Source organism: Silene latifolia, chromosome 9 (assembly GCF_048544455.1).
Source record: "Silene latifolia isolate original U9 population chromosome 9, ASM4854445v1, whole genome shotgun sequence".
Lineage (NCBI taxonomy): Eukaryota > Viridiplantae > Streptophyta > Magnoliopsida > Caryophyllales > Caryophyllaceae > Silene > Silene latifolia.
Window position 1 is genome coordinate 8,099,767 of NC_133534.1, and position 70,663 is coordinate 8,170,429.

Genomic DNA, 70,663 nt, shown 5'->3' on the forward strand with positions numbered 1-70,663 from the left:
TATCGAATAAGAGGTTGGAGAACGGCGTAAGCAAAAAGTGCAGGAACAAGACAAGCCGAGAATCTGCCAGCTTCATGTGCAATTGCAGGATCTTGTCCAATGAGTAAAAGGACTTTACCGATGTTTATCCAGAGAATGGAGATTGGGATACAAACCAAGGCAAGTGAGAACATCGCGGTGTATGTTTGTGTTCCGAGTTTCTTGTATTGTTGTGCTCCATATGCTTGCCCGCTTAGAGTCTCCAATGCACTTGCCATTCCTATCTGCGAAAGACACATTTTGCAAAATGTTACCCTCAACACGCTTAACTTAACAAATTTGAGAAAAAGTACTGAAGTTAATCTGTCAATATTAGTTCTACTGATTATGTGAGGCGAACAGTTATACACTGTGTTACGCGGTATTTGAACCAGCATGATACTTGAAATTTTAGTCTTATTGCAGGTGAACCAGCATGATACAACCAGTTAATACATATATTTATGCTCTAGTTTACGATTTTTGCTTAAAAGCTCAAAGTTTGTCAACAAAACTCGACAATTATGTCTGAAGCAAAATCTAAAGAAATTTATCATACCATCAAGCTCAAGAATTTGCCCCGAAACTAAGATATTACGTCAAAAAAATACTAGAAAATGTCAAAAATTCAGATTTCATACAGAGTATAAACCTGTACAAGTTAAGAAACTGTAACTAAAACATTGATTCAATTGTCCTAATTCTCAAAGGCTTATAATTGAAGCAGTAAGTCGATCTAGGACTAATACGCCCTCCATCTCGGTCTGTCCTTTGGTTTTGGCACAAATATCAAGGAAAGGGGAGAGGGACAATTATTAGATGACAAGTAGGAGGATTAAATTGCTTATCGAATGCATTTTAAAATAGAAAGGGCAACAATTGACTGAGACACTAAAAAATGGAATAGGACAACAAATGACTGAGACGTAGGGAATTTGTCAACAAAAATTAATTGATTTATTTCACTTTCGTACCTTTCATCATCAATCGTTATAGAGCCGCCTTACACTAAGTCCATTGGCCGACCCAGGGATGCCATAAAACGAACGTTTCAGTACATTTTGTTCAATTTTAGTGTTTAAATAATTTCAAATTCCGATTTTTATATATTAATGTCTCGAAAAAATTAAAGGAAGCCGTAAACAATAATTTTCAGATTCGTCACTGATCTATCAGGTCTACCATTTACACAAGGCAATTTGATAATGTCATTTTCTGATGAATCATGACTCATGACCTCAAACAAATCTAGACGGCTAGACCATGTGCTATTTCCCCTATTTTTAAGGTGTAACAAAAAATGAAACGTACCATGTCTTCTCTAGTTGTCTTAACATCATCACATAATAAAACTAACTTGAATACTTCGCTTCTAAATAGAGAAAATATGTTGTGTGAGTCGATTAATTATGTCGACATTTCAATGGCTCTCACTGGTCATGGTAAAATCGTCTTACACAATTTTGTAGGAGTATACCAATATCAGTACTCCCTCCGTCTCGGCCATTTGTTTAATATGGTAGTATAACTATGACTCTGACTGCAATTTGTGAAAAAGTGTTACTAGTAATTTAATTTCAATATGTTCCCAATAAAGATTCTGCTGATAAAGAAAAGTATCAAACTTTTGTGGAAATAAATCAGTCTAGTTTTCTGAACCAGGATGGCAGGATGAGGTACAAATTTTATGCAACAAGACAAATAGATTAAAATTTGTATATAGAGTTAAATACAATGTGTCCAATCTCTACAAATTTGGACGTTAACCCAATAATAAAATGCAATCAATAATAAAAAATTAAATCGAGACAAAACAAATTTATTATTTTAATTCGTTTCGAAATTATTGTCTCTTGTCAATATAATTTTAATTAATCTTAATCTACTAATAAGTCGGTTTAATACGAGAATTTCCAGTCTCGTGATAATATTTCCGTCTTAAACTTAAAACGGGCCAGATGTAGTCGATGAGACAAACAAGGGTGTCTCGTGCCTAGGACTAACAAAAGGTTTATCCTATATATGCAAGTGAGAGCATATTTGACAAGTTTCATCTTAAAACGGATATTGTCGTCCTAAGACAGATTATGGAAAAAGAGGAAGAGAAGAAGATTACCAAGAAGCTGTAGCCAGTGACAATGGAAATGGACATAGACAAGGCAGTACTAGATAGATAGAGTTCACCAAGATGACCAACCATCATTTGAGAAACAACTTGTAGCATAAACTGTGATAACATTACTGCTATCATTGGACCTGCTATATAACTCACTCTCTTCATTTCTTCCAATATTATTATTTTCCATTTTTTATCTTCTTTTTCATGGTTTTCTCTCACTAATAGTAGCCCTTCTTCCATCCTCTTTCTCTCTCTATATTGTTCAATGTTATTATTATTGTTGTGAACTATAGCTTTTTTAGTACTATGTAATTGTTATATATTGATGAGGTGGTTGGGGTCTTGTGGTTGTGGACATATAATTATAATATTTGTATGACTACGGAGCAGAGCCGTCTAATGGATTTGAGATATTGGGTAAAATCAATTTTAGACCGTAAGTTTTTTTTTGATTTAAAAAGGGAAACATCCCAGAGACCTACAGCGAGTAGGGTCCCAAACAAGTACACAAGTAAAAGCAAAACAACAAGTACAAGACACAAAAACCTATTCAACCACGAAGAACCTCGGGTACAAACATCACGCCTCCTCTCCATAATCCCTTCCTCCTTTCATGATCTTAGTGTTGGCCAAAAGAGTAATCAAACCTCCAAAGTATAGGCTAGGCAAAACTTACAAGATGTACACCACAATCCAAGCCAATGAACTAAATAATTCCTCCAAAGCTTGATCTCTTCCAAAACTATCCCGTAAGTGAACCAGTTTGCAAGTCTCAAAAGGGCAGTACACTACAACGACCTCTTCTAAATCCTTAACTCTTCTAACTCCAAGTTCTAAAAATTACCACAATTGTATCCCTTCTGCCGAACATGTATCCAAGCTTCCAAATTCTAAGAGATTACCAAATACTAGTTTGGATACCCGTGCGTTGCAACGGGGTAATTAACTTAGTTAAAAAAAAATTGGTCATAAGGTCTTAATATTTACATCTTATGTCTAATCATTTATTTAGATATGATCAAAAGTCATAACATCTTATTTAAGAGACGCAAAAGATGTTAGGTTGATACCTAAGTTTCAAGGATGCCTCATATTTATAATCATAAGACCACTACATCTTATGTTAATCTTTCGATGTGGGACAATTCTATTATTTTTATATAATCCTACATTATTTTTCAATATGAGACATATAACATACTAAGAAGTACACAATTTTATATATGTACAAACATATGAAATCTATACGCTAATGATATCATTTTTACCACGAATCAAATTATGTTATTTTCATAATTTTCTTAATGATATTTTTTTGCCAAATGAAATGTAAAATTTTTTATATAAAAATTAGAAACATCACTTGAATATAATATAAGAAATAAATTTTATAATAATTAAAAGATTCTCCACTTTATTTTTTACATCAAAAAATATTATTTATAATACTTTCCTAAATTAAGTTTTAAGAATACCCCACCTTATGATAATTTTCTGATGTGGGACAATTCAACTATTTATATGTAGAGTATATTTACCACACCTACATTATGTTTTAATGTGGAACAAATAACACACGAAAAAGTACACCATCTTTTTTGCACCTATTTCTATATCCAACCCGATTTAATAATGAGAAAATATTATACTATCTATTTATATTCGTACGTTTTTTTCCATTTTCATAATTTTTCTATTTTAGTGCAGAGATTATCATTATATGACACAAACAAATTTATGTATATTTAGCACCCATTTTATTTTTTAATTATGACTTTCTCTTAAATAAAATTATTATACTATCGATTGTCTTAAAATAAACATTATAATATCACTAATATAGTAATATATAATCGCTTTTATAAATATCTACGTGATTAATATTTGTATGGTATTGTTGTAAATAAGGTTTGCCGTTAATACAAACTCTTATAAGAACACTCTAAGATAACTTTTAAGCGATTCAAAAGATTTTGGGTTGATACCCCTATGTTATGACTCATATTTATAATCATGTAATACCTCACCTCATGATAATCTTCTAATGTGGGACAATGCAACTATTTATATGTAGTATATTTACTACACCTATATTATTTTTCAATGTGGGACAAACAATATACTTAGAAATACACCATCTTTTTCACACCTAATTCGACATCTAACCCAGATTAATAATAATAAGCAAATACTATAAGAGTACTATTTATTAATATTCGTATAGTACATTTTTTTAACTTCTTATCGTAATTAAAATATGTGCAAATAATATGATACTATATTCTATGCTAGCATTTATTTACCACGAATCTAATTATATGATGTTTCAAAAAAAAAAATTATATTACTTTTTTGCTAAATGAGATGTATAAGTTTTTATATAAAAATTATAAACACCACTTGGACATAATATAAAAAATATTTATATATATATCATATATATCGTGGAGTTAATGATATAAACTCTTAAGAGCTCTCCAAGACAATGCTTAAGAGACTTAGAAGGTTTTGGGTTGGTATTTAGGTTCTAACTTCTAAGGATGCCTTCTATTTATAATCATATGATCACCCACCTTATGCTAAACTTTCGATGTGGGACAATTCTATTATTTATACGTAATATATTCACCACACCAACATATTTTTCAATGTGGGACAAATAACATACTTAGAAATACACCATCTTTTTCGCACATAATTCGACATCTAACCCAGGTTAATAATAATTAGCAAATACTATACTCCCTCGATTCAATACCAAATACAACATTCCTTTTTTTACACTATTCATGAACGAATAGAATCTTTACGATTCATTGCAATATGTAAGACAAAATATGGTCATGTAGGATCTTATTTGATTCACCTATAAAGTACAATGAGAATATCAAACTTTAAATTTTTTATAATGTAAACTTAAAGATATTTAAGTTGTAATTTGTGTCTTGACAAGTGTGTAAATGAAAATATTGTATTTGGTCTTGAATTGAGGGAGTACTATTATTAATATTCGCATGTTTTTTTTATAATACTTTTTTCGCAAATGAGATGTATAAGTTTTTATATAAAGATTATAAACATCACTTGAATATAATACATAATATAGAAAAAATATGTATATATCATACTGTAAAGATAATGATATAAACTCTTAAGAGATCTCCAAAACAATACTTAAGAGACTCAAAAGGTTTTTGGTTGGTATATAGGTTCCAATGATGACTCCTATTTATAATCATAGGATTACCCACCTTATGTTATTCTTTCGATGTGGGACAATTATATAATTTATACGTATTATAATCACCACACTAACATTGTTTTTCAATGTGGGACATATAACATATTAAAAGAAGTACACCATCTTTAATACTCGTATGTGCAAATCATATGAAATCTATACTCTAATGAAAGCATTTTTTTTTACCATGAATCTAATTATATTATTTTCATAATTTTTATAACAACATTTTTTTGCCAGATAAAATGTCAAAGTTTTTATATAAAAATTAGAAACTTCTCATGAATATAAAATAGGAAATATAGATATTATAATAATTAAAAGATTCTCTACTTTATTTTTTATGTAGAAAATATTATTTATGGAACTTTCCTAAATTAATTTTTGATGATGTGGACGCTCTAGAATTGCTCGAAAAAACTCTCTTTTATATATATACTAGATTAAAAACCACAAAAATAGGCTTACACCAAACCAATGAAATAACCGCACTTCACCAGACCTAAGACCTCTCCCTACTAACACAAAATATCGACCAAAATTTCCACACCAAAATTTTAGACCGTAAGTTAACTAAATTCAGTGGTGGAGCTACGGGCTAGCATGGACTTGCCTTAGATGATGAATGAAATTTCGAATAATGGACTTGAGATATTGTTGGGTAAAATGTCGAGTGTAGACCAAAAGTTATTGGAAGCCAGCGGTGGAGCTGGAGGGTTAGCAAGAACGCTTGCACCTTGTCCTAGTTGGAAAATGAAATTTCGAAGTTTTTGATTAAAATTGTCGAACTTTGTTAGTTTACCTTATATTATTATTCGGGCATTCATTTGCCCAGTTGAAAATTTTCAACTCCGCTACCACTGACAAAAGTTAGATTACCTAATACTCTGTATTATAAATACAAAATATCTTGCTTGTGACCCCTTCCAGTTTTCCTCCCACTTGTTCCTTGTGAGAGGTAACAAGTTTGTGACAAAATAGTGCCGTTATAAAGGACAATTTGGGTTATAAATATGATATATTTAGTACTAAACTAAATAAAGATAGTATAGAATATGCTTCTTTTAACATTTTGAACATTCTAATAGAGTAATAGGCCCCATGTCTTTATTAATTAGGGTACCACTAAGAGGGGCTGGTCTGGTCCAACTAAACAGGCCTCAACCCTCAAGTGAGTAATTTAATTTGAATGATAAAAAAACACAATCTGTTAGCACTCAGCCACTCAGGCTTGCACTTTACTCCCTCCATTCAACTCCACTTTACATGTTTGCTTTATCACGTTTGTCAACGCGACTTTTACGCGGTAAATATCTTTAGCTACATATTTGCAAAAATTATAAAAGTTAGATATTTTTAATGTACTCTTAAAGACGAATCAAATAAGATCCCACATGAATATATTTTAACTTATGTATCGAGAGAAAATTGAAGTTGAATGTCCGCTTGTGAATAGTATGTAAAAGAGAAACATGCAAAGTGGAGTTGAATGGAGGGAGTACTAGTTTTGTGTTTTATTATTTGTGGTGGATCACCCCACGTGTCGTTTCTTTACAACGGTGGAGCGAGGGGAGGTTGGCAGGAGAGTTCACCCCGACAGTGCGAAAATCCAAAAAATTTAGTTAAATTATAGTTTTTTTTTTCAAATTTGCCTTATAAAATTACTCGTTCCCTCGCTGAAATTTTTCGCCCCTCCTATCGGAAAATTCTAACTCCGCCACTGTTTTTTTAAAAACTATTTTTATTCGGGCATTTCTCGGGTAATTGGGTAAATAAGTGTATAATAACATCATACAACAAACATACATCTAAATGAGTTTATATGTATTTTTCCTGAGCTTTTCTAAATTTTATTTTATTTATGTTCAAAGAAATAAGCTCAGAAACTTTACAATAAAGCTCATATTAAAATTGGAACGCCATTGACGAACCAAGCCACTTTAATTGATGGACTCCTCACAACAGATCAGTTCAACAATCGTTCATCTACATTTGCTCCGTCGACTACTTTGAAATTTGATTCCGATAATCTTTCCCTTGCTTTGTTTGCCTGTAAAATGACCACCAGATTGAACATCAACTAGAATCGCATAATTTGTCGGGACACTCTTCAAATACATTGGAAATTCGGAATGTTGATGACTTAGTGTTGCATTGCAGGATAGTCTCTGCCCAAAATGTGGTCGAAAGTACTCCGTATATGTTAACAAAAGTCGTACCTGTTTTTCCCAATTTGTGCATCCCGTAATGATGGCTAGAAGCGCAAACTGCACAATAGCACCGCATATGATCCCAATCCATAGACCTCGTCCCCTCATTTGCAACCAAAAGCCTAATATGGCTGAAATCGGAATTCCAATAAGATAGAATGCAGCAAGGTTTACGCCTGCACCTATATGTTGCCATCCACATCCCCTCGCAATTCCTGATATTCCACATTTCCAAAGTCGAGTATTAGCGTTTGATTATATACATCCATTAAGAAAGTACATCAAATTGTTGGAAATGCCTACCTGAAAGACCACCTTGTAGACTGTCCAATATAACATTGACGCAAACCAACGGTGCCAGGGTAGTGACATAATCAATGACTTCCTTTTCGCTGCTAAAACAATATCCGAAAACTCTCCGTGTGCCAAATAAGACTGAGCTCACTATAAGGCCATTAGCTGCCGCGAAAATCATGGCTGCGCCTGCAGCTGTACGAGCCCGTTGTGAGTTCCCTGCCCCAAGTTCGTTTGAGACCCTTGTACTGTTTACACACAGTTAATTATACACCCCGAGGAAAAAAAAAAATCAGCTGCGAAAGTAAATCATATCGTTTAAAACGAAGGGTCGTCCCATGTTATGTCATATTGGAGTAGTGGTAGCCGGGTTAAACCTTGGAGCTTGCAGAAATGCAGGAGTTGAGAGGTCCCGGGTTCGACTACCAGCTGGGGCGCTGATCACTTGGCCACTGCAGCCCCCAAAGGGGGTGGCTTACATGGTCCATGTGGTAGTGCGGGAATTCATGGGCACAGGGGATTCAACCCCCTCGTCATCAAAAAAAAAAATTGATACACAGTTGAAAAGAAAAGAGCGAGAGAACAGGTAAGGAAAGTACCTTGCAGCAGCACCTATTCCATACGGCATTGAGAATAACGTTGAGGTGGTTGTTAAGCTATTCGAGCAAGAAACAAGTATAGAAAGATTTAGCACTACCGTTCAAATTCTTTATCGAAACAGAAAAATGGTTTTTTTTTTTTTTTTTTTTTTTTGCAATGTCATTTGGTAAAGTAAGTGAAAAAGAAACATTACCATACAGAAAGAACGGAAGTCTCGAGTTCAGGATTTGGTAGTAGCCCTGATAGCAAGATCTGCAACTCTAATGACCACCACCCTAAACTATATGCATACAAATGAATAACAAGTTAGAAAAAAAAAAAGTCATTTTTCGATATGAGAACACAATCATAGAGCCAGTGGTGGAGCTAGGAGGGTAGCAGGGGCGCTCGCCCCAGCTGGCAGATGGAAATCGCAAAAAAATTAGTTGAAATTTCCATTTTGAGTTCCCCTTATACCATTACCCGTTGGGTTCAATTCCTGGCTCCGCCACTGCATAGAGCTTACCAAGTCATTGTAGCAGAAGGAATAGCAAATCGAAAAAACTCTGCAATTCCATGGAAAATTTCCATGGACAGTGGAGAGCGAGTAGCTTCACACGAGGGAGAGAATTTCATGAACAAAGCAAGGAAAATGGCATTCAACCAAATACATATACTCATCGAAATAGCAGCTCCGAGGTTTTTAAGACTTGACTTATACACCAACAACCAACAAAGTAGTATATGGATACAGAGACTTGTGCATGAACTTAAAACCATTGGCATCACCAAACTTTGGACTTGAAAATACCGATTAAGAGGTTGGAGAATGGCATAAGCGAAAAGGCCAGGAACAAGGCAGGTCGAGAATCTGCCAGCTTCATGGGCAATTGAAGGGTCTTGTCCTATGAATACAAGGACTTGACCCATGTTAATCCATAAAATGGAGATTGGGATACAAACTAAGGCAAGTGAGAAAATCGCGGTGTATGTTTGTGTTCCGAGTTTCTTGTATTGTTGTGCTCCGTAAGCTTGCCCGCTTATAGTCTCCAATGCGCTTGCCATTCCCATCTGTGAAAAGGGCACAATATTGAAAAATGTTGGCCTCAAATTAGTAACATAAGAATTACAAATCATTTGAAGAAACTGAACCTGAATCATAACACTGGATGTTTTTTTCGATGACCATTATCATCCTCCCTTCAGAAAATGTCGTCTTTCTATTTTGGTTAAATACAGTTGTACTTTTAGCTCGGTTAGCTAGCTTTCTCCTAGTATAAGGGACTCTAGTATTCTCATTTTCGTATTGTAACTGGTTTTCTTTTAATTACATACCATTCATCATTTGTCACACACACAAAAAAAAAAAAAAAAAAAAAAAAAAAAAAAAAAAACAGATGTCTTAGACTAGTCACAAATATAACTAAATAATCTACCGTCAAAGAAGACTTTTAAGGTACCAAATCCAGTCAATTACATAGACGTATGGAAATTGTCAACAAAGATCGATTGGACTAATACACTTTGGTATTCCACAACTACTATCGCATTATCATTATCACAGATTTTCATTTGTAACGTAACCTTTCATCACAAATTTATGACCTCTCACATGATTTAAGTGGGAGAGTGAGTAAAAAAGCAAGTGGAAAAAAGCTTGCAAGACGTCACAAGGGAGACTTATTGCCTTATTGGTTATCGTTATAGATCCTGCCTCAAACTAGGTCTATTGGCAGACCCATCACTCCATCAGTTCGTGTGCAGGTCGGGTTAATAGAATACCGTAAGGTTTTTTTACATGGTATCCTCGTTTTTTTACCCCTCATCTTTTGAAAACATCAGTAATACCCCTAAACTTAATGAAAACTTCTTAAATACCCAAAATGTTCTAATTTGCCTCTAATTTGCCTTTTTTAATGTCTTTTTTATGCACTTTCTATTGATTTTTTGGCGTCAAACTATTATCACAAATTTACGTTTACACAATCTTAAATATATTTTCTTTTCTAAATTTATCCTCCAGAAAAAGAATATAAAATTTAGGTGTATTAATGATGTTTTCTAAAATCTAGAAATACCACATAGAATCAAAACAACACGAGAATACCATGTAGAAAATCCCATACCGTAAACAAATTTTCAGGACTACTCTTAATAACTACGACAATCTTTCATCTTACACAATTGATAATATCACTTTCTCATGACTTCCAACAACTCCTACACCATTTCCTATTTGTGAGGAGTAACTAAAAAGAACTGGTTTAATTACATGAACTATCGAGTCGAGTAGCTTTTATAGAAAGGAAAATGAGTTGGCGTCACCCTCTCACATGCAACAAGTGAGGACCCCTAAAATACTGGGAGCATGTGAAACGATTATTGTGAAGTATATTATTGTGAAACGATTTTATACGAAAAAGAAAGTAAAGAAGGATACCAGGAAACTGTAACCAGTGACAGTAGAGAGGGAAATAGCCAAAGCAGTACTTGATAAATAAAGTTCACCAAGATGACCAGCCATCATCTGTGTAACAACTTGATGTAAATACTGTGATAATAGTACTGCTACCATTGGACCTGCTATATAACTCACTCTTTTCATTTCTTCCAATATTATTATTTTCCTTTTTTTTTCATGGCTTTCTCTCACTAATAGCAGCCCTTCTTCCATTCTCTATCTTTTGTTCAATGTTATTGGTGTGATTTCTAGCTTTAGTTGTTGTGTGATGGGTGTATATTTATATATTGGCTTTGGTTAAAGAATAGGAGCAGGGTCGTCTAATGAATTTGAGATATTATTGTGTGAAATATCGACTTCAGACTATAAGAAGACGGAAATTGAATTACTTAAGTAAATAAAGATACTTATAATTACTTCTTTTCTGAAAAAAAAATGGAGAGGATTCTTAATCGCCTAAACTCCAAGTGAGTAATGTAATTTGTCTGAGTGACAAAAGGACACGATTTGCTGTTTCTTTTAAATTAAATTTTATAACTAAGAATTAAAATACGAATCAAAACAATTATTCAGGCATTTATCGGATTGTGTAACTTTCATATATTTTAAAATTGTTTTTTTTTTCAAAATTGGAAGTCAGATGATAACATCCAGAAAACAAAATGCGACATGTTGGTTCTCAAACGTTATGCTTTGTATTTGTATGTACATAGTTTATCGTATATAACTTCATAATGTTGGACGATATAGAACCCAAATTAACAAAATCGACCCAGATTATCATCATCGACTCAACATCACTATCTACCTGCCCCAAACAAAAACAAGTCTTTTTCAGGTCAATCTCACAATTGGATAAACAAAGTGGTCTCGCAAAAGTAGTTTTACGAAAAGTCCTCTTAGATCATCTTGTCTGTAAATGGAAAGCGAAAACAACCAACCAAATACGATACTCAATAAGAAATTCGAGAATGATATCACGTTAGAACAATAATATACATGTGTTCAAATCGCGTCTCTTGATCCTCTTATTCAAGAAAGAGAGAAAAGGGTAAGGGGTTGTACTAGCTGCTAGCAGGCTAGTCTTCTGCTCCGCTTCAAATGGAACATTACACTAATGTGCAACAGAGACAAATAAGGCAAAATGTAAAATCTCTTGGATCATATGTTCAACTTCAAAAAAATGTTTTTAACACCTGAAGCTGTCAATGCATTGTCAACTTAAAATTATTTTTCGAGATTATCAGTCCGGTTTAAGGGGATGAAAGAAAATGAAACAATACATATCAGTCAGCTTAAGCTGCAGATTCTCTGGCAATCTTCTCAGCCTTGGCGATAACCTCTTCGATTCCACCAACCATATAGAAAGATTGTTCGGAAAGATCATCATACTTGCCATCCAACACACCCTGCACGTTTATTAAGATGATGCACATCGGAATCAGCCCATGAAAACTTCAGCGTGTGGAAAGAAAGACAGATAAACATAATAATAATGGAGTAGATGTGTAATTAGTTACCTGGAAACTTTGGATGCTTTCCTTCAACTCGACGTATTTGCCGGGAGCACCCGTGAAGACTTCAGCAACGTGGAAGGGCTGACTTAAGAATCTTTGAATCTTACGGGCACGGGCAACTGTCAACTTGTCATCTTCACTGAGCTCATCCATACCCAAAATGGCGATAATATCCTGAAGATTCTTGTAGTTCTGAAGAACCTTCTGGACACCACGAGCAGTGTTGTAGTGCTCCTCTCCCAAAATGTGAGGAGAAAGCATACGAGAAGTAGAATCAAGAGGATCGACGGCAGGGTAGATACCCAACTCAGAAATCTGCTCAAAAACATAAAAATAAGAAATCAAAATCAAAACTGAACTGCAGTGGGCAGTGGAACTGTGCATATTATTATTAAACTAATTTTAGGGAGAGGAGGTCTTTGTATGAGACCATTATATCAAATCACAAGCAAACATATAATCCCCATCTCTGTTGTATCATCTGTCGTGTGTAACGGGTGGAGGGCATTGGAATAAAAAGGGGAAAGGGATGAGTCCAACTACAAAGGTGAGGATAGGGATTTCATAGGCGACATGACATTATTAAAGTGATCTTACATGTAAGCAAGTCTTTCCTAACACGAAGACTATTATTCTTTTGCTAAAATTACCTGTCGGGATAGCACAGTTGTGGCATCCAAGTGAGCAAAAGTTGTGGCTGGGGCAGGATCTGTCAAGTCATCAGCAGGCACATAGATGGCTTGCACAGAAGTGATGGAACCCTTCTTGGTGGTAGTAATACGCTCCTGAAGACCTCCAAGATCAGTAGCCAAGGTTGGTTGGTAACCCACGGCAGAGGGAATACGTCCAAGCAAAGCAGACACCTCAGAGTTAGCCTGGAGTTTACAATTACAATTTAGCACGAATTAGAAAATCACAACAAAAGATTGTAATTCAATTTCTCATTTACTAACACAATAACAGACTCATCACTCAACTAGCATAACATACTCATATCCCAGTTCGCATAAGGCAATGGTGGTATGGGATAATGAACATGCACCCTTAGGTATTGATATTATGCAAGTGTTTCATACTATCAAGTATCAAGCATGTTTGACCTAAAAAACACTTCCTCTTATAAGTCCCATAATGACCTGATGATCCCACTATATCTTCGGATAACCTGTTCGAATTAAAAAAAACTACTTAGTTTATGCACCACTAATTCTACCAAATCAACAATTAACATTCCCATTACCAACATTAGCCCTTACCCACACACCCATCAGCACCACCCTAAAAACGGCAACCTCCCCATCCCAATCGACCTCATCCCAGATATCTAATATACAAATCTTTCCTCCACACATCCTACATTCAACCAAAATTCACTCCTCCTGCAAACAGAAACTCAGGTCTGCTTCCTCCCCCATCCTATCTCCGACCAACTTTATCCGTCCGGCTCCTTCCCACCCCACCCCAGGTTTCCCTGCTGTTTTCTTTGAAAAACGCAGCACAAACTGCATATCCCCCATAGCAAAGCCAAGATAACCTCCCCTACCTCTGCCCTCCTTGATCTGTGATATTGTGAGGATGGTGTGCTGTGCGAGTGGAAGGATTATAGACTCGTGAGCAGTGGAGGTACGTAGTACAGGTAATGGGCATTAAACGTTGGGGTGGTAGGGATATAATATCGGTAAAGCTGTACAAAGAGTTAATAGTTCAGTGATCAGTCACCCTGCCTTTGTTGGTTCTATTATATTCCCTGCTAAAATGTGTCAAAAAGAGCTGGTAACCAAGGTACAAGCCAGGGAGTATTTATTGATCTTCAGCTTTGACTAATTAATGATGATTATCATCAGGCTGATGCTCAATAAGTCCAGAACAATACTGGAAGTCCCTTAGGCCTTAACATCTGCCAGCTCTTCCTCTCTGACTGACAAAAAAATGTCATTGGGGTAGGAAACAGGAAATCAACCCGTAACAAAATCACATTTCATTTACAACACTAACTTCCTCTTCAACAAATGCGACCAACATTTCAATCTGAAGCTGGAGGAGGAAGGGTACATAGGAAATGCAGATATAAAACTGTGAGGCGGAAATGCTAAAATCCCAACTTCTGTCATTACTTGAAAGGAACAAGACAGACCATTGTTGGCCTATAAAATCTAATGTAATTCAGCATGCTTTACAAAAGCCATTAACACGAGAAATGCTCAAGGAGTTGAGAAAACAAAACATGGGAAGAGTCATACTTGGGTGAAACGGAAAATGTTGTCGATGAAGAGTAGCACGTCTTGTCCTTCAGCGTCACGGAAGTGCTCCGCGACAGTCAAACCAGTAAGACCAACACGGGCACGAGCACCTGGGGGCTCATTCATTTGTCCGTAGACAAGAGCACATTTACTGTCAGCCTGAGACGAGAATCAGCATTTCCAGCGTCAGAAATTACTCTCTAGGCAACAAATACAATCAGTCAGACTCTGTAGAAGTACCAAACCTGTTGGTCACCTAGCTTGATGACACCACTTTCAATCATTTCTCTGTACAAGTCATTACCCTCACGTGTGCGCTCACCAACACCAGCAAACACGGAGAAACCACCTAATCATGACACAAGACATCAGAAGCAACTAAAAGACAGCGTTTGCAATTAAAAAAAAGCCATCAGTTACGCATACCATGAGCCTTGGCAACATTGTTAATCAGCTCCATAATAAGCACAGTCTTCCCGACACCAGCACCTCCGAAAAGACCAATCTTTCCTCCTCTTTGGTATGGAGCCAAAAGATCGACAACCTACATAAGCAACGATCAATTTATCAGCTGAGACAACAAGAGCATTTATTTAGCAACAATCTTTAAAATATCAAGTTTAAAACAATCGCCTTCAAACTAGTAAATAGCCACAACATACCTTAATTCCAGTAACAAGGATCTGCTGGTCAGTAGCTTGATCTACGAAAGAAGGGGCCTCTCTATGGATGGGCAGAGAGTGGTCGGTCTCTGTACGATTCACATAAATGTCAAATTAAGAGTAATAGTAGTTACAAACACTAACGTCAGAGAACTATAATCAGGCCGTCCACTTACTAAGTTCTCCTCTGTGGTCAATTGGCTCTCCAATGACATTCATAATACGACCAAGGGTAGCTCTTCCCACAGGAATCTATCCAAATACATGTACAATTTAGAAAATACATCACATTGACTAAATACAAAATAAAAATAAAAATAAAATCATGACCACTGAACAGTACACACTATATCCTTCCATACAACAGTTAAAACAGAGATTCAACAGAAGCTATCGTTTAACAATTTCACATTCAACTGGCATTCCACGACTTAAAATTCATGATCAGCAACATAAAAATTCAAAGAAAACTGTCGTTTGACAAGTTTACATTCAATTGACATTTCTGGAACCCTTGACATCCTGACATTTTAAAGTTTAAACAACTATGTAACACAAAAAGTCAACGGGCACTGTCATTTGTCAATCTCACATTCATCCATCATTTCTAAAACAACCACCCTTCAAATTCCGACAATCTAAAATACCAAATAAATCCAACTATTTAACAAATAAATTCAACATCCAACATTCATCTGACATTTCTATTACAACCACCATCAAATTCACCCCAGACTAAACAAATACGCCACCAAATCGGAATCTTCGAGAAGACTCAATTCAATTGACCGAATCAACACATAAAATGCAACTTTTCAGATCTAACAAACACGAAATCATCAAACTTTTAAGTAAACACAAGATCGCAACTTTTCAGATCTAACAATCGAAAAAAATCTAAATTCCACAAATCACAACAACCAATCGAAAAGAAACAACATACAGTGATTGGAGATCCGGTATTCAAAACACCTTGACCGCGAACCAAACCTTCAGTACCATCCATAGCAATGGTCCGAACCATATTCTCGCCCAAATGCTGAGCAACTTCAAGTACCAATCTAGTCTCATTATCCAACACTTCTAACGCAGTCAAAATGGGAGGTAATCCTTCATCGAACCTAACATCAACCACCGCACCGATCACCTGACACACTTTCCCAACAGATCCTTTTCCGGTGAACTCATCGGTGATCTTTCCGCCGACGAAATCGGCGGACTTTAACGCCGACGACGGTGGTGGTGGGGTTGCGGCGGCGGCGGAGGAGGTGGAGTATGCAGCTGCGCGGTTTAGGAGGTATCCGTGTGGTGAGGCGCGTGAGATGGTGGATTTGGAGGTTGTGGTAGTGGTGGATGGGCGGGGTGCACGGCGGAGCGTGTGGCGGAGGAGAGATGGGAGAAGTTTACGAGACGCCATTGATTGTGAAAATGGAGAATGGAGAGTGGAAAAGAGGGATTTAGGGTTTGATGGGGAAATGGGGATATAAAGCGAGTGACGTGAGGGGAGTGTTCCTCAGATTTGTTTTTTATTTTTTGTGTTTTCTTTTTTAATAATATGGAGACATTTGGGTTTTGATCCGTGAGTTTGTAATTTGTTGTGGAAGTGGATCAAAGTCATCAAAAAATGTCTCATTTAGCAAATTTAGAGAGTAAATTATATTTTGTTTTGCCAATTTTAGAAAATTTAGTTTTGTATACAACACAAATATATAAAAATATTTACTAGCAAAGTGAAGTTGGAGGCTTATAAGAAATGAAAAATCATAATTTGGTCGAGTCTTAAAGGACAAATATTTTATGATAACTTTGTTTTGGGAGGCTAAATTATCAACAAAAAACAATTTTACTCTAGAAATATTCATTATCAGCAAGGGATTTACATCGAAAAAACTCTTGAAGTTGGAGGATTGTTGGAAATTTGGAATGGAACTTAAACTCGGTATGTTACTGTGGGTTTAAGGGCTGTAATATAATACTCCCTCCTATTCTAAATAACTCTCCCTATTTCTTTTTTCGTCTATTCACAATACTCTCCCTATTTCCTTATTTGGCAAACTTTTATACTTATTTTAATCACCCCACCGCACAACAATACCCCACAATACTCATACTTTATCTTATTTTAATCACTTTACCCCACAACAATCCTTATTTTAATCACCTTCTCCCACAACAATACTTATTTTAATCACACAATACCTTCCCTCTCTCCAATCTCCTACCTCACTCCAATACTTTATCATATAATACTACCCTCCCTTAATTCTCGTGCCCTCCATGAAAGGGGAGAGTTATGTAGAATAGGAGGGAGTAAGTTATTTTCTATACCTCCTGAGGAAGGTGAAGGTATGTGTGTCAATGACCTTACCCATTAGGAGTCCAAAGTTGGGATACTCGGAAAAAACAAGAAATACAAAATTGGGCTGCTGGTTTTTAGATTCATGAAACCCTTAAAATATCAATATCTTTTCGGCCTGTAAAGACTTATACAGAAACCGCATCATTCGAGAAATGATAGTTTTTCGACTTGAAATGCATATTATCTCATCCACCAAGGTAAGACAAGTGTAAATATGTTCATATTTTAGAATAGGATTATATCTCGAAAGCCACTTTTCTCTTTCAAATATCTCACTACAATTGGAGATCGAGTTGTTCCAAACATAAATAATTTACTACAAAGAGGTATATGTGCATGTAAATGTCATGTGTAACTTCTGCCTCATACAGCTCCTAAAGGGATAGCTAATGTGGAAAAGAATATGAAACAATGGAACATTTAATCCTAAGTGAAAAAGAAATTGCACAGTGTGGAAATTTTCCAATAAAATAAGGACGCATGGCGTCCTGGATTGGCTAGATGAATACTCATAAAGGCCTTCAATAATAGATGTTATCAAGATAAACATAGACGTAGCCATCGACGAGGGTGATTGGAGGGTTTAGGAGTAGTGATCGGAAATTGGTATGGTGTTGAGTTACCACGTGCTCGATAATAAGAATTAGGATTTGGAGACAACGTTGTCGAGATAGAAATAAAAGCCATTTGTTTCAGCTTGGAAATCAGCAAGGAAATATGGTTAATCGATGAATATTATAAAAGAATCAGATTATCTCCAACTTATCAATATGTCGAATAGGGACTAGTGGACGACACTAACCATTCTTATATTAGTATACCATTGAAGGAGATAATTAAAGATTGTTTATGTGTGTTTTAGCTTAAGAATATTCCACATGTTCATAGAGTTGGTAACAGTGCAAAAGTGCAGCTCGTGAGCTTGTCGTCCCATGTTTGAATTTTAGGAAAGTGGGGTGTAACACTTGTAAGTGTGTAACGTATACCCATACTCGTTTGTGGTAATAATTTGTAATGATATATCAATATAAATACCGTTTGAGGTGTTTATTAAAAAAAATGTATACTGATACGTTTTTTTTTCAAAATGTTTGTAAATTCATGAGATCAAGTGTTACTTTGTTTGCCTTCTTTGTTTGTTGTTTCATAACATAAGCTTTGTTAGTCTTCTTTGTTTGTATTTAATCTTTGTGTGTCGAGTGTGATGATCGTGAATAGAAATCGACATACGTCGTCTTGAGACTTGAGAAGTGTGCTAGTGGGGCGATCCATTACTAGCACGCACCCTTTGTTCTTTTTTTTGGTAAAATGTGAGTAATTATATATAAATGAAGTTCAATAAAAAGAAAACTATACATCATATTCCAATCACTGGTAGCCAACATATCAAATCTATGTTAGTTATCTAGCTTACACAAGAACTTTTGATCCTTATTACTTATAGGAAAAACAATTTTACTATGAATTATATTTCTAATGACGCTAATTATACCATTACCCATCTTCATAAGGTGATCAATATGTGAATGCACTCGACAATTGTTCTTCTGCCACCACAGGTAGTACAAGCAACAAGTTATCACAAGAGAGTACAATTTTCACTTTATTTTTGTACCAGTTTTCCTAATAATATTTGTATGTAACAGAGAGGTTAGTATGACACCATTGGCTCGCACATACTTGAGCATGCACTCTCCTACTATATGCACATTCAAAAAATATATGCGAATGAATTTATGAGTCATTCCCACGTAAGACACAAAGGTAATGAGGACAATAACCAATCCTGAACAGTTTTTCCTTGACATTAAATGAATTATGCTCAGCTAACCAAGTAATCATCAAGTACTTAGGCACATTCTAATTACTCCAAACAATTTCATACTAGTTACACTTAGGAAGTTTATTTCTCCTCCATTCATAGCCTGAAGTGATATCATATCCCTTATCTTTAGCTAACCAAACGCCGTTCTGGAAGCCCGATGTATAACATTCCTTGGCCTTACATATTTTTTCCAATACCGAGAAGATTAAGTGGAATGCAGGTAATGTTGCGTGTCATGCTTTCCCTTTGTATATACCATTAACCCATTTCACCCACGACCTGTCAGGCTGATTCTAGATCCAATTAACCAATTTAGCAATAAGTGCTTTGTTCCAGATTTCAGTGTCCCTTATTCCCATACCCCATTCTTCTATTGTATGAAAAATCTTCCTCCAAGTGACTCAAGGGACCTTATAATATTTTGTTACGCCAGTCCACAAGAAATTCCTAAATACTCCCTTTATTTTCATGATCACAACCTCAGGCAGTATGAACATTGCTAACTAATAGATATGTAATGTGATTAGGCCAATACTAATAGGAGCAACTCTATTTTCATAAGGCAACTTCCTATTACCAATGCCTCTAATTCTGTTCAGTATCTTTTGCATGAGGACATTACATTCTTGTTTATTCAATTTGTCAGCTTTTACTGGGATTCCAAGGTACCTAAATGACATAGTGCCTTCCTTGGACCCTGAAACCCCGAGAATATATGTTTTCATGTCTTTCTTAACTCCCTTAAAATAGACATCAGATTTTACAGTATTCATTCTCAAACCAGAAGAAATGGATGAGAAAACTTTCAGGAGAAACATAATTGATTGTGATCATCAGCAAACAACATGTTGTTCAATTTAAAGTTTTTACAGAGAGGATGGTAGTGTAAGGTACTCCATACACATGACAAAGGGAATGGGTGATATGGGATCTCTCTATCTGAGTCCACTTTAACCTTTAAAATAACCAAATTAGCTACCATTCAATGTTAAGGTAAAGTTATGACTTGTAACATACACTATGACCATTCCCCTAAACTTGTGAGGAATTTTCATACCCTGCATCATTTGGTCCACAAATTTTCATTCCAGACTATCATAGACTTTTTTGTAAATCCAATTTAAATAAGCACTTTGGAGACATTTTTCCCATTGTATAGTCTTACTATGACATTTTATAGAATATATCTTCATGTGACAAATATATGGGTGTTCTCCGGTCTGAAACTGGACCAGACCGGATAACCATGTACCCCAAAACTGGTGACCGGATAGGAGGGGACCCGGACCGGAACACTTTAGGTCCGATTTTTTTGGGGTTTAGACCGGACCGGTACTACTTTACGAGCTAAATTGAGTTTTTTTAATGTGGACCGGACCAGAGACTGGTCACCATATTTTTAGGGACCCAAAGACCGGACTGGCATGTATCCGATCTGGACCAGACCAGACTGGCTGGTCCGAGTCGTTCCGCTTTATAGGTCCGGACGACTTTTTGTTCACCCCTAGACAATGCACCCTGGTTATGACTTATGATGTGAGGGAGGACTTCAGCCAACCTTTTACACAACAGTTTAGACACAATATTGTAACGTGCAAAATGCCTGTATTGTTTTACATTCACTATCCTATCAACTTGGATAAAGGATATAAAGGTAGCATTAACCTATTAAGCAACTTCTTTATGTCAAAGAAATCAAACATAATCAGGCACATATCTTCACCAACTATGCCCCATGCATATTTGAAGAACTTACTTATATATTCATTTGGACTTGGGTTGTCATTGAAAAAATCATATAGGGTCTTTTTTTTATCTCATCCCAGTGACAGACCTGTTAAGAATAGTCCCATGGTCCTCATTAGAACATCTTCATTTCCTGACAATATGAACATAAACATTTTCTGTCTGCTCAGAACTTCCTATAAGGGATTTATAATAATCCTCAAATGCATTCTAAATTTGGTCTCCCGTACTACATATTTTCACATGCTGATCTTTAATTTGAATCATTTTCTTTTGCATCCATCTTTTCCTGATAGCACCATGAAACAAGGTAGTGTTGTTATCCCCTTTGTCTATCCATGACATCTTTACTTTTTAGATAAGAAGCTAATCTCTAGCCATACTTAACTCCGAAACAGTTTTTGTAGCTTCTATTTCTCGAAGAATAAGATATTTACATTATTGAGTATGCCTTATTCTTTTTTGTATTGTTATCGAAATAAATTGTTGTAGTGGAGGCATTATTCTCAATATCAGGAAAATAGTTCTTATTTAGATATTTAAAAACATGCTTTAAAATCTTTGGTTTCTTAACAAGCCTAAACATGTTAGCACCTCTATAATCATCACCCCAACTCTTATTAAATTGATCCACAAAATCCTCAGCTTGGCTCCCGATATTAGAATATTTAAAACTCCTCGTATGATTCCCCATCTGGTTGGAGCTCCCAGAAGTGTATGGAGTATGGTCAATCAGCTATTGTGGATGAAAATGAGCAGCCATGTCAGAGGATTCAGTAGTCCATTCTTGATTAACTAAGAATCAATCAAGTTTACTGTATACTCTCGCTTCAGGCTCTTGTTTATTATTCCCTGTGTAAAGAGAACTACTAACATTAATGTCAGACATCCCACAATAATCCAGACATTGATGAAATACCTCCATATCATTTGGGTGACTTATTTCACTTAGTCTTTCTTCAGCTTTTAGGATACAACTAAAATCCCCAGCTACACCCATGACCCTTCACCGTGAGTAGCAATCTACAAAGACATTTCCACAACTCTTGTATGCCATATGCATTATTAAAAGAATAAAACATGGTAATATGGAATGATTTAATATTAATTCTAGAAATAACTTTCATATGAATAAATTGTGAACTATATAAGCAAGACAATTCACATCATACACCTTTGAATCTCACATTATCCACACTCCACCCTTTTTATATATTTACTATTTGTAGAAAGACTTCATCTCTCACAGAGGTTGAAGTCAATACTAACTACATCCTCGGGTTTAATCTTTGTTTCCAGGGCCGGCTATTACCATGTTCAACCTGTTCATTTGAACAGGGCCCCCAATTTTTTGGGGCCCAATAATATCACTCCTCTCATATGAAATATGAAATACAATGTTTGTGGGCTTGCATTCTTTCCCTCAAAGCTGAAACCAAACTTTAATCGCTTCCATCCAATACATTTTTCCAATGTATTGGGCCCACAAGTGCCATTTCTGTTAATTACTTGGTTTTGTCTTCCAAAGCTCTATTTCTTTCTTTTATTTATTTGAAGCTCCTTTTTCTTTCTTTTATTTAGGTTAAAGTTTTGTTATTGGTGGTGGTTCTTTTTTTAATTCATTTTAAGCTCCTTGAAATAAGTCTCTCCATAGATTGCTTTACACCCGGTTGTTATTTAAGATAATTTTACTTTAAGACGGTTTTCATAATTGATTAAAATAAAGGTGAAAATGAAAGAAGATTGTGAGACATCATTAAGTTAAGACGATCTTACGCAATACCTACCATTTCTTTTTATTGGTTGTCTTATACGAAGTATAAAATATAACTTATCAATAAATGAAAAAAACGAGATACAAAATATTAAATTCTTTTTTACAATTTTGGTCTTTTTCGTAAACTTGACGAAATCGTTTGTCTCAATAAACCAAAAAACGACATACAAAAAAACGACCTTGTAATAAATAGGGTCTCGACATGACACGTTTTGTACAGGGTCCCCGAAATTCCAGAGATGGCCTTGTTTGTTTCCAATAAACCATGAACCATTTAACACAACACTATCTTTGTTTCAAATAAGCAGGATGGCCAAAATGGGGAATTGAATAGTTTTAAGAATTGGATCACAATCTTTTTTCTTGAAGCGTTGAACTCAGTTACACCAAGGGAAAGAATTGGACAACATGTTACATCTTTACCTCTAACATCCCCATAAATAATTTTCAATTCTACTATGTTAGGGGATTGAATAAGGTCACGAATCCTTTGTTGATTCCATTATTCTTAGCTTGGAGTGGGCGAATTTATGCATCAGGATTCGACAAAAGTAAGAACCGTAACAGTAAGCCAGTCTATATGGCAACTTCAATGATCGAGCTACTATCTTACATTTTTTAAAATTACAAGCAAATCTTCAAGTCAACCCATTAGGGATGCTCTTAGATTGGTGAATAAAGGGATTATGATTGTCATGTGGCTTGTTCCTGATAATACGAATTATCGATTAATCATCCATGCTAATGTTATCTTATTTATCTTTACATGTTTGATTGTAGGTGATGACATATTGTTGACTACGTGGACATCGTCACACACGCTGACGATCGATGGTTGTCGCCCACGAAACCCCCAGTCGAAGCAGGTTAGTACTTTGAGGGTTTGATCGATGTATACTTATGTAAGTATGTTTGAGTTTGATCATCGCCTAGTGACTTTCGTAAGTTGTAAATACAAATGTCTATATATATATATATATATATATATATATATATATATATATTGTCGTGCGCACTAATTGTTAGAACGATAGTCTAGGGTACGATATGACATTTGACGTACAGTAACTTAGATGAACACGATTTAGTAATTTTGAGAGCCCACCTCCATTGCCTGAAGCTTGATTCAAGATTAGGAAGAAATGTTGTAACCTAGGTGGTGAGTTAAGCATGGCCTATTTTCCACAATCTTTGTTGGACCCATGTTTGTATTTATGAAGAACTCGATAATTATAATTTTGCAATTTGAATCACCCACTTACTCTAGTAAATGGACGACAAACCAAAACAGTTGTAATATTGCATACTCTTAACTCATAGACATACCGCAAATTTGACTTTTACCTCATTAATCTCCACCTCGTTCTCTTAGCTAATTAATTGGATGGCCCTAATGTAAGTGATAACTTCTACGTAGACCACTTGCCTACCATATTTCCTTTATTTTCCCCACCACACTCACCCACTTACCCACTTGCATCCACCCCATATACTCGAATCCTACCTACAACCCATCATCCATGTCTCGCCCTACTTAACCCTCCACCTAGACCACCGCCCATAGTATAGCCACTACAACCGTCCATCCACCCACAATGAAATCATAAAAAAATCACTGTAAATCTAAATCAATGTTCCTTCCCTTACAAACTTTCAAAAAAAATAACCACAAATCCAGGGTCGTTCCCATCACCATGAAAAACCTCAACAATCCACATGTCGCTCGATCCATCGTCCCATAAGACTCCAATGTACTTGGCGAGGTGACTTATTACAACCATAATTGTAAATAACCTTCAAAACGTTAATGAAAGATCTAAACCATTAATCCAGATACAACCCCTTTTAGCGACATTCAATAACGAAATATCTTCATTCTGAATAAAGCTAACTTTTGCTAAGGTAAAAATATGAGAGTCCACTAAACCATGACACGAGATTTGAATTTCAATGAGTATAGAATGGAGTTAGACTCCATAAGGTATCTAACTACATCAAAATGTTCCAACCAAATATTACAATGGATTTAATCCATTCTAAGTACTCCAACCAAACACCTACTAAGATAATTTTGATTATGTGTACGGTAGCTTCCAACGTAACCATTTATAAACCATATATATCTATCTCCTATGTAACTCTTATCACTCCATCCCACTACCCACACTACCCTTGTCATTATATCTCATCGCTTACTTAGAATTAATTACTTACGCTCTAATCTTACCTACGACGCATCATTCCTGACTACTATAACCCTCTTAATAACCTACCACGCAAATCACCTACCAAATAAACACCCGACTTTTCATCCAACCACTAATAAATTGCTAAAGAACTACCATATATCTATACCATTAACCCTGAATGGCACCACAAACGTAAAAAATTGACCACAAATCTAAATATTTGATTCTCACTCCCAAACCAAAATAATCGATAAAAATAAATGAAATTTCTTTATCTTATTGCAGCTAACTTTTGGTAATAAATAAAGGGACTTGCTAAATCCCGCACATTTTTCCCCTTTCTACCAAATATACACCTCTCATTTCTCCCTCCAACCAAAAAAAATAATTGAAAACAGAAAACCCCAAAAACTCAAACGGACGAACAACTAGTCTACATGTAGCCCTCCCCAACACCCAATACCAATAGCCACCACCGGACAACCCTTCTCCTACCCCTCTCCCAGTGCCGACCACCATTCCCCTACCCCTCCCAGCGCCACGACCGTCCACTTCCCGCGCCTAACACCCAGCGATACCATCACACAAACTACTTCAGCATGTTCGACGACGTTCAACCGCTGCCATGAATTGAATGGCCCACCGTGAACTCCAACCACCCTACTCCGGCCAGTTCGACGACCCCACAACCACCACTTGAAGACCAGTTCACTAATATGAATCTATCAATTCAAACCCTAATTGAATAAAAAAAATAATGAAAGAAACATTAATTAAACCAATTAAAAGAGGGTATTAATAAAACTATTGATAAAACAGAGAAATTATGTGTGGTATGTGCAAATTATGATCCATAATTGTCAAATTGTTAATGAATTGATTAAGTTTGTGAAAGAGAAAGGGGATAACTCTTTTTAGGTCTTCTTTTATGATGAAGGGTAGTGATGGAATTTCAAGGAAAAGTGTGCGGGATTAAGTAAAAGGATGTGCGGGATTTAGCAATTGCGTAAATAAAAACCATTAATGACTATAATGTCGAAAATAATTGGTCCATTTTAAGGCGAAATATTAGTTTTAGGATTAAAACAAGTCTACTATTACTCTGAGACAATTTTTTTTTGCTAATTTTCAGACTTTTTTCACTTTTGTTTATCGCATAATTAACTCGTTTTAAATTTACAATATATAGTCCCGTTTTAAACCAGAATTTATTTGCCTGAAAATAACTTATTTTCAGAAGAATGACCCTTGGTTTTTTGAGAAAACATTTCATAAAAAAAGGTGAGATATATAAAATTTTAAATTTTAAATATAAATAAAATTTAAAACACAAAAATAAATAAATTTGTAAAATGTAAAAATCCCAAGAGACACTCTCCACACCTCACTCACTCACGTTCATCATCTCAAATCTTCACCGTTGACACACCAACCCCAACCCCACTATATATCACCTCCTCCACTCCAATCTTCAAACCCTAAATCCCCTTTTCTCTTTCCCCATTTCCCAATTTCATCAATGGCGTCTCGTAGACTCCTCCCCTCTCTCCTCCGCCACACTCTCCGTCGCTCACCCAGCCCATCAACCACCGCAGCAACCACCAAATCCACCATCTCACGGGCCTCACCACGCGGATACCTCCTAAACCGCGCAGCTGCATACTCCACCTCCTCCGCCGCCGCAACCCCACCACCACCGACGTCGGCGCTGAAGTCCGCTGATTTCGTCGGCGGAAAGATCACCGATGAGTTCACCGGAAAAGGATCTGTTGGGAAAGTGTGTCAGGTGATCGGTGCGGTTGTTGATGTTAGGTTCCATGAAGGATTACCTCCAATTTTGACGGCGTTGGAAGTTTTGGATAATGAGACTAGGTTGGTTCTTGAAGTTGCTCAGCATTTGGGTGAGAATATGGTTCGGACTATTGCTATGGATGGTACTGAAGGCTTGGTTCGTGGTCAAGGTGTTTTGAATACCGGATCTCCAATCACTGTATGATTTTTCTCGATTTTTTTTGATTGGTTGTGTCGATTTGTGGGATTTCGATCTATTTTCATTTGTTAGATCTGAAAAGTTGCGATCTTGTGTTTAGTTTAGTTTAAAGTTTGATGATTTCGGGTTTGTACTTGGATTGATGGGTTGTGAGTGTTTGTCGGATTGTTGATTTGCATTTGATCGGGTCCATTGAGTGGGTTGATTCCAATGTGGTTGCTGATTTAATTCGCAATTAAAGACGATAAATTTAGTTTGGGGTTGTCATGTTCAAGTTTTTAAATAGTTGTTATTTGATGGATGGTTGTTGGATGAAATGTGGGTTTGACAAATGACAGTGTGTTATTTCTGTGTTAAGTGGTTGGAGGATTTTTTATGTATTTTAGATTTCAGATTGTCGGATTTCAAAGGGTGGTTGTTTTAGAAATGCCAGATGGATGTGGGATTGGCCAATGTTAGTGTTCGTTGAATTTCTGTGTTAAATAGTTGGACGATTTTTTTTGGTAGTTTAGATTGTCGGAATTTGAAGGGTGGTTGGTCTAAAAATGATGGGTGAATTTGCAATTGCCAAATGATTGCGGCCGTTGAATTTCTTTTTTGAAAAGTTGGATGTCCAAGGATTGTTTAGAACTGCCAAACGACAGTTTTCATTGAAGTATTAGGTTATCTACTGTTAAGATTTTTGGATATAGTGTTTGCTTTGTTGATCATGAATTTCAAATTGCGGGGAATTCAAGAATTGTTGGTTCCAGATATGCCGGATGAATGTGAATTGCAAAATAATAGTTTCTGTCAAGTCATTGTTACAAGTGTTGGATGGATATAAGGATACAGTGTGTTAGTGATCATGAATTCTTTATTCTGAAGTTGTCAATGTGATTTTTGTTCTAAATTCTACTTGTATTTGGATAGATTCCTGTGGGAAGAGCTACTCTTGGTCGTATTATGAATGTCATTGGAGAGCCAATTGACCACAGAGGAGAACTTAGTAAGTGGACTTTCTGATTATAGTTCTTAGGTGATAGTGATTTTAACTTCCATTACGTAATTTTGTATGTATTCTGAATCTTCAACAGAGACCGACCACTCTTTGCCCATCCACAGAGAGGCCCCTTCTTTTGTTGATCAAGCTACTGACCAGCAGATCCTTGTTACTGGAATTAAGGTATGTTGCCCGTTGGTTTTTTCTTTTTATCCCCTCTTGTAACTGTGATTCATGTCATGCTAACTCAAATAATTTTGGATGGGGGCATTATTGTAGATACGCAATTGTTTTCGATATATGCTGATTCATGGATCAATGTTTGTATAGGTTGTCGATCTCTTGGCTCCATACCAAAGAGGAGGAAAGATTGGTCTCTTTGGAGGTGCTGGTGTTGGCAAGACTGTGCTTATTATGGAGCTGATCAACAATGTTGCCAAGGCTCATGGTACGCTAAGTTGTGGTGGTTGTTTGGATTGTGAAAGTATGGGTTTTGGCTTCTAATATAATATTTCATGATCCAGGTGGTTTCTCTGTGTTTGCTGGTGTTGGTGAGCGTACTCGTGAGGGTAATGACTTGTACAGAGAAATGATTGAAAGTGGTGTCATCAAGCTAGGTGACCAGCAGGTTTGTTACTTTTACAGAGAATTTGTTACCTTTACAGAGACTGTGTGTTTGTATTTGTTCCCTAGGGAGTAGTATCTGACACTTTGAGATGATTTTCTCGTCACAGGCTGACAGTAAATGCGCTCTTGTTTACGGACAAATGAATGAGCCCCCAGGTGCCCGTGCCCGTGTTGGTCTTACTGGTTTGACTGTTGCCGAGCATTTCCGTGATGCCGAGGGACAAGATGTGCTGCTCTTCATCGACAACATTTTCCGTTTCACCCAAGTATGGCTCTTCCCATGTCTTTTTCTCTTAACTCCTTGAGCATTGGTCGTGCTGTGGCTTCTGTAATAGGTGCTGAATTATATTGCATTTTATGGTTAACAATGGTCTGTCCTGTTCCAATCAAAGAGGTGATTTTTGCATTTCCGCCTCTCAGTTTTATTGATCTGCATTTGCTATATATATGACCCTTCCTCCTCCAGCTTCAGATAGAAATGACTGTTGCATTTGCTGAAAAGGGAGTTAGTGATGTATATGAAATGTCAATCTGTTATGGTTTCATTGATTGATTCCTGCTTTCATTCCCTAATCGCCTTTTTTTTGGCCAGTTAGAGAAATAGTGAACAGATGTTAAGGCAATATTGTGGATCAAATATTCCCTATCGCCTTTTTTGACCACTCTACAACCCTAACACCCCCTGAGTACGCTAACCTCACAATATTGTGGATCAAATTGGGCATATTGGGCTGCAGTATGGGGTGTAATCAGGTTGCGTTTGTAAGGAAAAGGGAGGGAAAGAAGCCTGGGATGGGGAGGAAAGTGACCGGACAGAGAAGTTTAATAAGAGATGGAGGGATGTTTTGGATATGGGTGGATGTATCTCCGCTTCTCTCAGTTTCATTGATCTGTCTTGTTCCAGTCAATGTAATTACAGAAATTGGGATTTAGCATTTCCGCTTCTCTCAGTTTCATTGATCTGCATTTGCTTTTTTATGACCCCCCTTCAGCTTCAGTTTGAAATGTTTGTCGCATTTGCTGACGAGTTAGTGATGTAAATGAAATCTCTATTTGTTATGGTTTGATTCCTAGTTACTTCCCCTAATACAACTTCGTTGTTAGTTAAGAGTTGTAGAGACAGAATTCACAGATGTACTGAACAATTAGCTCTATATATACAACTTTCTAAATTTATTGTATCCTAACCACCCAACATTCAGTCCTCATCACTCGTACTACCCAGTACCCAACACCCACTGCAGATCACTTCGCAACCCTATCTCCACAGCACGCCACCTTGACATTGTCACACATTCTGGGGGCAGAGAGAGGGAGCTTATTAGGGTTGGGCTATGGGGGATATTCAGGTTTGGTTGCGTTGTTAAAGGAAAATAGCAGGGAAGGAAACCTGGGTTTAGGAGGGTTGCTGGATGAGAAATTGGGTCAGAGATGAGTACATGGGAGGAGAGATAAAATGTTGGTAATTGGAATGTTAATTGTAGATTTGGCAGTGCTTAAACAAAGCATTCTTTTGTAATTTTGAAAAGGCTACGACTTACGAGGTCAACTTCGTATTTGGACAAAAAAGCTCGCTAATTTTGGAAAGAAATGAACCATGAACATCAATGCTTTGTACTGTATTGTCTGGGATCATCAGGTCATTATGAAGGAAGTATTTTTAGAATTAAAGTATGCTAGATAGAATGAAGCACATACATAATATCAATATACATAAGGGGCATGTACGTGATCCCATATTAACATCACGTTATGCAAACTGGGATATGAGTATGTTATGCTAACTTGATGGAGTATGTTACTAGTAATTGTACATGAGTAATTGATTAAATTCTTTTTGGTAATTCATGCTAAATTGTTATGCATCTTTTTTGTTTTACTCCAGGCTAACTCCGAGGTGTCTGCTTTGCTTGGACGTATTCCCTCTGCCGTGGGTTACCAACCAACCTTGGCTACTGATCTGGGAGGTCTTCAGGAGCGTATCACAACCACCAAGAAGGGTTCAATTACTTCTGTGCAAGCCATCTATGTGCCTGCTGACGATTTGACAGATCCTGCCCCAGCTACAACCTTTGCTCACTTGGATGCCACAACTGTGTTATCTCGACAGGTAATTTAATTATTTAATAATCACACTAACTAGTCTACTGCAATTCAATTTCAGTCTTACACTGATGTTTTTGAGCAGATTTCTGAGTTGGGTATCTACCCTGCCGTCGATCCTCTTGACTCTACTTCTCGTATGCTTTCCCCTCACATTTTGGGAGAGGAGCACTACAACACTGCTCGTGGTGTCCAGAAGGTTCTTCAGAACTACAAGAATCTTCAGGATATTATTGCCATTTTGGGTATGGATGAGCTTAGTGAAGATGACAAGTTGACGGTTGCCCGTGCCCGTAAGATTCAAAGATTTTTGAGTCAGCCATTCCATGTCGCTGAAGTGTTCACTGGTGCTCCCGGCAAATATGTTGAGTTGAAGGAAAGCATCCAAAGTTTCCAGGTAACTAACATCTGCTAATACCCGCTATTTTGTCGACCAGTTTCCGTTCTTAGTTCATACACCTCATAACATCTGTTTATCTCTGTCCCTCTAACAAGAGAACTCAAATTGCGGGCTAATGTGATGTGCATAAAACTTGCAGGGTGTGTTGGACGGCAAATATGATGACCTTTCAGAGCAATCTTTCTATATGGTTGGAGGAATCGAAGAGGTTATTGCCAAGGCTGAGAAGATTGCCAGAGAATCTGCAGCTTAAACCAACCGAGATGTGTTTCTTTTTCTTTTTTATCTCCTTCCCCTTCGGCCCGTAGTCGTGATAATCTCGAAAAATAATTTCAAGTTGACAATGTCATTGCCAGCTTCAGGATTTAAAATTTTTTGGAAGCTGAACATGTGATAGAGAATTTTACATTTTTGGCTTATTTATCTTTGTTGCACAAGTGTGATGCTCCATTTGACGCGGAGCAGAGGGCTAGCCTGCTAGCAGAACCCCTTCCCCTTCCCGTTCTCCGTCTGTCTTTGAATAATGGGAACAAGAGATGAGATATGGACCCATGTATATTTTTTGTTCTAATGTGATAGTCCTTATTTCTCTATTCCTGATTCGAATGTCATTTGGTAGTGTTTGTCTTGCGTTAGTGACTTTATCCATGTTAAATCGTCACTTTCTGAACTCGTAAACACGAGTTATAGCCTCTTAAAGTTTTTCGGATAAAAAAATTGGGTATTTTGGGTAAAACATCAAAGTTCAAGGGCAACGCGTACATTTTCCGTTTTGTATTTTAGGCTTGCCTAAGCGTGTTGTGCCGTGCCAGCCACCAGGGCTAGACACAATCTTCTTTCTCAAATATTGGCCCAGACATGTCATACTGTGTTGAGCGGAGTCAATCTAGTGTTATGCTAAAATGGGCCATAAGATGTCTCAACCAAACGACCAACGTGCCCACTCTCGTCTCTAATTGGAATGGAGTTTATATACCTTAGAGAGTTAGAGGTATGGTTGTATGAAGTTAGAACCACATTCTTCCTGAACACTGGTTGCAGAATTTTGTAGGAGTTTTGATGTACACCTTCAACTCGGACATTTCCTGTGAGAATCCGAGGGAGTACAATTTAACTCAAGATTGTGTTCATTTGGAAAAATGCTAAGCATTTGGAGATCCAACTTTCAGGCAGTGCGAGGTCGTTGGTTCGAGATAATTATATCTTCCTCTTTCTGTCAAATTAAAAGGCAATCCCAGTCAGGTTTGGATAAAATCCCAGAGATTCACCACCTCGCAGGTTTGCGTCGACTAGGCTTTTGCAGGAACATTCAAAGTGGCTTTAATGACCCTGTATTGTCTGTTTTATTTTGGTGTACTAAGATGTCAAAATCATTGCTGAAATCGTCTGTGATGTAACGGGTACCCCTGTTCAGATCTCGGAACTAGTAGTTTAGAAAGAAGATTCATTAGCCATGAATTGAGATTTGATATCGAACGAGTATTAAATTTGGTCTAGAGCAGTTAACGAGTTTCGATTGAGTTGAAAACCTCAAAATGAACCTAACTTTTCAATTTGTCAAATAATTGATCTAATCGACTAGGCTTTTGCAGCATCATACAACCAAGTTATATCTTATCGAGCTTATGTGTAATTTTCTTGATCTTTCTTAAAGTTAATTTTTTTTATGTTTAAGTGAATGAGTTCAGAAATTTTATGGTATATAGCTCGACTTCTTTAAAACAAAACTCGAAAACTTTATTATATAGCTCGGGTTCTAGAGCATACAACTGGTACAACTGGTTGTAGGATCTATTAACTGTGGTTTTTGTGTTGAAATTCCAATTGCTTCAGACGACAATTGCTCGCCTTAAGGATGTCCACTTGAATACTTGATAACCCATTGTTAGTCCAACTCCCAATTATTGCCATCAAACTACACTATAACACACATGGAACAATTGTGACATAAAACGAGTATTTAGTTCTGTTTGTCATAATGTCTAGGCCGACCCCAAAACATTGTGGTTGTGGAAGTGTTGAACCCCAAAACATTCTTCCCACCAAAACAATCATTATGTGGGAACCAAAGCATTCTTCACCGTTGCAGACGGTTGGTGGATGTGAGGAGATAATATCGAGTTCTCTTCATTTTCTCTTTTCATTTTTCTCAAACTACTCTTTTATTTCGAAGAAAAAAATAAATAAATAAGAATGTGGAAACTCGAAATGACATCGGTGGTTAGCAATAGAGAGACGGAATAAAGGGAACTAAGATTCTGACTCAAATGTGAATGAGACGTTTTGATTGTACTATTCCATTTGTTCAAAACATAAATCTCTTCCATAGATGAATAGAATTTCATACTGGCACCATTAGATACGCTCGAACCTAAGAAAACTCGCAAAATTTTTAAAAAATATACCCTTCATACAACATTGTAATGTACAGTACATGGTAAAAAAATTCCAATCTTTGTAGGTAACACACATAATTTACAGGAAAAAACCACCACCTTGTAACAAATTAAAATAAAAAAGAATTTCTTTAGCGCAATATTAAATTGTAAATGATATAAATAAATAGCCTGGCAATCAATTCAAGCTATTATATTCCTGGCCCAACCTGTGATCCAGATGAACACTGCTTATTACATTCCATTAACACTATAAAAGAGAAGAAAATTAAATCAGAAACCAAATTATAAAATCTTACATAATAAAAACGGCGTTCGTTTGTAAATTTACCCATGTTTCGATTTCTTGGAAGCGTTCTTCTCCATCTCCATTTTCTCGAATAAACTTCCGTCATAGACTGCTCTTACGGTGTCTTTCTCCAATACCCCATTCTTATTCTTGCACAGATAGAAGAGGATCTTCCATTCTATGTAGGAACCGAACCTGAACATAAAACGATGTATATTAGAGCTGTTCATGGGTAGGACGAGTCATGAACCTGACCCTCCCGGCCCCAAAAGAAGCGGTTTATGGATTTCAAAATGACTCGCTTTTGAAAAGGGTCAAATCCCGTTAGACCAACATGTGAATCGGTTTACACAAAGAAAACTGCTTACCATCCTGCAAAGTCCTTTGGTTGTCTGTTTGCCTTGAGCATCTCTCCAAGTTCGTTACTGGTTAAAGCATTACCATTGCTATGTGCATGCTTGCTGAAAATCGCTTCGAACTTTGATTGAACAAACCTTTGAACATAACCAAAAAGTATTAAAAACATGATGCAAATTCAAAGAAATCCTACATTAGTCATTATGGGTCCCGAAAAGTCTGAACGACCCTTTTAAAATACAAAATTACACAAATTATAGAATAATAAGACAGTCTCACACACCTGCCTTCGGTGTCGTAGACACCAGAATCACTCCCATGTTTGGCTTTGGCTATATTCTTTATCTCAATTGGAAACAGCAAATTTGGGAATTTTCCCTGCAACACGTCAAGGCAACAAATAAGTAAAAAGTTGAGCTCAATCATTAATACTTCAAGTAAGCTTTATTAGTCTTAATGATTCTCGATAACCATCAACCCGTATAATAATAATACGACATTTATATGGACATTAACGCTACTAAACTAAGCTTAATGCAAAGATATTTCGCATAGCGACACTAAGTACTAGAAAATTTTCCATGAAAATAGTCGAGTCTTAAAATTCATTTTGCTTTTTCATAATATAGTAGAGCCTGACAAATATAAGCACAACTATATTCACCTAATTTCAATCAGTGAACATTTATTAATTTATTAATTCCTCCTCTAGTAAAGACAAATAATTAATGGACTAAAATGAAGAGGTATCGACTATTGAGTAAAATATAATTTAATTGCACCGCTATACATTCTTAATACGAACATATTTTAAGTTTTTCTAACATGTGACGTAAGATCTAGCAATTATGAGCACGTTACAGAACTTGGAAATGGAATAGTATTAATGAGATCAAATAGGGATCCCAAGTAAACGGTGATTGTCGAAAATGACAATTGACAGACATACATATCAGTTGAGATTTGGTACCTAGTTATTTTATTAATACAAGATACGTAGCGTAGTTACATGAAGAATCTTCGGTACTTGTTCAGCCAGCCCATTGATCAATGAAATCGATTTTTTAAGTCATCAAAATCTGGACAAATAACAGTCAACCCAGAAGAAGAATAACACTACCCAACATTATCTCAATGTTTCAATGACTCCCGTAAATCTAAAAAAAAAAAATAAAAAAAAATTCAAAACAACTATCAAAAGTAGTGATCCATAGATTTTAAAGCTAAGGAGAGGTACAAATGTACTATATTTTACAAGAATACAAGCCCGACGTCATGAAGGAGATGAACTCGGTCAAATGTCACTTCCCTCTATTGGAGTACTTGGGTTATGGTATAAGGGAAAATTTCAGCGGAGGCAAAAAATTTCAGTGGCGGAGCGAGGATTTGAATCCAGCAGGAGCGAAAAATTTCAGCGAGAGCGAACGGGTAATGGTATAAGGGAAACTCGAAATTTTTTAAAAAATTTTAATTAATACTTTTGCAATTTTCATTCGCTAGCAGGGCGAGCACCCCTGCTAGCAACCCTAGCTCCAATAAGAATAGAAATGGGTATTAGATATTTTCATTCGAGTCTGAATAACATAGACACATAACAAAATCATCCACTTTCTTACTCCCTTCCAAAAATAGCCCATTCATATGATTTCCTAAGTAGGTGGACATTAACCTACAGTATTTTCTATATACTAATTTTTGCAAATTCAACTATAATGCTTCAATAATTGGATGATAACGAAGTACTATATAATATTTGGACAACCTTGACCAACTCTAAAGAATGCTAATTATTGAACAATTAAAGTTAACCTCACTAATTGCACAATTATGTGTTGTTAAAGTAAGTTGGGAGATTCCACATCAAAAGGACACATACTACTACGTACAATTATTTTTTATTAAGACTAATATATCTCTTGTAAACAAGGAGACGGAATTAAATAAATAGATTCAACAAAAAAACAGAATGTCTAGAAAATGACAATTTTTTGTCTCATCCATATAATATTTAAGTCGTTTTATTTTTAAGATAAATATAGCCGTCTTAAAAAAGATCCAACTGATTTTTTAATGTTGGTTACCTACTCCGTATCAAATTAAAAGCTGGACAAAAGCTACTAGTTTGCATGATCCTAGACGTGTACTCCCATAATTTCAAAATAAAATCGGCCGTATACAATCATACAAATTAAATCCTCTACCTAATCACGAAATAAAAAAAAAAAATAGGATCATGCATGTAAGCATGTTTATTGTTTAATTAATATCCCTTAATCCCTTAGTTTAAATTATTATATAATTGTGTAAAATAGTGGGTGATATATTATTCAAGTTTAGGAATTACGACGGAACTCCTAAGTTATTTATTTAGTTAAATTAAGATAAAATCGGTAATTAATTTGTTAATGAAAAAAATTACGAAAAAGTCTTGAAAATTCAAAACCAAACACAAACCATGTTGGTCGTTCCCTTGGCCCCGCCCCCTAGGGTTAGAACCTAGTCGAAGTGAACCTTAGAGCTTAAAGAGAAGGGTGGAGACTCGAGAGAGGAAGGGATCATATACAATATGGCCCGCGAATACAGATGGGTCGATTTACTGTCACCATGACTAATCAAAATTTTCAATAATGTTATGTTGGACTCGTATTTAACACTAACCTTCTATTTAAAGTTGTAAAAGATAAGGTCGACCAAAATAGAGTTGGCTTAAAAAAGGCAAGTATTAATTCGTTGCTTCGAAACAAAATCTGCCAGAAAAAGTTGGTCTAATTCATAACTTCAAACAAAATCTACCCGAAAAACTGTAATAATTCATTGCCTTCAAGCAAAATCTTCCTAAAAATTAAACTAGTAATAATCCGTTACTTTTTATATGGAGTAATTGGCGCAAAAAAGGTTGAAAAAGATGGTAGGCAAGGGAACATGTGTGGTAAAGAGCAGCTAGTCTGGCTATAGATGGGTATATCTGTCTATTGTTATAGACGGTCAAATTCAATGAAAGTGGTGACATTTTTTTCCCCACCACCCACTTGTTGTTTGTCCTATTAGAAAAGTGGTATTGTATTTAACCCGTCTTTCATTATAGACGGATAGTGTCCGTCTATAATGAGAATTTGTGGGTAAAGAGAAATGAAAGATTCCGATAAATATACTGGGGGTGACGGTTTTTCTAACATATTCCTTAAGGACACACGACTAAAGTAATACGGAGTACATTACCCATTTGTGTCATATCAATTACCTTAATCCAAACAAACGTTTTTAAAAAAAAGTACTCGATACTTCTGATAAATAAATGACTGAAACGAAGTTACTCCGTAAATAAAAACTGCAAACAGCTTAAAGATAGAGAGGATTACCGGACGGGTTTTATGGCTGAGACCCATGTTAATGATGAGGCCCGCAACTGTCGATAGTGCAAGACCCGCCCCTATTGCCCGAAATCCTGCAACATTTTTCCATTTAATCAGAATAATACATCACCAAATTCAGTGAATTCACCATTCCACTATCACGTCATTTTGGATAAGGCTCACGCTACTAAAGGGAAACATAGATGGGCTGTTTACTGTTATCGATTCAGTGACAAAGCTAGAAAAATTGGAAAAAATCCCGAATTTTAAATATCTCATTTAATAACCAGTATGTGGATTATACATCCGATGTATTACCACCAATTGCTTAATTTTTGAGCATTACAATAAATTTTTCGAGTTTTGTTTTAAAGTTTCTGAGTTCATTCAATTAGACATTAAGCTCAAAACATTACAATATAACTCAAAAACATTACATATAAGCTCGTTAAATTTGAGTTTTGACGGCAAAAAATTAAAATGTAACTTATAAACTTTAAAAAGTTCAGAAAAAAATACACATAAGCGAAAAAATTAATGAGGTCAAAGGTAATACATCTGATGTATATTTTTATTTCTCCTTAACAAACCACAAATATAGATTAATACTCGCTCCATTTTACTAAATTAGTCCTATTAACCCGCTTTTATATAGGGCTAAGCAAAATTACGTCCACACCGTAAGAGTAGACCGAACCGATTCATTCTTGGTCAATAATTTTCAAGAAATCGGTCTTAGTCTGGTCTGGTTCATCGGTCAATAATTTTCAAGAAATCGGTCTTAGTCTGGTCTGGTTTAGTTTTGGACCGATGCTAAAAACCAAAAAAAGAAAAAAAAAAGACAAAAAATCGTAAATAGGTAATTTCACCTTGGAAAGTCTCCCATGGATAAACGACGCCGTCGTGGTTCCTGTCAAAGAAAGTGACGTGTTTTGCAAGCACGTTCTCTCCTGTTCCTTCAACTAAACAATAATGTACACAAACATTTCAACTTCCTTTTTCAAAAAAAATCAGTCACACACACAGTAAGTCGCTCTCAAGACGGTTATAAACTCGAAACAGATTCACCTGACTATATCTAAGACCGACTACAGTGGCAGAGCCAGGATTTATAGTTAAAGTGCCAAAAATTCTAATGGGGGGCAAACAAGTACTCCGTAATAGCCTTGGAATCCGTTTCACAAGAAATAAGGAATCAAATTAGTTACCTTGGTTTTGGGTAATAGCCTTGGAATCCGGAGAATGATTAGCCATAATCACAAGCAAATATTACCGTTAATGGAAGGAGATTAGTGCTTTTGTTAAGAAGACGAAAGAATAAAGAAAGGGTTGAAGAAAGGAAGAAAGATGTGTTGAAAATTTATGGAGATGTTGGGAGGTTTTATAAAAGGAGACAGATAATGATTTGTTTAATTTGGGATTAATTAAGGAAAAAGTAACCAATTATTTTAAATTAAAAAAAGTTGGGAATAATAATAACAGAAGAAAGTTAAAGAAGGCATCATATCGTATCAAATACTATGGGCTTGCTTTAGTTGAGAGTTCACATATACGTGTGTATATTGCGTGTACACTATTATTCCAATTCTTATACCATGCACCCAAGAGTATGGTGCATGGTACTCCCATCAGTTTTTTTTAGTTGTAATGTAATTAGTGGGTAGTTATTAAAAGGTATATATATATTTAAAATGACTTTATTTTTAATTTAACTACCAATTTTAAAAAATAAAAAATCACTAATGTTCATAATATTTTTTACTCAATAAAAAAAGATCATATTTGCTATATTTTGAAACTCGTTTATAATATTTAAATACATATTCACAAAATTTAAGTGACATATTCACATGTTAAATTGTGTGAATATGTATATTTTGTTAAATGAATATCTGTGAATAACTCAATAAAATGTTTGTTGTTCTTATGAACAAGTAATTTGTGAATATATCTGTTATATTGTTTGAATATCTATATTAGTTGTGTGAGTATGTGAGTTTTACTTTGTGAATATAATTTTTAATCTATGTGAATATGCTAATTATGTAATATGAATATCTCATGAGTATGTTAATTACGTGATTTGAATATCTCATTGTTATGAATATGTCAATTATGTGATGTGAATATGTGAGTAAAATCAAAATAAACCCCAAAATAAATCAAAAGTGATCTCTATTTATAGAGGAACGAAAATTATAAATTGTGGTACAAATTTTTATATTTTTCAAATGTATCAAATTTCCATACTCTTTAAAAAACCCAAAGTTCTGTTACTGTAGCTGTAACAGTAACTTTGCATATTTCTGACCATTTTGCCCTTTTTGATTTCCTTCCTATTCATTCCCATGTCAAGCTACTTTCGTCTTCTGCTTAATTATTCTCTTCTCTTCTCTTCTCTCTCCTCTCTTTTAATTTCATCATTCTTTCACAAGAACTCTCCTTTTTTCGAGCCATTCATTTCTTTTTTGAATTTTTTAATGTGATTACAGTAGTTTTTTTTTTCAATTTACGCTTTCCTTACTGCTTACCTTTGTGAGTTTTAGTATGCGATTACAATAGCTGTGTTGTTCGTGAAGACCAGACACCATCGAGAAGCAGGACTACCAATTTCATTCCCCCCTTTCATCTACTTTTGGTAGATCATTCACAGGTGAATTGCCCTCTTGATTCCTCTGTTTCTTCTTCCTATTTTGTAGAGTTGTGAAGCATATTGAGATGGATTATTGACTGTGAGTTAATTTAAATAATTTAGGGTTTCGTTTTTCAGTTTACATTGATTGCATGAATGATCTGGGCCGTTTTTAAGATTTAAATTGATTGCATGCAATAATTTGGGCAAATTGAAATTTCTGGGTTATTTTGGGGCTTTAGCAAGTACCCATGTGCCCAATTATGGTTGATATCGTTTCCTGCACTTGTTTTAGTGCATACTGTATGAATATCTGATGCTTTTGCTGTTCTTACAAGGGAAGGATTTTGAAACTTAGCTATAGATTAGTTGGGCAGTGTGTTGGTAGCCTTATGGGGGTGTAATGGTTGTTCGCTGTGTGCCTGTGTAGATATACGGTATTGCTGAATACGATATTTTGCTGTGCTTATTAGATAGGGACCTTGTGAGCTTTTGTACTCTATCATTTTTGCATTACTTTTGGATCATGCTTTGCTAATTACATTAATTCGGTGATCACGTTTATCGTTCATTGTGTTCGTGAGTGGTAGGCATCCAACTACTTCACTTGTGGCTGTAAATTCTTATTAGCGATTTCGTATTACCATTAAATAATACTACCTCAATCTAATAGCCTTGGTTATGCTAGAGATGTGATATTGACCATCACATAATTAGGAACATATCGGCTCTAAACTCTAAGAAATATGTATTTTTAGTAATTAGTGTAGATTTCCCTCGAGGGAGCAAGTATTCATTCTCCCAAGTAGGAGAAGTAGGAGTAGGAGTAGAAGGGAAAAGGGAAGGAGGAGGGGGTGATGACAATCTCATCGACCTTTGCGTAATTTCACAGTAAAGATTTTATAGCATTTTGAATTTTTTTGTTATATATTTTAGGATAAAAGAACTGACTATTAACAATTCCATTGTTATTTTAACCAAATTCTGGAAGAGGAGTAGAGGAAGGGGGACTAGGAGAAGGAGGAGGATGGGGAAGGGGAGGTGTTAACAAAGGGAAACTTGATCTGTCTAAGAAGAGATGGAGCTATGCTGTATGAACATCAACTACTTCATGAATATAATGATATAGATGATGAAGATATAATATGGACCAAAAAGTAGAGAGAAGATATATAGAGAGAAAAAACTATATTTTGTTATTATGAAAGTTGTACAAGATGATCATATGTACGGAGTATTGCCTATTTATACAAGATACTAACCGACTTGTAACAAACTCCAACAGTTAGTTAACTAATTATGTTAGTCTTAGCTGTTAGTATAATTGAGCATCAGGCTGTCACATAAATCCTTGTGTTCCTTTAGTGATTGAAGATGCAAAATGCTGTGTACAGGAGAAGGATAGATTGTTTGGTCACTAGCCCATATAGAGGATCCCAAAATCGAACGAGAAATCTCCCACCCTTGTCACTCGATGCGAGTGTAAAGTTAACTTTATGAACTCGATCACTACCCTTGTAGTTCACAATCGCCTTGTAGGGATAACAATAATGTAAATGCAGTTAGTAGAGATGATGGTGAAAACTATTCGAATGCATTCAGCCTAGCACAAAAAAGACCGCAAGGTCAACAACTTTGTATAGGTGATCGAACAATTAGGAAGCTTTTGGAGTCTAAGTACCGGAGAATAGCTTCCAGAGCAAGGGATGAAGATCTTACCGACTCTGGTAAGTTGTACTCCATTAGTTTTATTGGTTTCTTTACGCTTTCTTTTTTGGAATGTTTCAATGCTTTCTTTTGATTTTTTTGTGTAACTACACGAATCTCACACTATTCGCTTCCACTTTCTCCCGTGTCCTAAAAAATGGTGTCAAACCAAAGTGTAAACTGTAAAGAACACTGAAACACAGGGAATAGCTTGCGTCGACTTGATTATGTGAGCTTATTGGTTGATAATTATCATTGTATTTATCTGATGAGTTGGGTTGTCTTATCGGTGTGCAGAAGTACGTTGCATGTTCAGCAGCAGAAAAACTGGCTTTAAACGCCAAAGATCGCAGAGAATTTACCCATTTAAGAGGAGGAGGTTTTATCACCATAGTTCAAGTTCTCATGTTGATATTAGCTACAACAAGAGTGTTTATAATTATCCTGACAAGGATGTTGATGCAAATGCCTCAGGTTTTGGCTCAATGGGAGGTGTGTCATTTGCTATTGTGCTGATTACAATCTACTAATATGTGAAACACCCTGCTAATTGTAAATCGTCTTGTTAGTCAATGGTTCGTCTGCCTGTGTTGCTGGCCAAAGCACAACATTTTCATCCAAAGGATCCCGTGGTATGATAATATCACTATATGGAACAATTCATATATTCCTTCTATATCAGTCAATAAGCCTCGAGGTTCAAAACTTTCGCATAAGAAAAGGTCAATGAAGTTTATTGATTTAAATGGAATTAGGATTTTGTTTTTCAATAACTTTGATTGTTTGTTAGTGGAGTATTCATGTCAGGATGTTTTTCAAATGCTGCAGTGAAGCTTAGGATCAAGTCCTTTCGTGTGCCAGAGCTTTTGATTGAGATGCCAGAGACAGCAAGTATTGGTTCACTTAAGGTATATTATTTGTGTATATTAGAAGTTTTATTGTCAAGCTCATCTCAATATCTCATTATGAATCTCGATCTTTTCGATTTTAAGGGCCCTCTTAAGATATAGAATTGTTCTATTTAAGATTTCATTAAGTTTCTGTAGTAATCTGCCCCACATCTCCTATGTTCAATTCACTAATTTCAAGTTTCCTATCACCACAGAGGACGATAATGAAATCGGTTTCTGCCTCACTTGGAGGTGGCCTGCTTGTGGGGGTTTTTCTTCAGGGAAAAAAAGATAAGAGATGATAATATAACCCTTGTACAGTCTGGTCCGTGTACCTGTGTGCTCTGAAGATAATTCTCTTATCGTCTCACCTGGTGTCGTGCCCTAGCCTATATCTAGGTGAGTTCCCATTCCCTTCAGTAGTTGTGTGTCTGTTTCTTCGCTTGTAGAAGTTGTTTGGACAATTCCGGGTAAGCATTCTTTGGTGTAAACCATCGATTTTAGTTTGGATTCAATTGTGGTGGGATCACATGGGCAGTGGAGTTTTTCCTCTTGCCTTCGTAAATTTCAGCCTTGTGACATATGTTTGAGGTAGGTCAACTTCGTGAGGAGCTAATAGCTATGGACGTCTTTTCTTTTCTACCACTCTGCTAATTAACCGTGACTCAATGAGATGATTACAAAAAGTGGCCCTGTTGTTCAACCATGATGTGATAATAGAATCGTTTTAGATTGTCATGTAGTGTCTTTGTCGTACTTATTTGTTTCACCTGTGATAATAGACAAATTTGTTGGGCAAACATTAAATAGACGTTATTTTCTCAGGTGTCCCCTCACAACTCCAATCCAGCAAGCAACTTCAAAAAGTTCAAATCTTTTTCAAGTAAAACACTTATCTCTTTCTCGTATATATTTATAGGTTACATTGATAATTTTTACTGATGGAACATGTAACGCGTTTCCAAATAGCAAATGAACAATAATTATGAAATGAAAGGAATCAAAGCTTTGTTGGGTTTTCTGGGGTTTTACGAAAAAAATTGATGAGTGTTTATCATCCATGTTTAACAAAGAAATACAACATTTACCTGGTTTTGATTACTTAAAACGATTAAGAAATGGGGATTCGGACATAGTTGCTAGAAATTCGGTGTTGATTTTATTCAAAAGGCGGGCTTTTTTAGTCTCTCGATATTTTTTTTTTCTTATCTTTTTATTTACCTTTTCTTGTTTAAGACCGTCTTAACTTAAGGCGGTTCTCATACGCAATCAAAATAGATGTGGAAAATTAAAGGAGGTTGTGAGATGTCTTGAGTGAAGACGGTCTTAAGCAAGACCAAATGCTTTTAATTTGATTATTTACATTAAGGCGGTTATCATACCCAATCAAAATAGATGTGGAAAATTAAAAGAGATTGTGAGGTGTCTTGAGTGAAGATGGTCTTAAGCAAGACCAAATGCTTTTAGTTTGATTATTTACATTTCAATAGTTCATCGGATTACATTATGTTATGTCTCCTTTGTCCCTATTTTAGTTATATTGCATGTCAAACTGCTATTTGTCACATTTTCTTGTCAAGATGGTTATTTGTAGCTGATTTCTAGATGTTGGTTAGTTTGATCTATTAGCAAGGTTGTTTAATTGGTTTAAAGGGTCACATGAAAATTAATGATCTTATAAATAAAGAAGCCATATGATATTTACAGTGATGATAATTCTTACTTCCTCCGTCCCAACTCCCACGTCCCACTCATTTGTTTACCTTTTTTCTTTATTCTTTGTGAGGGTATTCTAATCTTTGGTAAACAAATGACTGAGATGGAGGGAGTAGTACCTAATTACCTAAAGTCCTTGCATCAGCATGAGGGTGAAGTTTGTTATGAAATGGGATGAAATGGGGGTATATTTGGGAGCGGCCTAGATTATGCTAATGGGCCACCTATATAACTATGTAAATAAATTTGATTATTTGTTTGAAATGTTCCTATTTACAGGGGTCAACACTCGGCCTTTGCTAATCATTGAGCACGCTCCGAAACATTATTGTTGAATATTTGGTTGAGATTTTAGTATTTATACTAATGAAATTCTTCTTGAAAATTGCAGAATTACGAATAATGGCACAAAAAGGTCTTCACCAGGAAAACTTCCAGCAAGTCTAACAGGTATAAACACAACTTTTGCTATCAAGTCTAACCGAAACCAAAGAGAAAATACAACTGACCCAAACAAAGCATATTTAGAAGATTGCATCATAATACGAAAATTAACCCATTTCCTCATTATAGATGAACCAGACCAGCATTAGTCCACTATAAACTTCAAAAGGCAAATAGACTATAAATAAGGGGCGAGCATTAAACGCAATACCGCAAAAATGGGTTGCCGCTTAGCATTCCACCAATTCTTGACGGATATAAGCAAGTCTAGGTAAGTATAGCATTAGTCCACTATAAACTGCTTTATGAAATAATAAATGTCTACCAGTGGTCCTAATTATGCCATATACGAGACTGATTCTGCGAAGAATATTAAGAATAAGGTCGAACTTTACATTGATTATAACTCATGTAGCTTACCTTTTAAAATGGGCACATGACTGAAACATGAGAGTAGTTAGTTATCTTTACCTTCTTTATTAGTTTGGGAGGACTTAAGAGTCAGGATCTCATGTTTGATGTATTAAGACAATCTTGCAAGAGTCCTTTTAGAATTTAGATGTATAATGCTTGTTTATTACTTAGAAACTCCTAACTTAACTGTTATGTAACTATTAGATTCTCTGGAATGTCTTTAGATTTGTAAGGCTGCATATTTCAGGAGTAAAGTTAACACACTCTAGACAAATCAGGTGGTGAGCCATGCACTTATGCGAGTGAGTATTCAATGAGTAATTGCTTTGATGCTGATTTGGAACTCAGTAGGTTAACCATAGTAGTTGCTTACAGCAGAACAACAAAGTGAAATTGCCAGTCTGATTTATCTGTTGCACAGTTCTGTCAAAACCTTGGGTTCTTCTAAAAGAGTACCCTTTTTCTAGCTAGCGCTAATGTTGCAAGAAGTCAACGAACATTAGAAGCTTACCTCAAAAGACCCTCTTTCTCAAGTTTTAAGCTTCTCTTGCTTTTATAGATGGTAGGTTTAGGTTAGCTTGGTATTGTTTTGTGTATGTGTATAAGAACATAAACTCTAGAATGGAGACATATCAGTCCAAACAAATACTTGTAGAATAGGTGCTTATTGGTTAACAAGGGAGTATGCATGAATATGTCTGAGTTTAGATAATTTGTCCAATAATATAAAATGATGTAGAATAGTTGACATTGAGGAAGTTGTCCAGAAAATTGACTGTTTCCAGCAAAGTGCGAGTTATAGGTCATGCAAACATAGATGATTTATGCTCTCGTTGTCCTTGATATTCCCCGAAAAGTGTGAGTTATAGATAGTCAGGAAAACATAGACCTGTTCCACTTGTATTACCAAAGTATGCGTGTCATTCTCCTCGGCAAGCATGAGTTGCTGTTTTTTTTAAATGTTGTTAAACTAATTAAGACCATGTCACTTTTGCTAATAACCCGTCTGTTTAACGAGAATTTACATATTATTGTATTCAAAATGTTTGTAATATTGTTTACTGTAAGTGAATATTGGCAAAACTAAACATTGTTTGACCAACAAAGTTAAAGGGACAATATTTTCTGGAGAGGCATAAATAAGTTTGGTTTTAGATATTCCACATATCTGATTTAGAGCACACTGGTATATTGTTATATCCCCCTTCTTTGTATGGTTTAAGCCTATTCTTATCAAGTTATTTCATTTATGTTTCTACACTAATTCGCTTAACATAGTTGCTCGAGTTGTGATCTTTAAGATTTATATAATGAATCGTGTGTTTCTTATTCTCACAGATCAAAGCCAAAAATCCATCTTGAAACTTGGGTCATCGTATCCTTTTTAAGTATTAAAAGGCTTACTTGTGGTTCAACTTAGTGATGATTTTGATCAGATCGATGAGGAGTCTTTAGTAACCGAGGAATGACGTAAAAAGCCACAATTGCCCCTGGTAAAGTCGTTTATTTGTCTCCAAATATTTCCTTTTCATCAAATAGTCCACCAGAGTATCTGCATATTAATTCAAGCGGTCATTACACACTCAGGTGTTGTTCCTTGTTGTGCCATGTGCATATACCTGATTAAACAGTGCTTTGTTGGGGTCATTTATATCTGTGTTTCCTGGAAGTAGTTTCTCTTAGGGATTAGTGTTTTTTTTTTTTGAATTTGTTAGGTGTTGATGTTGTCGTTTACATGACTTGGAGTCAAGTTATGGGAGTTAGCTTGTCTGCGAAAAGGGGCGATAAGTCGTTTTGCTCTTAATCTTCGCGAAATGACAGTAATCGGCCACTTCATCATGTTCATACTATGTCTTAAACACCTTATTCTTACCATAAACCACAAGAGTAGTGTGTTTCTTACTTTCTGATTGATTAGAAATGTGGAGTATAGGAAAATTAAACTTTAGGTCAATAATGAGAAATTAAAGTGAGCATAATAATTTATAATGACATCTCATTTAAGAACGTTTTACATGTACGATAACTTCCTTCTTATGCTGCGTGGTCCATTGAATGCGTATATTTTTTAATGATATTGTTCAATTTATACTTTGGGTTGATTGATTATGTGTAATTCCATGTCATATTCTTGATTGTCATGGCACACACCTGACACGAGTACGAGCGTATGACTCTGAATGTTAAGAATCAAGAGTAAACATAATTGACGATAAACTTGTGTTGTATAACATTGGTGACATGTAAAACTTCTGAATTTCAGTTATTAACAGAAGGAGAATCGATGGAAAATGAGCCAAATGATTTCGACGTAGACGCCATGGATGGTTAGGAATCAAATGAGACGAAGAAAGAGCTTAAGAAGCCCGACAAAATTCTCCCATGGCTGTCTAAGGTGTAATAGAATGGACACTAAATTTTGCTACAACTACAATGTTAGCCAGCTGAAACACATATGTCGGAGGTCAAAGATACTGGACTGCTGGTGGGACCATACGGACGGTTTTTGTAATAGAGATGAAATTATGAACTAATGTTGTAAATGATCTTTGGTTTATCATTGGTTGCCATTTAGGTGTTCTATACTTCTATGCTCGTTCGCCTTATTTATAAGCTACGTAACGAGCATATCACATGCTTAGGAATTGGCTTCCTTCGTGTTTTGCCTACTATACCGATTGTTCACGCATCTATTTGGGTGTTTGAAAGAGCGTAATTTTTCCTCGTCAAGGCAGCTGCTTTCTATCGACTTACTTCCGCTTAGAATTCTACCAAATTGGGGCACCGCGCCCGGTAGGGCGCGGTGCAACAACTAGTAAATTTTAAAGGTTTTAAATTTTGATTTTATGGTTTTCCAATAACTAAATGATGAGAGTATCCTACTCCCTACTCATGGGAGTAGGATATAATTTACCCTATTATTCAAATTGGCTACATGCTGTTATATGTTTGCTCAACGTGTAAGCTCGGTTTTGATGAGGAACCGTTTTAGTTAAGTTAAATTAAGTTAAATTTGCTTTGGATCTTTTAAAATTAGTTTAATCTAATTTAATGGAACGCTTAATTTGATTTTTAACGTGCGGTTTAAGGGCCCACATTAAGAAGTCATTAAAAATTGCAAAAATGAGTTCATCTCTAAATTTACCATAAAATTATGGGTTTTTTTGTCAAAAACTACCTTATATTTAGATGTATTTGTAAAAATACTACCTTACATTATTTTTTTTGTTTTCAACTACCTTTGTTTTCTTTATTTTTGGTCAATAACTACCTACGCTAAGAATCTAAACATATTTGGTCTATTTTCCGGCTTTAACTTATCTCACATGACTCTTTTATATTTTAATCTTAGTAAGGCCCGATTTTGGGAAGTCATAAAGTACTTACGCTAAACTTTAGTAGATGTTTGTAGTAATTATTGAAATGTGAAATTCATTAATTTTGATTATCTGAAGTTAAATTTTGGTTTGGACGCAGTTGATCATTGTTGTTTGATGTTAAAAAAGTCATGTGAGATAGGTTAATGTCACTAAATCGACCAAATCTCGTCATATTTTCAGCGTAGGTAGTTTTTGACCAAAAAATGAGAAAACAAAGGTAGTCTAAAACAAGAAAAATAATATAAGGTAGTTTTTTTACAAATACCCCTAAATATAAGGTAGTTTTTGACAAAAAACTCTAAAATTATTCTGAAAATCTTTTCTTTTATGGCTTCTTAATGTGTACCTTTAGGGCACACGTTAGAAAAATCCAAGTATTGAAATGTTTTATTGGAGTTAGAGGTGGAGGTGGGTCTATTGGGCCGTGCAATGGATGGCGGCTCATACACGCCTCATGACCTAAGCAATTCCTCTACTTTAACCTTATTTTGTATTTTAGGCTTAGAGTTGGACTTTGGTGCGGGTCAGCCCGACCCACACTGGCCCGACCCGCAATTTCGAGCTCCAATTGTCATGGCCCGCACAACCCACTCCCCAACACGGGCCGGTCTCGGGCTCTCTCTTCCTCAACCCACACTGTTCAGCCCGCATGGCCCGCATCCTTTTTGCACTTTTCTGCCCAACCAGGCCGGTTTAGGGCCACCAATCCCTAGCCCGACCCGCTCCCAGCCCGCACCCACTCAGCCCGCAATGTGGGCTCGGGATCCCCATCCCCCAACCCAGCCCGGTTCCAGCCCGGCCCGAAGTCCACCTCTATTTAGGCTTGCCCAAGCGTGTCGTGTTGTGCTAGGGTTAAACACGGTCTTCTTTCTCAAATTTCGGCCCATACATGTCATACTGTGTTGAGCGGAGTCAATCTCGTGTTATGCTAAAATGGGCCATAAGATGTGTTAACCCAACGACCAACATGCCCAATTTCATCAATTTTGGAATGGAGTTTATATACCTTAGATGTATGGTTGTATATATGAAGTTAGAACCACATTCTTGCTTGTAACTACTTAGTTCGATATTGGAATGAATTGTTCTAGTACTAATTGGGTGGGGGAATAGAGTTAAATATTCACTCTATTTTAAAAAAAAAACTCTAATTAAATATTAGAATGGATTGAGTTTAAAAATTAGAAAATGGGGACTTAGTTTACTTCAACCAAACACCCCTCCCGTCATTTTTACTTTTCAATCTAGTTTAATTTAGTTAAAGTCAAAAGGTTGAAAACGAGGGCAAACAAATATTTGTTAGGTTTATAAACATTATTATAATTTATAAAATGAATTTGTGCTTATATTTTGTTTTAACATACTAATAACATGACTCGTTAAACCATACTTACAAGTTACAAGCTACACAATATGGAAGATGATTGCATCGGGATATCGAGGTGGATAACTACAAACATTTACAACAAAAGAAAAATATTCATTTACACGTATGTATACATAATACACACAATTAATTTGAATAATATTTTTTATAAAATAGTCTTATATATATGATTTAAATAATAAATACAGTTTGTAAAATGAATCCACATGACATACGTTTATTACCTTTATGCAGTAAATATAATTATTCCAAATAAGTGATTCCCTTATAAGTTGCGTTATTGCGTAACACGATGAAGTTTGAACACAAGTTGATTCTTGTATGAGTTGTATGCGTCGTTGTCTCGCGTCTTTAAAATTTGGCATAGCTTTACAGGTGGATAGGGGACATCACTAATACATGTATAATTTGGACGCAAAGCACACACGGTGAATTGGGCAAATTTAATTGGCATCAAATTAAAGATCCTCGTACGTTCTAATTTAATCATGTTTATGAGCAATTAGCCATCTTTCCTTTAAGGCCTTAATATATTCCTCTCCAATTTAACTGGGGTCAAATTAAAGATTCGGTGAATAATTTACACTTGCTTTACTTTGTGAGAGGAGAAAAAAATAAGTGTAAACTGTTAATTGGGACGAAAAAAAGTAGAGTATTGGTATAGATTTATCACAAAATCTCATTATAGACGGTCACTATCCATCTATAATAAAAGACGGGTCAAATATAATATCATTTTCCTAATAAAACAAAGGACAAGTAGGGTGATGACGTTAAAAATGTCACCACTTTCATTTCATTTGACCTGTCTATAGCTATAGAAAGATATACCCATCTATAGCAAGACTTGATGTAGATTTATAGTCTTATGACATGGATCTCTCTAACTAATCCAACTATTCAATAGAGAGGGTGATAATTGCTTTGACATTAAAGTAAGGATTGTTTCATGAAAATAATATATTTACACCAGTAGGTCTCCCTTACGACGGGTCGGATATTGCGACGGGTATTATGTGAGTGGAAATGGGTAGAGGGGACAAGGTGGACACCCACCCCATGTGCTTTGTCTCTCACCCTTATGGGTTTTTTGTGAGACGATATGGTATCCGTCGCAAGTTTACGACGGATACCTTCCGTCATAAGGAGATTTTGTGTATTTACACAACATGAAGTATCTTTTTTTTTGTCTTATTTTTTTGTCCTATTACCTTAGTGACACAACACTTTTCAATAAAAATTGAAAGCCGTAATAACTTTTTTTTTTATCAAAGTAGTGATCATCACAAATTCTCATTTGTGACGAACATATCCGTCACAAGTTTGCGATGGGTCAAGTATTACTCATGTGGTGTCAATAAGACAAAAGGAGAATGCATAGGGAATAATAATTGGAAAATGAAAGGGCGCCACCGGGTGACACTCAATTTGGGCGCCACCCTCTCACATGGGGTGAGTGCGGGCCCCTTCAATAAAGAATGCTTGTGAGAGGGTGGCACCCAATTTGGGCGTCACCCGGTGGCGCCCTATCACTATCCATAATAATTTGTTCACATGAGTAATACTTGACCCGTCACAAACTTGTGACAAATATGTCATATCATAAAGGAGACTTGCTGATGTATTATAAGGAATGTAATGAAACATGAGATAAAACATTTTCATAAAATGAGATCGTGACCTTGCATCGCTGTCAAAAGAGAGAAATTTTTTCATATAGTTCATTCTCTTAGACTCATAGTATATAGGGGATTACCAGAATACCATCTTTGGTATGCTTCACGTACAAAATCATTCCATTATTATTGTTCACTTACACTATATTTGATATACTTGTAAGTTTTGAAAACTACTCCTTAAATAAGAGCTTAACATAAAGCTATGATATGTTTTCAAGACAATTTTGAGGAACGAAAGACAAACGATTATTGTGGACATCGTATAAAAACCCAAAATTAACTTGTTGGAACGAACCAAGTAGGGTCTGACCAGGGTCATCACCAGCTAAAATCATCATACAAAATCCTTGTTCTTCACCATGACTGTTCTCCACCTCAGTAAACAAGTGTTCCTTAGTCAATACCATATCAATCTCTCCAACTTGATCATTACTCAAGAAATGAAGAATTACATTTGGAAATAGATTTTGATCATAATGAGGGTATATTGCATAACAAAGATCAAAAACTAGTCCAGGACGTCTAGGAAGCCAACCATAGGCGTCACGAAAGAATTTGACTATCGCTTGTCGTAAAAGATTATATGCACTTTTTGGTAACGCGCTAAAAGCTGATCCAGAGTCGATGAGAAATCCCTTTGTGTAATCTCCTTCTACATATTCAAAGATAGATGGATCGATTGGCAGTCGTTTTTTATTAACACTAATTCCGCTTAATGGCAAATAGTAATGGATACCACTTTGCATTGGAATGGTTTGAACTTGTCTAGTAGCATCACCGGTGATTTGGGCATCATCACCAAAGTAAATAGTTGATTCTATAAAGGTTACGTCTGTTACATGTGGTATACAGTAAAAAAATCTACCGTGGGTTTGAGCATCAAGTTGAGTTAACAACGACCTTGGGTTTCCAGTAAGCCCAAAGATACCAGCTACAACGTTTTCATGCATGTCTTTTGACCCAAAATAAGCGTATTTGCTCTTAAGTGTACATCCAAATACCAAACCTTGGTAAGCATCCATATTATTTGTCCTAGAGTTCTCAAAATAAAATGTTTCTCTACCAATAAGGCCCTCGGCTTCTAGGTGCGGTTCCATGTCTCCGTAAAGAAGAGAAAATCCACACGATCCGTCATAAGACTCTGGTGGAGAACACATCTCATCATAAATACTAACTCGTGTAAAGGAAGTGGACTTTTTATATGCGAAACTTTTGTCTAATTCAAAGCAAGGATCGCAACCTTCACACTGAACCCATGTCACTTCAGAACCGGTGTCCAGATTTACATAAGGAGAGTAAGCGGTATCACCTTCACCCAAATGAAGTTCTGTTACAAACACGGTGTTTTGAACTAATGACAATGGTGACTTAATTCCATCGGGAAATAAATGTTTTCGACGATTGTACATACGTGACATTGTTATGTTGTTAAAAAATTGAAGTCGTTCATAAGTAGTGAATTTTTCTGGTACAATTTTTAAATGGTGTGAGTTTATTGGAACCATTCTCATTGAGAATCCATTAGTGCTAGAGATGAATGATATAATGCCTATATCAATAAGGTACAAAAATAGGATGAGTTTTTGTACATTAGACATTATATATGTTTTCTTTTGCTCAATTTTTTGTATGAAATTTATGAATATATAGAACAAATTGTATATTGATTATCTCTGAAGATAAAATCTTAAATATGTTCAATGCATTAGCTTAATATTATAGAAATTGATATTGTTCAAGCAAGGTATGAAATCATGGAGATATTCGACAAAGAAGAGATAAGCATGTTGATTTCTTTCTACAATAAGTCTTGCTTAAGACCGTTTTAAATTAAGACTACTCACAACCCTCTTTTTATTTTTACCTTATTTGAATCGGTTGTTAGTGTCGTATTGACTTAAAACGGTAATAAATTATTGGAATTATTTTTACGCATTTGGTAATTTAACTGCTGTTGAAATTTGAAAATGGTATTTTTGAAGAAATGTAAGAAATTATTGAAATATTCTATGAAAAAGTTCTTATTGCTTCAAGTGTAGGATTGTTGGTTTCTGCAAACGGAGTATTTCTAAGATCAAATCGTTGACAAACAAATCCGAATGCATAGTGTACAAGTAACATGTACAGAATAAATCCGAAAAATAATAAAAGTGTGTATATTAGATATTATATGTTTCCTTTTGTACACTATGGTTTTTTTTGGACAATTTATCTGAAATATGTCAATTTATAGAGCATGATGTATATTGATTATTAAGTGTTTTGAAATTAATATAATCTTAATTGTTATGTTAGACGCATTAGGTAATTAAACTATTGTTGCAAATTATTTTGTTGAAGAAAGATAAGAAATTATTGAGATCTACGGAGTACCAAGAAAAATAAGTGCAATGTACCAAAAAAAAGTGCTAAACTGAGTAGTCTACGTGACAACACAACATTACTAAAACTTGGGAGAGACAGTCTTTCACTAAGTTATTGAGAGACCAATCTTTTGTACCCTTTTATTTGTATTTCGTACCCATTTTATTGTTGATCGTAACATAGTAATTTCGTACCTATTTGTATAATAAATGTACTCATTTTATCATTAATCATGATTCGTACCTATTTTATTACCTTTAGTACCACTTTTTCTTAAAATTGTGCAATGGTCTCTCAATAAAGCTTATTAAGAGACCGTCTCTCAGAAGACCTACTCAAGCACCTATCTCTCGCAGGACGAAGCACTTTAGTACAATCAACTCTATCCACTCTAGCTAATTATAGCATGCAAACTGCGAAACTCCCAAGGTCAGTATGCGTTAATATTGATAGGAAAACTCGGAAATTCCTTTGGGGTGGTCATGAGAAAAAGAAGAAGGTACATTTAATTTCATGGGAGACGGTTCAAAAACCAAAGTCTTTAGGAGGCTTAGGTTTGCGCTCATCCCGACAATCAAATGCAGCGTTCCTTGTGAAGCTTGGTTGGCGTGTTCTCTCTGAGCCGTCGAGTCTTTAGGCACGAGTTCTCCGTCTAAGTATTGTAATGGTCGATGCGATGTCAATATGTTTCAACCCAAAGCCAACATGTCCAATGTATGGGCCGGGATAACCTCTCATGCCGAGTACATTCACAAAGGAGTTTCCATGGCAATAGGAAATGGGAGAAGAACTCTCTTTTGGGACTATTCTTGGACTGATAAGGAGTGCTTATCGGACAAGACAATCTCACCGATACCTGAGTCAATCATCAGAGCGACCGTAAGCGAAATGTGGGATGAAAATTCGGGGTGGAAGTGGGATGCCTTTGGTAATTACTTATCACAAGAAGATTTACAAAAAAAATAGCAGCCTATTCGTTATCCATTGATCCTTATTTAGAAGACGTGCTTTACTGGAACGGAACGTCCCATGGTAAGTTTTATATAAAGTCAGCACTGAATATCATGAAAGGGGCTGATATTTCAGCTGAGAGCAATCTGATGGCATAAAGTCTTATTTGGAAATTACCTGTTCAACAACCTATACGGATGTTCATTTGGCTTGCAGCTCATGATCGACTTATGACTAACTATAACAGTGTTCGACGCAATTTATCAGATGATCCAATTAACCCCCGTTGTCTTACAGAGGATGAGACCGCCGATCGTCTTCTACGTCAATGCCCGGTTTTGATGGACATTTGGTTAGAACTTGGGGATAGTGCTAACTCGGAAACTTTTTACACGAAAGTCTTTAATTCATGGATATAAAGAAACGCAAGTAATGGGTCAGCTCTTGTTTCTAGCAATTGATCGATGAAATTTGCTCTCACGTGCTGGTGGTTGTGGCGATGGAGAAATAATATCGTCTTTAGCAAAGCTATGGAAAATCCATTGGATCCTATATCTTTCCTTTACCGTCAATTTGAATTATCGAAGCACGCCTTCTACCTTTTTCCTTCTTTATCCCTAGTCCTGGTACCTCCCGTGTTGAACGTTATATTAGGTGGCATCCCCCTCATCACAGATGGATACTACTCAATAGTGATGTAGCTTCTCGTGGCAATCCAGGACCAGCCGGATGTGGACGCATCCTTCGAGACGAGACGAGTAATTTTATCTCTGCTTATATGTTCTCTAGTGGGATTTGCACTTCAATGAGAGCGGAGATGAGGGTTTTACTAGCAGGGTTAGAGCAGGCAAGATCGCTCTAAGTACCTCGTCTTCTTGTGCATATGGACAATAGTCCGTGTATGGACTTCTTCCGGAATGAACAACTGCTAAGTAATAACATTCGTCCGCTAGTTCAAAGGTGCAACGATTTAATAGCTTTGAATGGATGGGAGGTTCAATTTAATCATGTCTACAGAGAAGCCAATCGTAATGCGGATTGGTTAGCTAACAAAGGAATTCAGTCCACCCCTTTTATTGCTACTTTCGTCTCTCCTCCTGAAGAACTGAGATCCATCCTTCGTGATGATATTTTAGGTGTTTCGTTTCCTCGTCTAGCTATTAGTTAGTTATCGGGGTTTGCCCCTCTTATGTGCCAAAAAAAATATATATATATAAATGCTAAACTGAGTAGTCCACGTGACAACACAACATTACTAGAATCCCTTTAACCCGATCCCTCATACATTCTCCCATTGAGTATGCAAGTCATAATATAATATGTTTAATGCAAAACTAGTATAGATCCGCGCATGCATGCACGGTGCAGTGTAAACACCCGGGGTCCTCACGAATGCAAGGAGCATGGGATGTGCAACAAAATGGCAGTCTTAAAAATAATTTCTCCCTTTTTCAAATCCATTAAAAACAACGATTTTAAGAGAATTTATTTGCGAAATCTAGCCTAAGAAAACATAAAAGATATGGTTGTGAATGAAGTACCAATAGTTTCCACATGGTACCATCCACAAACTACTTGATTAGAAGAGCTAAACTACAAGTTCAACTCTCTAATTCAAGCTGAATATGATTAAGAGCTAACCCACAGCCTAACACATGCTTAGATCTTAACCTGGACAGCAGGTTTAGTTTAGCTTACAACCTGGCACATAACTAAACTACCCTTACTAGCAGGCGTAGGTCGATTATCCAGAGCCTATGTACATGATAACCACCAGGCATGACGATTAGGAGAGCTTAACTACAACCTTGCACAGGTTAACCTCCCTTAATCTAGCAACCAAGAAAGTCATCGCCAATATTGGTTGGACAAGAGCAGCCCTTAGGCAGGCCTTAGAGTTTTGTGTTTGACACAACAAATATTAATTCAACAAAATCTGATTATTACATGGGTGTGTGAGTTCCTTATATAGAGTCTCACATTACATCTTGGCTTTTTTATCTAAAGCTACATCCTATGGCTACAGTTAAAAGGAGAACGTGACAAAACAACAAGCTGTAAAATTAACATCCTTAAACTAGTCACATGACTTGAAAGGGACGTCCTTGGCAGCTTGCATAAGATAGTTGATGCTCCTTAATGGTGGCAGCAACTTTAGGGGGACAAAAGGAAGGATCACATGATGTCGTTCGTTCTTGAGCTCTTCTATTATGCACCACACATTATTGTCCTAGGAATTATTATGATTTAGGAGCCTGAAATCAGCAGCCTGGCAGGTATGGAACCAGGAACCCTGAAGGATTTTAAACTTGGAAGAACTCCACCAGGGGACGTCAAGCTAGAACCTAAATGCAGGCATCATGAGGAGGCGCCTGAAAGAGGCTCCAAGTGCAGGCTTCTAGAAGAGGCTTCAGAAAGCCGGCCTTTGGGAGCAGAATTTGCTTATTTTCAGGATTCTTTTAGCATAGAATCCTGACTAGCAACTCAACAGGCTTGAGATCAACAGCCCTGGTATCAGGCTTGATGACTCCACCTAAAAAAAAAAGATCCTACCCCCTATTACTCCACACACGGTATATATAGATTTTTTGTATTTAAAGTATTATTTATTGATGTTTTTTATTAACACGTCATTAATTATTCATATTTTTAATTGAGAATAAAAAATTGAACTGAAAAACTAATCGAAGGAATTGAGTAAAGTCATAAAATGTATATTTTAATGAACTTTTTTTTACTACAAAACTAATGATTCGAATCTATAAAATCCCTCATACTACTAAGAGAATAAAAACTTTCTTAGTTTTCCCTCCAAAAGGCATGCATCTAGCTAAAACGGTAATAAGTAAAACTTTCTTTCATACATTTTTATCTTTTCAATTAATATTATCTTATAATTAAACTCTAATATTTTAATTAAATTCATAATTATCATTTTTTTCATTAAAATAAATTAAATTTGGTATTAAAATATAAACTATAAGTTGATAAAGTTTTCAGTAATGCAATAACTATTACTGTAGAGAATAATTTGACACATGCTTACTATTAACTCTATAATAAAAAAAACAAATTCATTAAAAAAAAAATCACAATTTAACTTAATTTTCTTTGATAATTTTCCATTTCAATTTTTTTTGTTTCATATCAAAATACAATGAGTAAAATATTAAATATTAGTGAGATATAAATTTAAAAAGTAAGGATAGTACACTAAAAAAACATAAAAACTCTATATACGCGCTTACATTGCGCGAGATTTGTACTAGTTTCTACTTTCTCGTATAATGATTATTGCTTCAAAGTTAATCGGTTTGACGCTTCGAGTTATAATTAGGCCCATTAACACACAAGTGGATCAAGAGGTGATTTCTACATACGAGTATGATTTTACATTAGCCCGTCTTGCTTGTGAGTTGTGACCTCTCACAACCTCTCATACTTGTTCTCTCACTTGTCTTCTCACTTGCCTCTTTGTCTCACATTACAAGTTTGTGACGAATTTTGTCCGTCACAAATGAAAGTTTGTATTTTATAAAAGATGATATTTCCCTTGTTATGGCTCCCTTGAAAATAATTTCAATCATAATGTTTATGTAAGTTTGGTATAATCTCTAAAGTAACTATTGTGTGAGATGGTCCTAACCCAAAACACATGAAGGTATACAGGTCTTCTTCGTCTAACCCAAAAACCAAGGTAGGAAGGTTCAACTAGTGGTGATGGTTACTTGATTCAGTGGTCGTGGATGACGATACTACCTTTCAAGAGTTTCCTCGATGCTCTATATACCACCAAGTCGATCATCAATGAACGAACTACCCCGATGCCTTCAAGGGGACATCGGTTATCGTCTCACATAAAAAGGAAAAAGAACACTTGAACAAGTGAACCTGTGAGAAAGAGCTTGTGGATCATACCTTTGGTAACTATGTTGCTCTATCTGTTGGTGTTGGTTGACCCGGAATGAATACATTACACTAGTATAGTAGTTTGTTATTACATAAATCGTTGTTGTACATATTACTATAAATAAACTCCCCTGTACATTCATTCTTAAGTTAATCAATAATATCTCTCTTTTATTTACTCTCTCTCTCTCTAAGAATTCTCTAGAATATTTCTACTTTACTTTTTCATGCTTCCGCCATTAATGGAGCTTAGCAAGCTCATCTCCATGTTTTCACATGGTATCAGAGAAGGTTAGAACCTGTCTCTTGATCCTTCGTTCATACTAATTCTTCGCAATTTTCAATTCCTCAATTTTTTTTTTCCCCAATTTCGATCAAACAAAACCCTAAAAATATCAAAATATCAAATTACTCAAATTTCCTTCACAAAATCACACCTTTATCTTCCGAAATCTTCAGTATCTCTGAAAACGAATCTGATAACAGCGTTAACAACGAGATCTACAAAAATCCGTATGACGATCCTCTCTTCTTGTCGACTTCTGATTGTCCGTCGATGAAGCTTTCGAACACTGAATTCAGTGGTAAAAACTTCAACAACTGGAGTCGATGTGTTTTGATGGCGCTTGGATCGAAGAACAAGGACGGCTTTCTTGACGGATCCATCGCAATGCCGGCGTTGACTTCTCCTAGGTATAAGATGTGGTTGCGCGCTGATTATATGATTCGTTGCTGGATAATCAGTTCCTTGAGTCTTGAATTAAAGGAGACTTTCATTAATTCAAAGTCTGCAAAGCAATTGTGGAGTGATATTGTTGAGAGTTACAGACAGTCTAATGCGCCGCTACTGTATCAATTGAAGAAGGAACTGCGAAACATTGGACAGGATCAGAGTTCAGTCGCTGAATATTATAACAAATTGAAAAGACGCTGGGATGAAATTGAAGAGATGGAAGGCTTTCCTGATTGAAAGTGTGGCGCGCTTGACAAATGTTCTTGCAATATCCTGAAGAAAGTTGTGGATTCATCTTCACGGGAGAAAGTCTTGATGTTTCTCATGGGATTGGGAGATTCCTATGATAATTTGAGGCAGGATGTTCTTGCTATGGATCCCTTACCTTCAATTAACAAGGTTAATTCATTTGTTCAACAAATTGAGAGTCAGAAGTCTATATCTGCTGTTGCTCCAGTCGCTCAAGATGTTAGTGCTCTCGCCGCTAACAAGAGCAAGGGAGCTTGGAATGTCTGGACTAGAAATGCACATGCGAGTGCAACTTCAAACGCCAGTGCAGAACCTCAGAAGCCTAAAGATTCGCGTTGGTGCCCGAACTGCAAGAAAGGGGGTCATCTTATCGAGAACTGCTGGAACTTGAATGAAGACCAGAAAATTAGCTACTTCAACAGGCATGGTAGTAATGGAGGTCCAAAATTCAAGAAGCAGCGGCCGTTTGCTAACAAATATATGCTAATAATCTTTGTGCGGGAAGAAGATATTCCATTTGAGATTGAGTATGAAAAAAGAGGACATCCTATGAGTCAGCATCAGAAGCATTTTGAGCAAGGGTCTTCATCTAAGGGACACCAGACAATTGATCCAGATCTGGTGAATGTTGTATATGATCGTGTCTTAAATGTTATGCAAGCTAGAATGAACGGAGCCTTGGATTATTCGTCTACTTCTGCCAATTATGCAGGTATAATCATGGCCTCCAATGCTTTTATTCATTCTAGATCCTCTACGAATTATGTTGAGTGGATATTAGACTCAGGTGCTTCAGATCACATGTCCTCACAAATGAATCTTTTTATCAACCTCAAGGTTTTACCTAGACCTGTGTTAGTAGGATTGCCTGATGGTTCCACCAAATTAGTAAAACAAATTGGTGACATAGTCATAACCGCCGAGATCACCCTTTATGATGTCCTATTCATTCCCGATTTCAGACATAATTTGTTGTCTCTGGGTAAACTAGCTTTCAGAATTAATCTGCTGATCTATTTTGATGCTGCAAAATGTGTCATACAGGACCCTGAGCATCACATCTTAGCTGTTGGGCAGAAAGATGGAGGTCTTTACAAGCTCAGGCATTTGGCAGCATCTTATAATAGACTAAATAAGATACCTGTTGTAACTAAAGCATCACATTCTGTAGAGTCTAAATCTGTCAACAATTTTTGTTGTCTTTGCTTTGCTGTTGATAGATGTAAAGCGCATAGTGCTATTGATCTGTTGCATACTCGTTTAGGCCACACTTCTACTGTAAAGTTACAACATGTTCCAGGAATTAAAGTTTCTGATTTACATTCTTATACTTGTGAAGTGTGTGTCATGGCTAAAATGCATAAGTTGTCTTTTGATAGAGATTTGTCCAGGGCAAAACAACTTTTTGATTTAGTGCATATAGACCTTTGGGGACCCTATAGGATAGCCTCCATCACAAATGCACATTACTTTCTCACCATTGTTGACGATCATTCACGAGTCACCTGGACTTTTTTATTGAAAGATAAGACACAAGTAGCTTCAACTGTTGAGCATTTCTTTAACCAAGTTCAAACCCAATATGGGAGATGTATTAAGAAAGTGAGAAGTGATAATGGAACAGAGATTGTCCAAGAGTCCTGTTTATCTTTGTTCAGCAAGAGAGGTGTGTTGCATCAGAAAAGTGTCCCTGGTGTACCACAGCAAAATGGGCGAGTTGAGAGAAAACATCGACACCTAGCCGAAACTGCTAGGGCCATCATGTTACATGCTAATCTTCCAAGGAAATTTTGGGGTGAATCATTGCTTGCTGCCACCTATCTCATTAATAGACTACCCACACCCATACCTTCTTGAAAACACCATATGAGGTACTCTTGGGAAATCCCCCTTCTTATGATAGTTTGAAAACAGTAGGATGTCTATGTTTCTCCTTGATTTCTGCTAGACATAGAGACAAGTTTCAGGCCAAGGGAAGGAGATGTATTTTTCTTGGTTATCTTCATGGTCAAAAAGCTTACAAGTTGTTTGATTTAGAGACACAAAAGCTTATTATTAGCCGGGATGTGGTGTTCCATGAACATGTATTTCCTTTCAGATCCCAATCAACTATTAATTTTGTGCCAGATCAATTATTCTTGTTTCCTGAGTACCCTAGTTACACTTGAAACAAATGAAGATATTACCAGGTTTGACACATCACAAAATATTCCACAAATTAATACTATGCCACATAATACCTTACAAAGCCATAATAATTCAGATACTAACAATCTTGATAATAGTAGCACAACAAATAATGATTCCACTAAAAATACCTCTCACAACATCATTCATACTACTACTTTGGGTGAACCTGCCCCTAGTACTGTCAATGTTCCTGTTAGACATTCACATAGGCCAAGGCAGGTGTCTTCCAGACTCAAAGATTTTGTTTGCCCTACTATACCTTCCAATGTTACTTCTGTTCATCATGCCTCCTTTTCATTACTTGATAAATCCACCTATCAGGAACCATTGGTCAAATCATCAAATAATGTGATGGCTATAAGTGAGCCAACCACTTATAAGCAAGCAAAGCTTGATCCTCAGTGGGTGCAAGCTATGGATAAGGAGCTTGAAGCTCTAGAGAAAAATGGTACATGGGAATTGACAACCTTACCAGTAGGACACAAATCCATTGGTTCAAAGTGGGTGTACAAGATAAAATTTCATCCTGATGGGTCAATTGAAAGGTATAAGGCCAGATTAGTGGCAAAGGGGTTTAACCAAATAGAAGGGAAGGATTATAAAAGTACTTTTTCTCCAGTGGCAAAATTTTCAACTGTTAGAATGCTTCTAGCAGTTGTTTCCATTAAACAGTGGCCTATTTTCCAATTAGACATCAACAATGCATTCTTGCATGGTTTTTTAGAAGAAGATGTTTATATGAACCCACCAGAGGGCTATTCAAAGGCTACTAAGGGTCAAGTCTGCCATCTCAAAAGGTCACTTTATGGCCTCAAACAGGCTTCTAGGCAATGGAACCTAGAACTCACCAAACTCTTATTATCCATGGGTTTTGTGCAATCTAAGCATGATTATTCACTTTTCACAAGAGAATATCAGGGACTTTTGTCTGTAGTCTTTGGTTTATGTAGATGACCTGTTGTTATCCGGTACTGATTTAGCATATTTGCAATTGCTCAAGACTAGACTTCATTCTGCCTTCACTATTAAAGACTTAGGACCTATCAGATATTTTCTTGGCTTAGAGGTCACTAGGAATTCTGAAGGGATACTCTTAAATCAAAAGAAATATGTGCTTGATCTGTTGAAAGATGCAGGCATGACGAACTGTAAATCAGCATCTTTCCCGTTACCAAAGGGATTGAAGTAGAGTCTAGACAAAGGTGTACTACTTCCTGAACCAGAAGTTTACAGAAGAATTATAGGGAAGCTGTTATACCTCAATTTGACTAGACCAGATTTATCCTATGCTACTCAACATTTAAGTCAGTTTTTAAGCACTCCTAGAGAGCCACATCTACAGGCTGCTGTGCATGTGTTGAGGTACCTACAAGGGACTTCAGAGGCTGCATTGTTCTATCCTTCTGATGGCTCTCTCAGCTTAAGGGGTTTTTGCGATGCTGACTGGGGTACTTGTCAGACTACGTGTAGGTCTGTCACTGGGCAGTGTGTGTTTCTTGGTGATGCACTTGTTTCTTGGAAAACAAAGAAGCAAAAAACAGTTTCAAAATCTTCAGCCGAGTCCGAGTATCGTGCCATGTCCTATACTGCTGGAGAGCTTACCTGGTTACATGGTCTCTTGTCTGATCTCAGAGTTACAATTCCACTCCCTATCACCTTATTTTGTGATAATATGGCAGCTCAACATATAGCTGCAAATCCGGTATTTCACGAGCGCACTAAACACTTGAATATTGATTGCCATTACGTGAGGGAGAAAATTCAAGAAGGTTTTTTGGCAACTGCATATCTTCGTTCAAATTTGCAACTTGCTGACCTCTTGACTAAACCTTTGGGTCATTCGCAACATATGTTCTTGGCTTCCAAGTTAGGCTTGCAATTCTTGCAAGGCAATGCTAACTTAGGGGGGGTGTGAGAAAGAGCTTGTGGATCATACCTTTGGTAACTATGTTGCTCTATCTGTTGGTGTTGGTTGACCCGGAATGAATACATTACACTAGTATAGTAGTTTGTTATTACATAAATCGTTGTTGTACATATTACTATAAATAAACTCCCCTGTACATTCATTCTTAAGTTAATCAATAATATCTCTCTTTTATTTACTCTCTCTCTAAGAATTCTCTAGAATATTTCTACTTTACTTTTTCATGCTTCCGCCATTAATGGAGCTTAGCAAGCTCATCTCCATGTTTTCACAGAACCCCTCGTGCCATCAATTTTTAGGTGTGGCATCTATTTGACATTAGTCTTAACATATAAGGTATACTCAAAAAATTTCGAAAATTTCAACTAAAAATTCCGAAAATTTAATTCGTCAAAGCTGGGGGGCGAGTGCCTCTGCTAGCCCCCTAGTTCTACCACTGTGTGTGATAAAGTCCTCGTGGTAGACAACGTTTTCATGCAAACATTTTAGTTTTACTTGACAATGTTATGTTTAAACGTTTTTATGTCAAATTTTTCATGATTAAAGTTAAACCGTTAGATCGCTTTGAAATTAAATCAACACCGTTGAGAGGAAATGAACCCTCCTTCTCTTAGCACCCCTGCTATACAGAACTAGAAGTTGAGAGAAGGTTCATTAACCTCAATGTCTAGGCCGACCCAAAACATTCTTCATCGTTGGAGTCGGTAGGTAGACCGTAGATGTAAGGAGATAACATCGAGTTCTCTCCATTTTCGCTTTTGATTACCGTCAACTTGTGTTTTTTTTTCATCGAATTAAATCTTACACAATAAAAACAGCATTGGCCCAAACGTTTGTAAATTTAGTAATTTAGCCATGTTTCGATTTCTTAGAAGCTTTGGTCTCCATCTCCATTTTCTCGAATAAACTACCGTCATAAACTCCTCTAACTGTGTCTTTCTCCAAAACCCCATTCTTATTCTTGCACAGATCGAAGAGGATCTTCCATTCTATATGGGCACCATACCTGAAAAATTAAGACGATGTATATTAGAGTTGTTTGTGGGAAGGACGAGGAAAAGGTACGAGCCTGACCCTCTTGATACGCGAATTTTATTTGAATGAATCATACAATGCATATAACTTATATAGCCTTAAGGCATGACAGGGGATTCATGATCATCGTTTGAAATCCGTAAGAATAAATGAGAGCCGTCAAGGAGAGGTGCTTACTGTCCGAAATAGTCCTTTGGTTGTCTATTTGCCTTCAACATCTCACCAAGCTCTTCTCTTGTTAGAGCATTAGAATTGCTATGTGCATGCTTGCTGAAAATCGCTTCAAACTTTGATGGAACAAACCTTTAAAATACCCAAAAAGTGTTTAAAAATATAATGTAAGTGTTTTTAACATTATTTGTTATAAGTTCAAATCAAAAAAACCATCTTGGGTCCTCGAAAACTCTAAGACGACCTTTCTGGAATACGATATTATGATCAAACTACTTGTGATACCAATTCAAATTTCATGATTATAATGTCACGGAGTCATAGTAGTGTTATTAAAGGAAGGTTGATGTAAGCGATTTGAAAAAAAAAAAAGATGTCGAGATTTGTAACACACCTTCCTTGGGTGTCGTAGACACCAGAATCACTCCCATGTTTGGCTTTGGCTATATTCTTAATCTCAATTGGAAACAGCAAATTTGGGAATTTCCCCTGCAACACTCCAAGGCAACAAATAAGTCACCAACACGCATCATAATACGACATTTATGTCGACATTAATACTCTACCAATCTAAACTTAGACCCTGTTTCGTAAAATCAGCTGAAAAGGTAAGAAATACGAGGATTCTACAATAATCTACATACTAGCTACACTACGTAGTGGGTATAATAGACATGTGACGTATTGTCCGTTTCCATACTTCCTTCCTAGAATAGCCCTATCAAGTGGGTCTCCCATTTATATTATTTCCATAATCACAAATTCTCATTTGTGAGTTGTGACCCGTAATAAGTTTGTAACGTCTAACAACCAGTTTAAATAATATTAAAGAGGAGAGGTGTTTGTGCATGTCACAACTCACAAGTCATCTTTCTGTCACAACTTGAAAAAAGAGAGGATTACCGGGCGGGTTTTATGGCTGAGACTCATGTTAATGACAAAGCCCGCAGCTGTTGATAGCAAAAGACCCGCCCCTATTGCCCGAAATCCTGCAACGGGTTTCCATATAATCAGAAGAATACATCACCAAACGGTCCAAATCACTATCACCACCATTTTTTATAAGGGTCACGCTATTATTACAGTAAGTAAGAGAATTATACATCTGATGTACTACCTCCAATTCTATAGTTTCTGAGCATTATAATAAAGTTTTTGAGTTTTGTTTTAAAGTTTCTGAGTTTCACTATGAAGTTTCTGAATTTATTAATTTAAACATTAAGTTCTAAAAAATTACAGAAAAACTCAAAAACATTACATATTAGTTTAGTTAATTTTGAGTTTTGACGGAAAAAATATTAAAATCTAACTTATAAACTTTATTATGCTCAAAAAATACATATATGGTCAAAAACAAATAAAATTTGAGGTAATAAGCTCAAAAAAAATACATATATGCTCAAAAAAACAAAAAAGTTGAAGGTAGTATATTCGATGTATGTTCCTTTTTCTCCTATTATTAAGTCAAGACCGGAGAAATGGACCAAACCCGACTACACCCGGTCTGTTATTTTCGAGATAACGGTCTCCAGTCTAGTCTAGTCTGGTCCGGTTGTCGGCTGATGCTAAAAAAAAGTAGACAAAAAATCCTGAATAGTTTAGTTTGGTAATTTCACCTTGGAAAGTCTCCCATGGATAAACGACGCCGTCATGGTTCCTGTCAAAGAAAGCGACATGTTTTGCAAGCACGTTCTCCCCTGTTCCTTCAACTAAACAATAATGTACACTAATATTTCAACTTCATGTTTACAAATTACAGTTAGGGTGCCAAAAACTCCCGCTGTGGCAAACAAGTAATGGCGTAATGTAAACTTTAAAAAAAAATCAGAAATTTTTCCTTAGCCTGTTAGCTAGTGGGGCGAGCGCCTTAAATCCGTTTCACACTTACAACGGTCTTAAATAAGAGAAAAATAACGACATATATAACGAATCAAATTAGTTACCTTGGTCTGAGTTAATCGCCTTGGAATCCGGAGAATGATTAGCCATAATCACAAGCCAAGATTACCGTTAATGCAAGGATATTAATGCTTTTTTTTTTTTTTTTTTTGGTGAGAATATTAATGCTTTTGTTAAGAACACGAAAGAATAAAAGGGGTATAAAGAGAAAACAGAAAGAAAAGATGTGTGGAAAACTTGTGTAGATGTTGGGAGGTTTTATAATAAAGGAGACGGATAATACTCTCTCTGTTTTCACAAATTAGTGAGATATGTTTACACTTTTTTTATTTTGCGAGGAGCAAATAAAAGAAGTGTAAACATATCACTGGAACGGAGGGAGTAATTGTTTAGGACTCGTTTGATTTATACGGGAAATAAACTTGTGTGTTAGTAGTTTCACTAATTTGTAATCATAAATTCTCGTTGAAGACGGACACTATCGGTTATAAACTGAAGACGGATAGTGCCCTTCTCACAATATGCAAGTGACACTATTTATAGGGTGCATCATTTTCCTCCCACTTCCCTTGTTGTGAGAAGAATACTATCCGTCTTCAGCTTGTGACGGATAGTGTCCAAAGACTTATTGGTTTGTAATTCACATGATTTTAATTCCAATATTAGAATTTAGGTGAATTGCATTTTTGTATTTGGTTACTGTGCTAGAGTTTGTTTTTTATATTGCGTGTACACTATTGAATTGGCTATAGGTTATATTGTTGCTAAGATTGTAAGGTCGGTTTTGAGATGAACATTTTTTGTATCGTTTTACTTAGGTTATAAGTTATGTTAAGGAAATATTTGATTTAAAGTATTGGAATGTATTGGAGTGAAGTATTGAAGTGTAATATTATAGAGGTATAAATTATATAATTAGATAAAGTTAGAATCTCATACTTGCATGTAACGGCTTAGTTCGATATATGGATCAAGTCTACAAATTAGGGCTGAGCATCGGTCCAAGACCGGACCGGACCGAACCGAAGACCGAAAAAAAATTTGTATGGACCGAGGAATACTATTCGTCTTCAGCTTGCTCACCCCTACTGCAAATAAGTGAATTCATTAAGTTATTGCGTAACATAATGGAGTTAGAACACAAGTCGATTGCTATTACGGAGTATAAAAGGAGTCCAATTTCTCTCCATTTCCTAAAAAGAAATGGAGAGACAAGTTCTTATCAATGGTCCGGATCGCATTTTGACAATATCTAACGGTTCTAAATTTACGCATAAAAATAAAGGAAAATGAGAATGAAAGGGAATATTAATACTCCGTATTTAAAGAAATTGTGAGAGGAAATGGAGAGAATCCATTTCCGTATAAAAGGTCTGTGGGATCCTTGTATGAGCACTGGTGGAAGCGTGGAGCTAAGGAGGAGTTAGTAAGGGCGCTCGTCCTCGCTGACAAATAAAAATTGCAAAGTTTTAGATAAGATTTTCTAACAAGATTTGAGCTAGGTAGCACCGACACGGACACGGACATGGACATGCGATACGGCATCTCATGAAATTTAGGACACGGGACACGTCATTTAAATTTAATAAAATATATATTTTACATTTATTTATGTGCGATTTTATTTTTGAAAAATTATTTGAATATTAAATTTAAATAAGTGAAGGTAAAACTTGACGTTAATTATAACTCATTCTCATTTCCAAAACCAAAAGCTAACTTATAGAGTTATAATCAATCTATTTCGACATCTTATTACTAGTCTAAAGAACATCATTTACCGCTAATTCAACTTATTTCCCCACCAAATTCAACCATATAACAATTCACGACATTTACCTTAAATTCAACTTGATTCTGTTTGAAGGTGTGTCCAAATACCATGGACACGGCTCAAAATACCATGGACACGTGTCGGACACGTGCTCAAATAAAAGATGAAAGTTAGACACGGCTTTACAAGTGTCCGACGCGTTTTGACGTGTGTCCGATGAGTGTCGTGTCCGACACGGATGTCCAACACGAGAACGCCGATTAGGAGAAGTGTTGGTACAACCTAGGATTTGAGTTCCTCTCATATTATTACCCGTTTGTCCTCTATAAAATTTTTCGGCTGGATTTAATTTCTGGCTTCGCCATTCGGTATGAGTTGTATTCGTCGTTCTCTTCTCTCTTTAAAAATTTGGCATAGCTTTACAAGTGGACAAGGGATAGCACTGTTGCTTCTCTAATAATTAGACGCAAAGTACACGTGGTGAATTAGGCCAATCTAATTGGCGCCAAATGATCCTCGTACGTCCAAATTTAATCATGTTTATTATAAGCAATTACGTATCTTTCCCTTAATATACTCCACATTAATTTTATATTTTATTTATTTCGGTCATTTATTTACCTATTTATTTACGGTTATCTCAGTTATTTTTATCTTTTTATTTTAATAATGTTTTTTATGGTTAATTGATCCTCTCTATTTAATTTAGTAGTTCATTTATTATTTATTATTTATTATTTAATAATCAACCCCCTACTTTTTTCTTAGTATTAACAATAAAGATAAACAAAGAGTCTTGATTTTCGTAGTACACATTTTACTCGATATAATACGTTTTTTCTTTAGACATACATTATCCGTCTAAAGTTGTAGACGGGTCAAATATGTGACCACTTACATAATAAGACAAACAACAAATGAGATATTGAAATTACTATTTATGCAAAAATGAGATTATTTAACCCGTCTATATCTTTAGACGGATATATCCGTCAACAATAAGACTAATTATTTTCCAAATTACCCCTCCTATCAGAAGGAAGGAAGTAATATTATGGTTTTCTTCTTTTGTAGAGTACTCTCATGGCTTGGGAATCTCTCGAAACTATAGTTAGTCTCTCTTATGCCAGCCCTAAATATGATTACTTTGTGATAAAAAGTAATTACTCATAAAATATTATCTATTAAATAATGGTCACATTTTTTCATAAAAATGGTCACATTTAAATCCGTCATAATTTATGACAAATAGACGCGTCAAACCTAATCCAACTTGTGTCAATAAAGGTGATGATGATTGTTTTGACACTTTGACATTGATAACAATCCCAGAAAAAAGCCCCAAATTTTCCCAGCCGCCTTACCACCGCTTCAATCGCCGCTTTACCTCTCCCGCCGGCGGCCTCATCGATTCTCTTCAGGTCGCCGGTGAGAGCCCTTCTCTTTTCTCGGTAAGTCGCTTTATGATTTCAGTTTTT

The 70,663-nt window shown here is 36.0% G+C and overlaps 8 protein-coding genes across 13 annotated transcripts in view; 2 read left to right on the forward strand and 6 right to left on the reverse strand.

The window, feature by feature from the left end:
- Positions 1-2,436, reverse strand: part of LOC141598971 (protein DETOXIFICATION 12-like) — a 4,517-nt gene extending 2,081 nt beyond the window's left edge. The window contains exons 1-2 of the mRNA XM_074418815.1: positions 2,135-2,436; positions 1-263 (exon numbers count right to left, since the gene is read on the reverse strand). The exon at positions 1-263 is cut by the window's left edge and continues 282 nt beyond it. Coding sequence (XP_074274916.1) covers positions 1-263; positions 2,135-2,377 — 506 coding nt within the window. The 5' untranslated portion in view covers positions 2,378-2,436. The remainder of the gene's footprint in view (positions 264-2,134) is intronic.
- A 4,700-nt stretch (positions 2,437-7,136) lies between these two features.
- On the reverse strand, positions 7,137-11,215 carry LOC141602395 (protein DETOXIFICATION 12-like). Of its 2 annotated transcripts, XM_074422691.1 has the most exons (7): positions 10,902-11,215; positions 8,988-9,532; positions 8,676-8,762; positions 8,482-8,538; positions 7,892-8,130; positions 7,598-7,803; positions 7,137-7,428 (listed from the first exon to the last, which is right to left on the reverse strand). In XM_074422691.1, exons 1-7 carry the CDS (start codon positions 11,133-11,135, stop codon positions 7,345-7,347), a joined length of 1,452 nt encoding a protein of 483 aa, XP_074278792.1. In that variant the 5' UTR covers positions 11,136-11,215; the 3' UTR covers positions 7,137-7,344. The 2 variants fall into 2 exon arrangements, with proteins under 2 accessions (XP_074278792.1, XP_074278793.1); XM_074422692.1 differs by lacking the exon at positions 7,892-8,130.
- Positions 11,216-12,057: 842 nt separating this feature from the next.
- LOC141598972 (ATP synthase subunit beta, mitochondrial) lies at positions 12,058-16,898 on the reverse strand. Its single transcript, XM_074418816.1, has 9 exons — positions 16,285-16,898; positions 15,518-15,593; positions 15,342-15,430; positions 15,106-15,223; positions 14,925-15,028; positions 14,680-14,838; positions 13,090-13,314; positions 12,443-12,754; positions 12,058-12,331 (listed from the first exon to the last, which is right to left on the reverse strand). The coding sequence occupies exons 1-9, from the start codon at positions 16,756-16,758 to the stop codon at positions 12,218-12,220; spliced, it is 1,671 nt and encodes a 556-aa protein (XP_074274917.1). The 5' UTR covers positions 16,759-16,898; the 3' UTR covers positions 12,058-12,217.
- Positions 16,899-26,628: 9,730 nt separating this feature from the next.
- On the forward strand, positions 26,629-31,932 carry LOC141598973 (ATP synthase subunit beta, mitochondrial). The gene is made up of 9 exons (XM_074418817.1): positions 26,629-27,227; positions 28,140-28,215; positions 28,304-28,392; positions 28,540-28,657; positions 28,734-28,837; positions 28,944-29,102; positions 30,722-30,946; positions 31,025-31,336; positions 31,479-31,932. The coding sequence occupies exons 1-9, from the start codon at positions 26,757-26,759 to the stop codon at positions 31,590-31,592; spliced, it is 1,668 nt and encodes a 555-aa protein (XP_074274918.1). The 5' UTR covers positions 26,629-26,756; the 3' UTR covers positions 31,593-31,932.
- A 1,796-nt stretch (positions 31,933-33,728) lies between these two features.
- LOC141598975 (putative peroxygenase 4) lies at positions 33,729-39,251 on the reverse strand. 2 transcript variants are annotated; one of them, XM_074418821.1, is made up of 7 exons: positions 38,943-39,251; positions 38,604-38,696; positions 37,741-37,826; positions 34,665-34,759; positions 34,393-34,518; positions 34,067-34,219; positions 33,729-33,985 (listed from the first exon to the last, which is right to left on the reverse strand). In XM_074418821.1, exons 1-7 carry the CDS (start codon positions 38,986-38,988, stop codon positions 33,970-33,972), a joined length of 615 nt encoding a protein of 204 aa, XP_074274922.1. In that variant the 5' UTR covers positions 38,989-39,251; the 3' UTR covers positions 33,729-33,969. The 2 variants fall into 2 exon arrangements, with proteins under 2 accessions (XP_074274922.1, XP_074274924.1); XM_074418823.1 differs by having other exon boundaries at positions 33,729-33,944; positions 34,035-34,219.
- An 833-nt stretch (positions 39,252-40,084) lies between these two features.
- Positions 40,085-48,183, forward strand: LOC141598974 (telomere repeat-binding protein 1-like). 4 transcript variants are annotated; one of them, XM_074418820.1, is made up of 9 exons: positions 41,877-42,093; positions 42,371-42,452; positions 42,548-42,565; positions 42,643-42,705; positions 42,902-42,981; positions 45,071-45,129; positions 46,876-47,030; positions 47,253-47,357; positions 47,801-48,183. In XM_074418820.1, exons 1-6 carry the CDS (start codon positions 42,073-42,075, stop codon positions 45,080-45,082), a joined length of 276 nt encoding a protein of 91 aa, XP_074274921.1. In that variant the 5' UTR covers positions 41,877-42,072; the 3' UTR covers positions 45,083-45,129; positions 46,876-47,030; positions 47,253-47,357; positions 47,801-48,183. The 4 variants fall into 4 exon arrangements, 3 of the variants coding, with proteins under 3 accessions (XP_074274919.1, XP_074274920.1, XP_074274921.1); XM_074418818.1 differs by lacking the exon at positions 42,643-42,705 and adding an exon at positions 43,789-43,846 and having other exon boundaries at positions 40,085-42,093; positions 42,371-42,565; positions 45,035-45,129; XM_074418819.1 differs by lacking the exon at positions 42,643-42,705 and having other exon boundaries at positions 40,099-42,093; positions 42,371-42,565.
- Positions 48,184-52,183: 4,000 nt separating this feature from the next.
- Positions 52,184-53,581, reverse strand: LOC141600552 (aspartic proteinase nepenthesin-1-like). The gene has a single exon (XM_074420796.1). The coding sequence runs from the start codon at positions 53,579-53,581 to the stop codon at positions 52,184-52,186; it is 1,398 nt and encodes a 465-aa protein (XP_074276897.1).
- Positions 53,582-65,028: 11,447 nt separating this feature from the next.
- Positions 65,029-67,641, reverse strand: LOC141598976 (putative peroxygenase 4). Its single transcript, XM_074418824.1, has 6 exons — positions 67,456-67,641; positions 67,129-67,221; positions 66,416-66,501; positions 65,907-66,001; positions 65,519-65,644; positions 65,029-65,312 (listed from the first exon to the last, which is right to left on the reverse strand). The coding sequence occupies exons 1-6, from the start codon at positions 67,499-67,501 to the stop codon at positions 65,156-65,158; spliced, it is 603 nt and encodes a 200-aa protein (XP_074274925.1). The 5' UTR covers positions 67,502-67,641; the 3' UTR covers positions 65,029-65,155.
- Between the last annotated feature and the right edge of the window lie 3,022 nt (positions 67,642-70,663).

Coding starts and splice junctions, on each gene's coding strand:
- LOC141602395 (XM_074422691.1), bottom strand. CDS start 11,135: ATGGAAGAAGGGCTGCTATTAGTGAGAGAAAGCCATGAAAAAAAAAGG. Junction 7,804..7,891: donor TCTACAAGGTGGTCTTTCAG/GTAGGCATTTCC, acceptor GTGGAATATCAG/GAATTGCGAGGGGATGTGGA. Junction 7,429..7,597: donor GCACAAATTGGGAAAAACAG/GTACGACTTTTG, acceptor GTCATTTTACAG/GCAAACAAAGCAAGGGAAAG.
- LOC141598972 (XM_074418816.1), bottom strand. CDS start 16,758: ATGGCGTCTCGTAAACTTCTCCCATCTCTCCTCCGCCACACGCTCCGC. Junction 15,431..15,517: donor TGACCACAGAGGAGAACTTA/GTAAGTGGACGG, acceptor TGAATCGTACAG/AGACCGACCACTCTCTGCCC. Junction 15,029..15,105: donor CAATGTTGCCAAGGCTCATG/GTATGCGTAACT, acceptor TGTCATGATTAG/GTGGTTTCTCCGTGTTTGCT.
- LOC141598973 (XM_074418817.1), top strand. CDS start 26,757: ATGGCGTCTCGTAGACTCCTCCCCTCTCTCCTCCGCCACACTCTCCGT. Junction 29,103..30,721: donor ACATTTTCCGTTTCACCCAA/GTATGGCTCTTC, acceptor GTTTTACTCCAG/GCTAACTCCGAGGTGTCTGC. Junction 31,337..31,478: donor AAAGCATCCAAAGTTTCCAG/GTAACTAACATC, acceptor TAAAACTTGCAG/GGTGTGTTGGACGGCAAATA.
- LOC141598975 (XM_074418821.1), bottom strand. CDS start 38,988: ATGGCTAATCATTCTCCGGATTCCAAGGCTATTACCCAAAACCAAG. Junction 34,519..34,664: donor GTCTACGACACCGAAGGCAG/GTGTGTGAGACT, acceptor TTATGTTCAAAG/GTTTGTTCAATCAAAGTTCG. Junction 34,220..34,392: donor CCAAAGGACTTTGCAGGATG/GTAAGCAGTTTT, acceptor TTTTATGTTCAG/GTTCGGTTCCTACATAGAAT.
- LOC141598974 (XM_074418818.1), top strand. CDS start 42,382: ATGTTCAGCAGCAGAAAAACTGGCTTTAAACGCCAAAGATCGCAGAGA. Junction 42,566..42,901: donor AGGTTTTGGCTCAATGGGAG/GTGTGTCATTTG, acceptor CAAATGCTGCAG/TGAAGCTTAGGATCAAGTCC. Junction 42,982..43,788: donor CAAGTATTGGTTCACTTAAG/GTATATTATTTG, acceptor TTATTTTCTCAG/GTGTCCCCTCACAACTCCAA.
- LOC141600552 (XM_074420796.1), bottom strand. CDS start 53,581: ATGTCTAATGTACAAAAACTCATCCTATTTTTGTACCTTATTGATATA.
- LOC141598976 (XM_074418824.1), bottom strand. CDS start 67,501: ATGGCTAATCATTCTCCGGATTCCAAGGCGATTAACTCAGACCAAG. Junction 66,502..67,128: donor TCCATGGGAGACTTTCCAAG/GTGAAATTACCA, acceptor AACCCGTTGCAG/GATTTCGGGCAATAGGGGCG. Junction 65,645..65,906: donor GTCTACGACACCCAAGGAAG/GTGTGTTACAAA, acceptor GGTATTTTAAAG/GTTTGTTCCATCAAAGTTTG.